Below are 72,089 nucleotides of genomic sequence, written 5' to 3' on the forward strand. Positions count from 1 at the left end.
ACAAGTTGGCAAGTTTTCACAATTTCTTTTGCATCTGCATGAGATAATTTAAAGTGTGATGCTAAGGTTCTGGAATTAACATGAAACCGTTTATGGAACTCTCTCACCATTTCAAGAGCAGCACCCATCACAAAACCTTCTAACGCCTTGGAAGCTTTATCTACAATATCATTGACCTCCACCAAGGGACCTAGCAACCCTGTATGGGCTTGAATATGCTGCACAAAAAAAGGGAGAGGTGCAGTTCCATATCAATTTTTGTAATTCCACTAATAACAATCCAATGGTAGATTTAAGCTTTATTTTTCCTACAACTTCCAGGCATTTAAAAATATTCACCACATATTGACTATCTGACAAAAAATTAAAGGATCCATCAAATTGTTCAAAAACTTTAATTACAATTTTAAGTTCTATAACTTGTGGAGAAGTGGGGGGGGGGAGGGATTTAATCAATACAGGACTAGATTCATACACCAAATATGCTTCACACCCTGATTTAGGACCATCAGTAAAAATAAGGGGACAATTATCCAATGGATGCTGTCTGGTTATTTTAAGAAAAATCACAGGATACACAATAACCAATTATAAAATAGGATCCTTACTTAGGTAAGTGATTATTAATAATACCACTAAAAAGGCATCTTAAAATGGCCCAATCATCTATGGTGGCTGTTAATACTTCAAATTGTTCTGCTGTATAGGGTATTATTATTTTCTCTGGTTGACATCCAAAATACTGAATACTTTGTTGAAGTCCTTGCAGGGCAAGTTGAGCTACCACCATGGGATAATAAGAAAGTGTCTTAGCAGGAGAAATTTCAGGATGTATCCATAATAAGGGAGCTCCCTGCCAAAGCACCCTGTTGGTTGTTCCTCAGTAGGTAATATGCATAGCGACACCCCTTGTGTTTCATCTTTGCACCCCAAAGCTGCCTTTTGAATACCTTCCTCTACTAGCATCAAAGCTTTTCTAGCTTCATCTGTCAATTGTCAGGAGGAATTCAAATCAGGATCTCCAGGAAGAATATCATACAATGATTGTAACTGTTTATTAAATAAATGTAAGTAAGGCCTCAACCATTGAATGTCTCCTAATAATTTTTGAAAATCATTCAAGGTGCGTAGGGTATCTGTATGAATTTGTACCTTCTGAGGAGTAACACTTTTGGGAAATATTTTAGTCCCCAAGTAATTAACAACTTCATCCTTTTGCACCTTTTCGGGGCAATTATCAAATGTTTTTCTCTAAGGGCAACTACAATGGCATGATAGGCATCCTCCAATAATTGATGGGTTGGGGCAGCCATATAGTGATAAATTCTCACTCTTAAAAATGTCTTTCTTTTAGAGCTGCATCAACATACAGCTGACACATAGTGGGGCTATTTGCCATGCCCTGAGGCAAAACAATCCACTCATACCACTGATCTGGCTCAGCATGATTCAAGGAAGGAACAGTAAAGACAAATCTCACAGTATCCTTTTCACGTAGAGGAATAGAGAAAAAGCAATCTTTGATATCCAATACAATTACAGGCCAGTTCCTAGGTAAAGCAGAAGGTAACGGAAGGCCTCTCTGTACTGGACCCATGATTTTCATTTGTTTATTAATCTCTCTTAGATCATGAAGCAATCTCCATTTTTCTGATTTTTTTCTTAATAACAAAAATTGGAGTATTCCAGGGGGATGTAGATGGTTGTAAATGTCCCAATTCTAATTGCTCCTGGACTAAAGAATGCACTGCTTGCAATTTTTCTGAGGGAAGAGGCCACTGGGGAACCCACACAGGCTCCTCAGACTTCCATGATATGGGAACTGCTTCCACAGCGGCCCCTATGAAAAATCCACTCCCGTTTTATCATTCTTTGGAACAGCGAACACAGGTAGAATTCTGCCCTGCAGTTTTTTCCCAAGTCCTTTCCCAGGGATATACCCCATATCGGACATCATCTTATATGTTTGAGGACTGTAATCTTTTTCATTTGTGAGGACATAGCCCATTTCCTTCATAAGGTCTCTGCCCCAAAGGGAGATAGGAACCTCCAGAACATAAGGCTGAAAGGTCTCTTCATGACTTTCACTATCCCTCCACTTTAGAAGATGAGAGCTCATTTCTGGTGCCTGGGCATATCCTAAGCCCCTAAATAATTGCACTGACTTTTGTCTGGGCCATCCTTTTCACCAATCTTTCATGCTGATAATGCTGTGATTGGCACCTGTATCTAAAAGCCCAGAAATATTTTTTCCTTCTACTGCTAAAGACAATAATGGTCTAGTATCAAGGTCCAAGGAGCAGAATACAGCTGAGGTCCCTGTGGCCCCAAAACCCTTATCTCCTCACTGAGCATCTTTTGCAGGAAACTGACCATGACAACTGGGAAGGCACAAAAGCTGAGCTAAACAATCTCCTGGGGAAACTGCAGAAATACCTCAGGGAGAGGACACCATAATTTTAACTATTCCAGTATAATCAGGGTCAATGACCCCAGGATGAACAATAAGTCCTTGCATAGTAACTGAACTTTTTCCTAACACCAGCCCCACTGTATCAACAGGTAAAGGTCCTTTAAAATCAGTCTCTATTAGCTGTGGACCCATTTGGGGTATCAATATGAGTCTGGTGGTGGAACAGAGGTCGAGTCCTGCACTCCCTCTTGTGGCCCTCTGTGGTGGTCCCACTGCATTGGCGGTCTCAGACTGGGCCACTCTATTACTGCCCCATATGTTTGAGGGCCCTGAGGTTGGGGGCCCCCCCGCATCCCTTTTTTGGATGCACTCCTCCTTGTCCATTTATGTCCCTCACTGAACTGCACTCATTAGCCCAATGATTTCCCTTTTTGCACTTCGGGCATAAACCCGGGGCTCGGCTTCTTTGACCCTGATTACCCTGCAGCTGCAGGCATTGATGCTTCAGGTGTTCTGGTTGTCCACACTTAAAGCACTTAAGTTATTATTGTTTGCTGCACCAGTACCACAAGTCATTTGCATCACCGCAGCGGCTAGCCCTGCATTAGACAGAGGTCCTCCTATTTCCCTACAAATTTTCATCCACACTTCAAGGCCTTTGCTCTTATATGGATTTATGGCCTGCTGACATTCTTTGGTACACTGCTCAAAAATCAATTGCTTTATAAGCAACAAAGTGGTATCAGGGTCCCCAAAATTTTTTCCTCCCACTTCCACCATCCTAGCCACAAAGTCTGCAAAAGGCTCTGCTGGCCCCTGAGTGATCTTGGTGAGATTGCCTGAAACCTCTCCCCTATTTGGGAGTGACTCCCATGCCCTTGTCCCCATTTGATTAATTTGTTCATAGACTTGTAAAGGATACATGGTTTGACGGTTGGCCCATCTACCTTGTCCTAAAAGCATGTCCTGGTCCCATTGTTGCTGTCCGGCTGCCAAGTTCTGAGCCACATATTCAGCTGAATATTCTACGAAATATGCTTTCCAATCCAAATATTGGCCAGGTGTCAGGCAGGCTCAAGCAAGATTCTGCCAATCACTGGGGGGTCATGGCATATCTATGCAGAGATTCCAGCTGAGCTACCACATAGGCTGCACTGGTTCCGTATGCCTGCACCCCTTCAGCCATCCTTTGAATAATCTTCCATTCTAGGGGCTCATGATAACGGTTTTTCTGGGCATCTTGAAACACTGGAAAGCAGCATACTCCTGAATCACTTTGGGCCCCTAACTCTCTCCATGCCTCCAGATTGAAACTCCATCCCCATGACAACGGGGCATATGGAGGCGGCCAAGGCGGTCCTGGAGCACTAGGCTGAACTTTTAGTTTCATTTTACTCAAGCTCTCGGCCAGGCTTTCTAACTCATCCTCCGAAACTTCCTCACTCTCCGAATTGTACTCTGCCTCTGATTTTTGGGATCTCTCTTCTCTCAGCTGCTCTAAAGCCTCACTACCCTTCTCTAGTTCCGCAGAACACTTCTCTTCCTTATCCTCTATGCAAGATCGTACCAACTTCCAAACTGGAAGCATGCCCAATAGGCAGCACTTCCTGTTCCTCGGCAAACCTTAAGTCTTCTCCTAGTTTTTCCCTACTTGGCATTGTGAAATGCCCTGACACAGAAAACCAAGGTGCAACTTCATCCACTGCCTGCAAAAACTTCTCTACAGTTGCTTTCTTCAATCCTACTCCTTTCACTTTCAACCAGCCCCCGGAGTGCCTGACTGAGTGAAATTGAAGAGGTGGAATTCCCCATGGTGCTTTGTGCAACTTCTCCTGATCCTCAGGAACTTTATAGTCTCTTCCGAGAACCTTTCCCTTGTCCCACTTACCTGGGAACTTTATAGTCTCTGAACCAAGAACTTGTCCTTGTCCCACTTACCTGGGAACTTACCAGCTAGCTTCTCTGACCGTGATGAGTTCTGAAGTTCCCCATACGGGCCACCACTTGTCGCCTCCTGAACCGACCAGCAGATGGAAGACAACAGACATGGGATCTTCTTCCCAACACGGTTTATTCAGGAACCTTGAAGTATCGCAAAAAGCCCCTGAGCTCTAGCTTCCAGCCCTTAAATCTCTGTGTCCTCTCCAATCAGAACCTGCCACACGATCATTCTTGATTGGTGCTGAGCACATATGTCACATGGCCTGATCTTATGTGACGATGAACAAGCAAAATGCATGTGCAGTAAAGCCTAGCCTATGTGCCACCCAGGCTTCCTGAAATGGTGAGCCAACACTGCAGGGGTGTCTGGCACCCAGACATGCACTATCTTGAGTTCTGCTCTCCACAAATAAGTCCTTTATATTTGTGCTGCTATAGGGGTTTTCCACAGATGGAGGTTTACTAACAGGGCATTCCCAGTCCTTCCTTCTGAAGTTCAGTCAGTATTCTGAGCCCCATGTGATCCTTTTCTCTTCCTCCTGCTCTTCCAGCTTTTGCCTGCTTCTATGCTTCATTATGTTTGCAATCATTCACATCTGTCTCACATCTGCTTCCCGAGCTGCCTGCCTCTCATGACTGCCAGTCCAAGTCTTCTCAGAACTCATCAAACCTCAGCACATGGGGATTCATTAGGCTATGTCCTGGGTAAGGTTCTTCAGAGGCATTTTGAGCTGCCTGGGGGCATCACCAAAGGCCTGTTGTTTGCTAATTTGGCCTTGAAAAGGAGGAGCACACGTGTGATGCAGCCATCACAGCACTATTGCCGGCATGCATGGAGAACACAGAATAGAGAGAGACATAGCCATCTGTGAGAGGGGAGTCATCGCTTATTTGTATGACTGGCGGTAAACAGGAAATGCTTGTCACCTCTAACCTTTGGGGCTCTTGGAAGTTGACACTTGCCAATTCTTTCTCTTCTCTTCCTTGGTTCCCTTCATTATTTCCCCTGGAATGTCACACCTCTCCCTCCAGGAGAATTGTTGAACTGCTCACACCCATGATGTTAGCCAGCTGTGGCTAACTTTTCCATGGCTGTGCTGTCAGCCTAAGCATGGTGGACCAGTCAACACCTCTTTCTCCTTCTTCCCAGCCAGAGAGTTGCCCATTCTGGCACTGGCCCACAGGACACCACAGTATCCATCTGCCAATGGAGACATTCACCTGGGAAACCTGGGAAGGATGCATGCCTCGACCCTGTCACCAGATACTATGCATGTCCTGAGAATGGCCTTCCACGATAGGCATGTTGGTGAAGGTATCAATGAATGTTAGAATGAGATGGGCCAGCTTTAATTTTTGTAATCATTTTCTTATTACAATAAAAGGAGGTCAAACAATAGATCATTTTCTCTCTTTCTCTTTGTTGTTTGTGGTGCTTTTCTTTTTTAAAATATATAAGGAGAATACATAAAATGTATGGCTATGTTTGTTTTGCTTCATTTCACTTTTTCTTTTGATTTTGTTTTTTTAAAGATAAGGAGGCCAGTCAGTCACTCTGGGCTTCCTTGTTTTTGAGGTTCAATTATGTGGCCCTCATTAGCCTGTTTTTAATCTCTCCCTTTCCTCCTTCCTTTATTTTTTTTTCTGCTTTTCTTCTTGTCTGTCTTTGTTTTGGTATGTTTATTATGAAACCCTGGAAGTCTTGTTTGTTCTTATTGGATTATCTGGTAATAGTTGTGCTGTGGATCACACACAAATACACACAATTTTTACTTTTGATTATTATAATAGAAGGAGGTACAACCATAGATGTTTCTTATCTTTTCTGGTTTTGGTGGTGGTGGTGGTGGTGGTGGTGGTGGTGGTGGTGGTGGTGGTGGTAGTGGTGGTGGTGGAGGCAGCAGCAGTGTTTTATTCTTTTTTCTCTATAAAACAAACAAATAAAATATTTGGATAGGTCAACAGATCCCTTTGGCTTTCCTGTCTTGTTTTTATTTAATCCTCCTATGATGGTTGTGCTATGTGTCTCTCTCTCTCTCTCTCTCTCTCTCTCTCTCTCTCTCTCTCACACACACACACACACACACACACATGCACCTTACCCTGGGATGGGAGAGTATCATGGAGGAGAAGGTAGGCATTGGGAAACATTGGCTGAAAGATGGAAGGAAGGTGCTAATAAGTCAGAGCATTTGAATATCGAGCCATATGTCTCTTAAAACTTATAATTGTTCTAACAAAGAAATATTAAATTTATTTTTTTCTACATCTTTTTACTCCATAGATAACAAAGACCTTAAAGCTGAATGATGGAACTAGAGGCTTGAGCCACCATAACCGGCCCTATAATCTAGAGCAAAGGCCCTGTAATCTAGAGTGATGTGAACATTGGTGGCTAAGTGTGTGTAGACTCTGAGATGACTCTGTGTGTGTGTGTGTGTGTGTGTGTGTGTGTGTTTGTGTATGTGTACTACAGTCTTCTAGCCAGAGATGAGTCTCAAACTATCAGACTTTGTGGAATGTGAGGCCCAACTTAATGGACAGTTATTAGTTTTGTTTTTTCCTGCTGCTCACTTGCTTGACATTTCTATCCATGCATGGTTCCTAGGCTGCCATGGGAAATCAGAATGGAAGCCAGAATCAAAGTCTTTTTGGTAAAGCACCAGAACTACATACCAGCCCATCTAAAATGACTGCCCTTCTTCCAATGCAAGGATCACCCCAGCAGAGAAAGGCACCCATCTTGACCTACATGTTGTACCCTAAGTACTGACCAGTACACTAGCACTGTACACTCTAACACTGTATACTCAATAAAATAAAAGAATGAATGTAGCTTCCAGTTATTTATTTTTTCAAGCTAGCTAAATTTTCCCTCAAGAGTTCCACCCTCTTCTTCATCCTCAACACTGAGAAGAATTGGGTCTGAATGTTTGTGTCTGTCTGTGAATTATCTGAGTATGCTAAGTGCCCACAGAGGCCATGAGAAAAATGATAGTTGTCCTGGGACTGGAAGAGAAACGAGTGCTCGTAATTGCTAAGCCAGGTCTCTCCAGTTACAAGTTTTCTGTGTGAAATTAGTCATGATTTTAGTTTGAATGTCTTGCAACCCTTTGAGATCTGTGTATTGTGACACAGACACACTCCACATTGCTTCAACTTGGGATGTTCCTGTCTGGAGTCCTCCAACTAAACAAAACACTACACTCATACCTAGGCCTTAGGAACTTTTAATGAGATTGATAACACACCCTAACAGAAAAAGGACTCTGACTCAGCCTCCTGCCAGCTCAGCAGTTTCAAGGCTGAATCTGGACAATATTTACATGAATTTGTATTTTTAATTAATGCTGAATGTTTAGGTAAATAAAGCTTGCACAGAAGTCAAGCATCTTAAAATTCTTGGTATGTCTGTATCCTCATCTTAATTTTTTTTTTACAACTATAGCTTTGGTTTTAATAAAGCACACACACCCTACAGGAACAATAAATTTGTAAGACTTACCTTCCAAGTTTACCTGAAGCATAAAGGAACAGCCAAAGAGCACCTACATGTATTGGAAAGTATAACAAGTATTGATGATGGCTTCCCGTAATCATGTAGGTGGCTCCCCCTTTTCTTATCTTTGATAGTCAAACTGAAATAGAATTTCATATTACCTAGAAGTTTAGGAGTGATATGATATACAAAAAGTGTATATACTCTTTTTGATATGATATGATATACAAAAAGTGTAAGGAACACTTACAGTTAGTAATGTTTTGCTCTTTTTGTTTTGTTTTTAGGGGGAAGGGTTTTTAAAAATAATAGGAACTGTATTTTCTACACTATATTCTGATCATAGTTTCATATCTCAAAGCCCCTCCTAGATCCTCCCCTCCCATGGAAATCAACTCCAGGCCTGCCATTAATAGTTTATTTACCCAGTTGAGACTCCATTGGAGAAAAACAATGTTCCCTTCACTTGTGGTTGTCATTTGGAACTGACTTCTGTGCTAGGAATGTCAGAATTGCCTCAATTTCCCCCTTTTGGAGCTGTGCTTATACCTGTTGCACATCTGTGTAATGAAAAAATAAATAAATAAAGCAGGCAAAAAAATTGCCTGCACACAAAGAGGTTGTTGACTACTCTTTGAGGTTAGTACGCTGTAAAATTTCCGTAATAAATCAAATTTAAATTCAAGTACACAATGGGGACATTATATCAAATTAGGATTGCTTGTGAGTATAGAACATATATTTTTTTTCTTGAGAAATTCAGCTGGTTGTGGGGGTGCACAACTTTAATCCCTGCATTACTCATTTAATAAATTTTTTCCTTCTCATTTACAGAACAGCTCTAATTGAAAAATGATATTACAACTAAGAATTAGATTTTCCCTCTCTCTCTCTCTCTCTCTCTCTCTCTCTCTCTCTCTCTCTCTCTCTCTCTCTTTCTTTCTTTCTTTTCCTTCTTTCTTTCTCCCTTTCCTTTTTTCTGAGATCCACCTAAAATATGAACTGTTTTGTGAGGGAAGCTTAAGGAACCTCTTGGCCATGTTAGAGCAAATTAGAAAGGACACCCCACCCGAAGCAAACAGTAGCTTAAACAATGAAAATGGGCATCAGTTGCTCTGCCTTAGGATCTCTTTGTTCTCATGTTCATTCTTCTCTCTGTAAACATACATGTACACACATATACATATTTTCCATATATTATACTTGAAAACAAGTTATTGTTTCAATTCTCATTTTATTTTAAGTATACTCTTTAGATCAGAAGAGCCTCCTTACCGTTCTCCACAGGTAAATTGGATTTACATAACTGTCCTCTAGAAGAGAAGACATAGAGAAAAACAACAAGAACAAAGACAAGGCAAAGAACTGCATTGATCAGTTTGTGTCATTTTTTTTCTTGTAGGCCCATGACTCAGAATTCAAACTAAAGGGAATATTAAGAAAAAAAAAATAGAGCAAGTGAACTGCCTTGGAGGCTTGATGTTGTTCCCAGTCTAATTTTTAAAAGACAGAAATGAGATGATAATCAAAGACCTCAATCTTAAGTAAGCAGGTTTTAAATAGTTACTGTAATTATGCTTTATCTTGTGGGGCTGTAGGCTGTGAGAGGCAACTGGGCACCTGGTCAAGCACAGGCCTCTTCTGTAGCAAGAGCTGTAACACTTGGGAAGAGATCTGCTCTCCAGAAGTGCCTTCAGGACCCGCCGCTCCTTGATAGCTAGCTGGCTTCTCACCAGTCCAACCTGGACCGGCTCAGTGCAGAGAGACAGGTGCAGCACCTGGGAGCAACTGAGCCGCAACAGCAAAGAGACGAAGAGACAGCAGAGGCAGCAGTAGAGGCAGTGGAGGTTGATTCCCCCTGCTTGCGCTCTGTCCCCTTGGGCTGGACCCCCCACACGCCCCACCTCACCCCACCCCACCCCACCCCTCACCCGGCTGGGCCAAAGATCTTTGTGGGAAGCCCTATGGAACAGGGACCCACATTATCTTCCACAAAGTTACACATGGTATGGTTGCCAAGATGGTGGCCAACCACACAATTACTGAAGAAATTAAAGTGTAACCTACAAAATTCTCCCCCCTCCCTTTCTCTCTTTCTTTGTCTCTCAGACATGAATACATTTTGAAATTAAACTACATACACAATGAACAGAAGCCAGGTGTGGCGCTGCACATCTTTAATCCCATCACTCAAGAGGCAGAGACAGATAGTACTCTGTGAGCTTGAAGCAGGCCTGATCTAGGCAATGATCTCCAGGACTATGTGCATTGAAATACTTAGATTCAACTAGAGAAATGATGTGAAAAAGAAAAGTATATTAACCTGGTATAAAGCAAACAAATTAAGAAACAAAGGAAGGCAGTACTTGAGTGGCCTGGCTTACAGGGCATAGGCAAACACTGGCCTGACATTTCCTCCTTAGCTGAACAGAAGAAGAAGAAGAAGAAGAAGAAGAAGAAGAAGAAGAAGAAGAAGGAGGAGGAGGAGGAGGAGGAGGAGGAGGAGGAGGAGGAGGAGGAGGAGGAGGAGGAGGAGGAGGAGGAGGAGGAAGAAGAAGAAGAAGAAGAAGAAGAAGAAGAAGAAGAAGAAGAAGAAGAAGAAGAAGGAAGAGAGACAGAGACAGAGAGAGACAGTGACAGAGACAGAGACAGAGAGAGGATGCTGATAATAAACAGAGGGCTCTGTGGGACTGACTTTACCTGCTCTGCCTTCACAGGCTAATATTGCAGACAGCTTTCCTCCTTTGTTCTTTCTAAGGGACAGCCATCTTTCACATGCAGTGAGCTAGAATAGTGGGAAGCTAATAGAGATTCTCAACTGAGGCTTTGTCTGTTAGGGAAAAGCAAACATGTGGAGGGTCTAATGGTGGAAAAGGAGGATCTGGGATGTCCCTAGTGGCCAGAATACATACCTTCAGCCTACCCTTGTGGCTTGGAGATTTTATTAAAGAAGTTTTCTGTATATCATCTTTGATTGCTTTTCTTTCTTAAGGTAGGTAATTAGAGGTATAAATTTCAGCAGGACACATACATGAGGGCACTGCCCTAGTGCACAGAATAAAACAGTTTTTGGTGTCTGTTGGGGGTTGGATTAGAAGAGAAGAAGCATTGTCAGCTCAGTTGGTAGAGCATGAGACTTTTAATCTCAGGGTCATGGGTTCATGCCCCCACTTTGGTGCCAATTTGTTGCAGTAAATCTCCAACTCCCAAAAGCCCATGCAAGGAAAACACAACTCAACTAATATGAATAGAAGCTGCATACCTAGATTGGGCAGATACAGCACTACACCACTACATTCCCATCTATGAAATTCCTTGCCACTTATGGTTACTTCAGGCCAAGTGCTTCTGCTCCATCTTTCCTCCACCTCTTCTTCTGTCCTCCTCATCTCTCCTATCCTCTCTAAACCTTCCAGGTTCATCTTTTCCTTCCACTGCTCAATCTCAAGGTTTAGCCTTTATTTTTACCAGTGAAAAATGGGGAGAACGTTCACATGAAGTCACCTGAGTATGTAATTCACTCCTTGTCCTAGGCAGGCGCACTGGGGGAAGCAGAATTAGCATCAAAATACAAGCAGTATCATGGCAATACACAACACAGAATTATGTCTGAGGAGCCTTCTGGTGACGTGAAACTAAAACATATATATTTTTGCTAGTTTTCCCATTTTACATTAAAAATACTTGATTATCTTCAAGGTATACAGATCAAACATATTTCATTGAAATACTTAGACATAAATAAGGAACTGCTACCACCACAACCAACAAAATACTGTGAGGAACAACAACAAAAAAGCATATTAGGATTGCAAAGTCCTTGTACTCTTGATCCATGGGCACTTTCATTATTTTTATTATTCAAGGTTATGTTAAAGATTCCTAACATCTGTATCTATATCTTCAGTAAAATAGCTCCTGGTGTAGTAATTCATTCTGGTCTCTGATTCACAAAACTTTTCTAGTTTTCACTGCTACATCTTTCCTCAATTTCTCATCCAGAGTCAGATGAAGGAGACATGCATAGAATGCTGTTGAAATTGTTTAATATCCCCTCTATAACATATGTGTCCTATTGCCTACTCAATGCCCACCACAGATATGTCTTTTAGAGAACTTTACTTATTTTGTGTGTGTGTGTGTGTGTGTGTGTGTGTGTTGAGGCTTCAATAGCCACTAGGCCACACTTCCTGAGAAGGAAGAGGAGGAGGAGAAGGAGGAGAAGGAGGAAGGGGAGGAGGAGGAGGAAGAGAAGGAGAAGGAGAAGAAGGAGAAGAGGAAGAAGAGGAGGAGGAGGAGGAGGAGGAGGAGGAGGAGGAAGAAGAAGAAGAAGAAGAAGAAGAAGAAGAAGAAGAAGAAGAAGAAGAAGAAGAAGAAGAAGAAGAAGAAGAAGAAGAAGAAGAAGAAGAAGAAAACAACCAACCAAGGAAACAAACAAGTGCAATAGGACCACTAGATTCAATACAGTAGAGGACATATCCAGTGTGTGTGGGAGCGTAATCACTGAGTTCAAAAATCTGACCTACAGAAGGAGTTCCAGAATAATTAATTATTTTTATGTTTTTAAAACTATTTCATCTCTCTTTTATTGTCTGTCAGTCATTTTTGTTGTCTCTTTGTCAAGGTTTCACAGAGAAATGTGAAATGGCAATATAAATGCCATTTGTCTCCATTTAAGGACCCCATTTGTCTCCATTAAGGATTAGACCTGATTTCAAAAGAGGTCATAAGGTGCCAGCTCTAAGAACAGACCACAATCCAGAACAGATTATAAAACCCCCTCCCAAAGAACACCCTATAGGAATAATTTAAAGATGGTGAAACATTTTATCTCAGAATGGACCATCTGCACTGGGTAGCCCTATTTCATCACATGGTTGAACATTCATAACATAGGAGTGCAGATCACCAACCACTGTGAACCCATAGCACCCATGAAAGAAATTTTAGCTTGCTTAATCCTTCTAGAGTTCACCTGATTCTGTTTTTCCCTTGATTTGTACTGACAGGGATCCCAAAAACTATATGGGTTAGGGGAGGTTAAAAGTATGTTACCAGATTCTTATGAGATGTCTCCAGGATGCCTCTAGAAGGCCCCAAAATTTGTCTAAGATAGGACATGGTTAGGAGGAGTGTTCAGGATCATTTCTCGAGTGGTTGCTACAAGCCTATGATATCTATATACCTCTGGACCCAGAGGTGAGGCAAAATCATTCTGCTGTGAACCTGGCATTCCTCAACCAGGCAGCAACAAACATCATCTGAAAACTCCAAAGGCTGAAAGGCCTATCTACGAAATTGGAAGCCATCAGACAAGGATGTCCAGTTTGCTTAGGTATTGTGGCAGCCACTGCTTTGCTGGTATAGGAGGCAGATAAGATCACCATGGGATAAGAACTCATTATAACCATTCTTCATGCCATTGACAGAATATTCAACCTGCTCCTAGACTGGTGGATATCTAATGCCTAGCTGGTGTATTATCAGTCTTTGTTCCTTAATACACCATGCATTAAATACCACCTCACTTCTGTCTCAAACCCAACTACTCTGCTCCCAAACCCAGAAATGGGCATTGTGATGACTGCCCAATAATGCTGAGCTACATCCAGAACCTGAGGCCAGATCTGACAGGCATCCTCTGGCTGGATGCAGAAATGGTTGACTTCACAGATGGTAGTAGTTTCATACAAGGTGGAACCAGGTATGTAGGTGTGGAGGTGATGTCTGCTGACTAAAGTGTAGGCTTCAGCCCTACCTCCTGGGACTTTGTCTCAAAAATCTAAATTAGTTGTCTTGACTCAGGTCTTAAAACTGGCAAAGGGAAAAATTGCTAACATCTGGACAGACAGCTGATATGCCTTTGCTCATGTTCTTGGACTCATATATAAAGAAAGGGCTCTACTCACAGTGTAGAAAGTAAAAAATAGGTACAGATTTTGTCCCTAATAGAGACACTACAGCTGTTCCTCAATGTAGCTATTTTTCACTGTCCAGGGCATCTAAAAGGCATGGATGGGAGGGCAAGAGAAAAAAGGCTAGGTGATAAGGCTACAAAAAAGACTGCCTTAGATTTCACAGCCAAAGCCATGATAGCTTTAGTCCTATAAGAGCCATCCCCAACCACAGCAAACTAGAGACCACCACCATGGAGGCCAGGAAGCTGCTCAAGGAAGCTGCTCGAGGACATCGTCTCCAGGTATAGACTGCCCACACTGCTGGGATCTGACAATGGACTGGCCTTCATCTCTCAGGTAACACAGTCACTTGTTAAGATACTGGGGACAGATTGAAAACTACATTGCTATTGTCCCCAGAGTTCAGGGCAAGTAGAAAGGATAAAAGGGACCCTAAAGGGGACTTTAACCATATTAACTCTAGAAACTGCTGACAACTGGGTAACCCTTCCCTCCTATGCCTTATATCAGGCTAGAAACACTTCTTATATTTCAGGTTTGACCCCTTTTGAGATTCTCTATGGGACACTTTCTCCACTCCTTTCTAACCTTCATTCTGAAAATTTTCCAGAACATGACTTCCAGGAGGGGGTTCCAGGAGGAGGTGCAGGCTTTTCACAGAATGCAAAATCAAATATGTCCAAACATCTGCCAAATCTGAGTCTGCCTCCCCTCCTAATCCCCTTACTTTGAACCAGGTGATGTGGTTTGGATTAAGAGACATAACCACCAGAACTTTGAGCCTCATTGGAAAGGCCCATATGCAGTGATCCTGACAATGTGCATGGCCAATTCTAGCTTTCTGATTCTGAGAGGATGCTCTGGTGCCAGCTTCCAAACCCAGTCTCTGCAGACCTTCAGAGCCATTTTTTTCCATGCAAGAGTCCCTTGGTCACCAGAGCCAGGTCTCTGGATTTTGGGGGGTGGAGAGGAACCTGTGGCCAGGCATTCTAGCATGGCACTCTTTATCTATGTCTACTTACAGTTATAAGGTAGACCAATTGTTCCTTTGAGGTCTGGTTCTTTTGTTCATGGGAAAATTTTGGGGATACCTGAACCAGGTATGAGTTTCAGGTGTTCTATGTAGCCTATGAATTTCCTCTCTGTATCTGTTATTGTTTTGATCTTTGTAATCTGCCCATATTGTACCTGGATATATAAAGTGACATGCTGTCCCAAAGGCTGCACCCAAGATAAAGATCAATCCCATGAAATACAGATCCTCCTGGCCCCAAGGTAAGAAGAACAACTGCTTTCAACCAGCCATGGAAATGCTGCCAAGAAAGGGAGTGAGGCAATATCAACAGTCTGAGTATGCAACACCACCACACACATCATATCTGCATTACAGGAATGGCCAAAATAGGAATTCCAGTAGGAGGGATGCATGCGGTAGAAGGCACTGGAGATGGGTGGGACTAGGAGCCTACCTCTTGCCCTTCCACTACCAGTTCCACAATGATACTCAGCATGGGAAGTACCTCGAGCATGGGAGTATGAATCACTATTCCTCACCATCACAAGGACCCACACCTTTGCACACCTGCAGTAGAACAGGTCTACCCTGAGTGATCCCTCCTCAAACTCAGTTGGGAGGCATGGGTTGCGTTAGACAAAAGAGCAGCTGCTGGCACCACCAAAGACAGGAGTGGAGTTGGGATGCACTCGGCCAAAGCTATGTGCAGAGGGCATTTGGAACAGGCTTTCCAGGTACCATCCACGAAAATACCCTTGACACCATAGCACATCCATTCCTCAGATACGTAGAGAAGGCTACTTTTTCTCACTGAGGGTGAGATGGACCCAAGGAGTCCTGGGCCACAGCAACCAAAAACTAGCTCCATGAATGATATGTGGGGAGCAAGAAGACCTGTGTGTGGTAAGGCTTCTCCTTCCAAGGTATTCTAAGCATCCTCGGACAAAGGGGGACAGAGACATGTCTCCACCCACAAGAGTCAAGCCTCTCGTAGTCCTGCCAGGTGGCAGAACAAGGAGCATTTTAGTAAAAGGTCACTTAAGGCCCTTTAAGTGAAAGGTGAGCCACAACCACTCAGCACCACCCTACATGCAGCCTTAAAGAGAAATTCAGCAGCAAGGGGTGTGCACTGCACAAGGGTCTCTCCTTTCAGACAATGGGCAATGCCAGAGCCTCTTTTACAGCACTTTCTATTGATCCTCTCAGGCTTATCACACAAAACCAATGAAATGATACTGTAACAAAATACACATAGCAATATAGAGCACAGGTGGCATGCCAGGGAACATTGATCCACTGTTCTCGCAGGCTGAGATGTGGGATAGGCAGAGCTGGTTCGAGGGTTCCTGGACCTGTGACAAAGCTGGGGCCTTGGGGTCCTCAGATCCTTGGACACCCAGGTGCTGCTGTGAGCCACAAAAGAGCAGAGAATGGAATGGGAGCCCTGGTTCTGGGTCGAGCCCGGAGCCAGTGGGTAAAGGGGAGCTCTGGCTGGTTCCATTGAGAGAGTCCTTGGCTTGATAGCAGTCATGGCTGGGAATGCAGTGAGGCCCTCTATGGGAGATTAGACAGTGACAGCAGCTCTATAGGGGGCTGGTACTGGTGTCAACACTGGAGGTGATCTGGACCCTTCCAGTGGCAGGCATCGCAGCCACACTTAAGAAGCCTGGTGGACATGGAAATAGCTTCTGTCCCACAACACCCCAAATCTATTACCAAATTACATGCCTATTACCTGTTCCTGAATGATGGGATTCACAGGTTTATGCAGTACAAGAGTATGAATCCCAGAACTTGGGATACTCTAGCCCAGTGATCTCCTCTCACCCACAACTCAGGTACCAAGCATTGACTTGCCTTGTTTGTTTATTAGTTTTATCCCAGGTTAATAATTTTATTTATTTATTTATTTATTTATTTATATTCACTTATTTAGTTGGACAGGAGTCTTTCTACCTATCCCTAGAAATCACAATCTAGATCAGAGTTGACTCCAAGTCAAAGCATTTCATCTGCCTCTGTCTACTTTCTGAGTGATGGGATTTAATGCATGTATGGCCATACCTGGTACCCTTATTTCTTTAACCCCTGGAAAGGTTTGCTTTTTCTTGTCTATTTTTAATTTCTTTTTATGTTAGTTTATTGTATGTTTAGTTCAAATAGTGTGTGTGTGTGTGTGTGTGTGTGTGTGTGTGTGTGTGTGTGTACATGAGGCACTTGTTCTCTTTCCATGGAAGGCTTTCTGTTTGTAATTTTGTTTCTAATTATTTGTTCTGTCTCTTGATTGCAGTTCAACCTTACCAAGAAGGAAGCTAATACATGGAAAACATATTACACAACTCCTGTCACACTGTAAAGTTAATTTTATGAAGAAATCTGTAGCTCCAATTGCCTACCTTAAGAAAGAAACAAAGAAAGAAAGAAAGAAAGAAAGAGAGGAAAGGAGGAAGGAAGGAAGAAAAAAAGAAAGAAGGAAGAAAAAAGGAAGAAAACAAAGAAAAAAGAACACAAAATATTGTTTTTAGTACACAGGTTTGGAATTAGAAAAAATTTAAACAAATCAAAGACAAACTCACAAGATGACAAGTAACAGCAATCGCAGCTGAAATACAAAACACAAAAAAATTCTGTAATTAAATCCAATATGCCTTCATCATCAAATTTCAACAGACAGTACGACTAGAGGACTCATGCTAAGTTGTTATGTGATGAGATACATTTGACATGAGATGAGTGGAGGAGAATGTTAATGTTTGAATTGGGTGAGAATTTTAAAAAACAAAGGGTATTTAAAGGACAGGTAATACAATCTTTTCAAAAAACATGAAAAAAAATACAAATATTACTAATGAAAATTTAAAAAATCATAGAAGGAAAAAAACCCTGAGTTACAGTTACATGTGATATATAGCTCATTCTTAATAAAAGGGTTGCACAAAGCTAACTACAAAGGGTTAAGCAAAAGAAGCTGTTAAGAACTTGAATTTGTAAAATATTAATATTTGTCTAAGCTTGGGAATAAAAAATAAGTAGTATCTCAAGCAGTTTTATGACTTAAATACTCATGTTATATTCTCTGAAAGAATAGCTGTTCTGCAGAAAGCACTTCCTAAAGCCCCATGTTTAGCACCTCAGCTGTCTGGCTATTTGTCTCTCTCATTTATGGCTCCTCTGATCCAGACAGTATGACACCCTGACTTGCCTTTCCCTCACATACTGTGACTAGACCACTTCCTTCCATTTCTAAAGTTTTCACTCATTAAATTGATTTTCCTCACCTCTAGAAACATTCTAGACATCTTTTATTCTAGACATCTTTTTTTTTTTTTGCCAAGACTTTTAGCGTTGTCATTTAGCCAGTGTTGATAAGTTAATGGGTCTTTCTGCTTTTGTCTCTCTTTATACTTTGATATTTTCAGTTAGAAACAAATCTGTTAGTATAACTATAACTATAATAATATAGAGTTTTTATTAAACATTATCAAATGATACAAAGTATCTTTACAGACTAATTTCCCTTGTGGGCATTCATGCAAAAATTCTCAATAAAGTACTTTCAAACTGAATTTAAGAATATATCTAAAACTATAATGGATATAAATATATCCATGGCAGTTTCTCAGAAATTTAGGACTAGATCTACCTCAAGACCTAGGAATACCACTCCTTGGCATATACTTAAGAGAAACTCAATCCTACCACAAAGATATTTGCTCAATTATGTTCATAGGAGTTTTATTCATAATTGTTAGGAACATAATAGAGGCACTTGATCTTTAGTGAGATTCATGCTTGTCCTGAAGAAATGTAAATATGTATACAAAGTGTGGGGTGCCACCTTGTGGAAATAAGTATTTAGTGCACCTGAGCTGTCTTCTCCCATACTTTGTTGTCTAGGCTGGCTCCAAGTTCAAAAATTGGAAGAAACGAGTCACCCACACCACAAGCACCTATCCTTTCTCAAAAAGAAACCTAACTTGAGTTTGAAAGGAAAGGGACACTTGATCTTTAGTGAGATTCATGCTTATCCTTCAACTTGCCAAACTCCAAAGGACTTTCAAGGACATGGAAATGTTAGGGAATGCAGGGCACTAAATGCCATTGGAAAACTCAGGCTAGGGTTTTCTGTCAAGTTCAGTGGAATCCTGTTTCTATACACTGAGCTACAAGTTCTTAATCTATAAGCCAAGTCAGATGTCTTGAATTATCTAAGCTAATGCCATATGTACTATTAAAAACTTAATTGTTTGTGGTTGTAGGACACCAAGAAGAAATTGCCTGTCATAGTGGTGGCCCACTATTAGTTCAAGAACTCAAGCAGGAGGGCAGAAGCAGGTATACATCAGGAAGCAGAACATTCTACTCTATATAAATAAAACCTTCTGTTCCAAACTCTGATTTTCAATAATTGGTACCTAATATGAACATGTTGTTGTAGATATGTGTCCATTCTCAGTTCAGATTGTAAGATCAACTTTATTATGCCAAGAGAATATTCATGAAAAAATAAACTACAGCAACCAGGCAGATAAGAACAGAAGTAATGGGATTAGAGAGATGGCTCAGTGGTTAAGAGCACTGGTTACTCTTCCCCAGGCCTTGACTTCAATTCCAAGAAGCCAAAAGGTAGCTTACAACCATTTATAATGAATTTAATGCCCTCTTCTGTTATGCAGGTGTACATGCAGATAGATCATTCATATACATGAAATAAAAAAGAAAACTCTTCAATAGAAGGAAAAGAAAAAAGTAATTAAAACAATAATATTAAAGTGTAAGACTAATTTTTACAGACAATATTTTAAAAGTCAAAGTAGCTGACTTTATGCTACTTAAAAAAATCTGGTAAGATGGCTCAGAGGATAAAGTTATTTGCTGACAAACCTGCATACCTGAGTTCAGTTCCTGGGCTCCACATATTGGAAGAAAAGAATCAGCTCCTGCATATTATTGTCTTATGTCAAGGCATATGCATTTCTACCCATATCTAATTAGTAAACAAACAAAAATATTTGAGAAAAGAGGTGGGACTAAGCAGTCACAGAGTGCTGCTTTGCTTTTTAGGTCAATGTTATCAACAGTTGCTATCAAAGGATGTCAAGAAACAGTCATTTGGAGAAGGTGTTCAGTGGCATCTGGTTCCTCTGGACCTCCAAGGTTAGCTCAAAGCTCATGGAAGGACTAAGCAGGGCTCTCAATGAGTATACAGAGGCCATGAAATACTTTCACCATCGATATCTTCCAGGATAATCTAGAATGTAAGGCACAAGTATATTTTTTGAGTGCTTTTCTGACTTGAACTCTGCACATGCCTGGTACATTCAGAAGCTAGACAATGAAGGCATATCTAGAGAAATTAGAATGGTGAATGGTGTTCATCTCCTTGTTGTACTAAAACTCAGAGATTAAATGCCTTCTGACTCCCATGTTATGAAATTTTGTTTTGTTTTTGGTGTGGATTCTAGTTATTTTCATTAAAATAAATTGTTTTGGTTTGTATTAGACTTCTGAATTTCTTGTGCTTTTGATCCATGACCACTGCCATTACATTTAGCAGGCAAGAATGAAGTCAGACTCCTTAATATTTGTATCTATAGCTTCAGTGATATAGTTACTAGTCTAGAAAATCATTCTGATCCCTTATGCTCAACTCTTCTGTAGTATTCACTGCTGTAACTTTTCTCAATCTATCCTCCATAGTCAGACTACAGAACATGCATGAAAGGTTATTGAAAAAATTTCTAACTTCTATGTGTCCTCTGAGGGCATTCTAGTGTTTCAAAAATAATTAACAATTTAATCCTTAGATGATGCTTGGAGAACAGGAAGAGTTCAGTGGACTGAAGTCCTCATGTCAAGTTTTTCTCAATTTAGTATGATGCTGTCTATAAGATGCTACTTCTTGATCCCCTTGCCTCTCTTTGTCCTCCTTATTCTGATACTCCCTCTGTAGGCCAGACTGGACTGACACTTAAAGATTCAGATGTCTCTGCTTCCCAGCTGCTCAAATTTTGATTTGTTTTGACAGAGGTAGTTGAAGAGATAGGCTGCTCTCTGTAAATTTGAGGCTAGCCTAGTCTACAGAGTAAGTACCATCTTGAGCCAAAACAAAACAAAACAAAAAATATTTTGGCTTTTATTTTATAGAAACATGTTCCCTCTAGGCCTATTGTCTGTAGAACTTTAATCATGAAGGCATGTTGGATTTTATTAAAGAAGTTTTTGAGACACCCAGCGGGTCTGCACCCTTGTGGAAACTGTATCCTGAAACATCTCAGAGGGGCCAGTGTCCTCAGGGAGGCAGGAAAGGTCACTCATGCACCAACCTATGCACCAGAGCCACAGCTGGGAGTAGGAAGCTCGCAGGAACCCCCCCACCCTGAGTTTTTTAATCAAAAACTCAGGTGATAGTAGATGCTGGCAAGGATGTGGAGAAAGAGGAACACTCCTCCATGGTTGGTAAGGTTGCAAGCTGGTACAACCACTCTGGAAATCAGTCTGGCAGTTCTTCAGAAAATTGGACATAGAACTACCTGAGGACCCAGCTATACCACTCCTGGGCATATACCCAGAAAATGCTGCAGCATATAACAAGGACATATGCTCCACTATGTTCATAGCAGCCTTATTTATAATAGCCAGAAGCTGGAAAGAACCCAGATGTCCTTCAACAAAGGAATGGATACAAAAAATGTCATACATTTACACAATGAAATATTACTCAGCTATTAAAAATAATGAATTTGAGAAAATTTTAGGTAAATGGATGGAAGTAGACAATATCATCCTGAGTGAGGTAACCCAATCACAAAAGAACACACATAGTATTTACTCACTGATAAGTGGATATTAGCCTAAAAGTTTGAAACAACAAAGATTCAAATAACAGACCACATGAAGCTCATGAAGAAGGAAGAACAAGTGTTGATGTCTAGGTCTTACTAAGAAGGAGTAACAAAATATCCAAAAGAGCAAATATGGACACAAAGTGTGGGACAGAAACTGAAGGAGTGGTTGTATGGTATTCATCCCATGCACAGTCACCAAAAATAGATGCTGATATGGATGACAGGAAGTGCATGCTGACAGCAGCCTGATATGGCTGTCTCCTTAGAGGTGCCACAGAGTCTGATATACCCAGAGGCAGATACTCACAGCTAACCATTAATCTGATCAAGGGTTCTTAATGGGGAAGTTAGAGAGAAGACTGATGGAGCTGAAAGGGTTGGTGGCCCCATGAGGAGAGCAACAATACCAACCAACCAGAGCTCCCCAAGGTCTAAACCACCAGCCTAGGAGCACATAGGGAGGGACCCATGACTCCAGCTGTATATGTAGGGGAGGATGACCTAGTTGGGCATAGGTGGGAGAGGAGATCTTTGGTCCCATGAAGGCCGAACACTGAGTGGGGGCTGGGGAATCTGAGGGTGGGGAGTGGGGGGTAGGTAGAGGGACACCCTCATAGAAGCAGGAGGAGAGTAGAATGGGATAAGGAGTTCCTGGGTGGTGTGGGGAATGGAGTAAGGGGATAAAATACGAAATGTAAATGTTATATCCAATAAAAAAAAGGGGGGGGGAAGTTGTTAGAACCAACATCTTTAATAAAATGTCAGCCCTCTTAAAAAATTATCTTGATACTAAAATTTGTTTTGAGGATTGTATATTGCAGAATACACAGCCTCGTTGTATCTACTCATCAAGCAAGCTGAGCAGACCTGCTCAAACCTCTGAAGTCCTGGAATTCCATCTGGATGCAGTGAAGACACAGTGTCAGAGGCTTATCAATTTACTCTTCCCTCTCCCCACCCCTCTTCTAATATCTCAACACCCATAATCAGCTTGAAGAAGTTAATGCAGAGTCAGTGCCCCTATTCCCTGGGCTTGGGGACTAAGGTAGCTAATATTGGGCTGTCTTTCTAAGGAAAAGTAGTGGTTTTGTTGGAACAGGGAGGATTAGCTAGGATTTATTTCATAGTCATAACCTATTGGTAGAAATATGTATAATTATTATCAAGATGAAGTTATAATTTCTTAAATGGTACAAAATTTACTTTGATTTCAAATTTAAGGTTTTCATTGGTACAAGCTTCTTATTGATATAAAAGTGAGATGAATATTGTTACTCTCATAGGCATTGTGCCTATATAACACATTTAGGAATACAAGGCTTAGACCCAGTCCTTCTTTAACTTTTTAAACTGATTTGAGATGGTTAGCCTGTGAGTTAAGGGACTATAGCAAATTTGTGGCTCTGAGTTTATTGTTAGGGTGTTTTCTAGGGTGATAGGTAGAAGGAGCTAAACTGTGAGGAGTTCTGAGAGGGAGAGAAGGAGTAAGGAGAGGAGGAGAAGAAGGAGAGGAGAAGCTAGGTGATGAGACAGAGAAAGAGATAGAAAGGGGTGGGGGGACATGGAGGCAGATGTTCACGTGTCTTCACCAGTCAAAGATAGTTGGTATATCTAGGTTGGGTATTGGGTTACACTTCTGATTGTGCATTACTAAACTTATAAAGCATTTGATTAACACTTTAAAAAAATCTTATAAAAGCAAAAAAGAAAAGGGTGCATGGGATAGGGATTTTCTAGGGAGGGGAAATGGGGATAGGGGATGGCATTTGAAATGTAAATAAAATATCCAATAAAAAAATATTGAGAATAAATTAAAACACTACAAAAAAGGAGTTTTTTATGTTTTGTACTTCATGTTTTTTGTATATTACTTTTCTTTCTTAAGTTAGACAGCTACAGCTATAAATTTCAGCAGGGTACATACATCAGGATACTGATGAGAGACAACCAATTCTGTCTTGGGTTCAGGCTCCATCTTAGAAAACATGAACTAGGTTGAGCTTGAGTTAACCAACAAGTCTACCCCTAGCACTAGTTTCTAGGTTACTCCCTAACAGCCACCAATCAAAAGGAAATCAGAAGTTAAGTTTATGAACTGGCTTCCAGCACTAGCTATTATTTTAAAGGACAACAAATTTCACAATAGCTCCCCAGTCAGATTTATGCCAGGCTGGAAATCACCTTGCTTGTTTGCTTGCCCCTATAAATACTTATTTAAAACTGGGCTCAGGACTTCAACACCATCTTGCTCTGTCAGGGTTGGTGGTGAGCTTAAGCTTGAGCTTGAATTAAAAAAAAAAAAGACTCTAGTGCAATTGCATTGGAATTAGCTCCTTAGTGGTCTTTTGGGGTTTGAGATCACAAATGGGCACAATGCTACCATATTGCAATGCAAAAAACAAAGCAAGTTTTGGTGGATGTTGGGGGGGGGCAGGTAGGAAGTGAAGAAGCCTAGGTGCTAATTTCAAAATCTTTCTTCTCTCTCTCTCTCTCTCTCTCTCTCTCTCTCTCTCTCTCTCTCTCTCTCTCTCTGTCTCTCTCTCCCCCGGCCTCCTTCTATCCTCCTCCTCCTCCTCCTCCTCCTCCTCCTCCTCCTCCTCCTCCTCCTCCTCCTCCTCTTCCTCCTCCTCCTCCTCCTCCTCTTCTTCTTCTTCTTCTTCTTCTTCTTCCTCTTCTTCTTCACATTGTTATTGAAAACTTTTAAACTGTGTCCTAGAAAGTGTCTGGATCATAGCTTCACAGTCAGTACATCCCCTACACCACACACACACACACACACACACACACACACACACACACACCTCCTACTACAGAGAGAAAGATTTTGGAATCAAACTAAATATAAAATAAAATAACAAAAGAAAAATAAAAAGCAAAAAGCCTCATTAGAGTTTTAAAAAGTAAAGAAAGCTAAGCTGGATGTGGTGGTACACTCCCTTAATTTCAACAGAATAGAGACAGGCAGGCAGATCTCTGAATTCAAAGTCAGCTTGGCAGATGCAAGCCTTTGCAGAGAATCGTTCTTTCCAATAAATAAAGACTAAGTGAGTTATTAAGTAACTAACTACATACAAATATACATGCATACATTAAACAAATAATGATAACTGAATGGCATGAAGCTGCATTTATTGCACCTGCCCCTGCCCCTGCCCCTCAGTTTGGAACCCACCTACCCACTCCACCTCCATTACAGGTCTGCACTATCATACATGCATGCATATATGTGTCTGCTTTCACACCAATGCACACAGATAGGCAACCATATACACACAAACACACTCACCAATATATTTTGAAATTAAATTAAATAGACAGTAAAATAATAAGAAATAAAAACAAACAAATAAACAAATAAATTTCTTGGAATTAACATTTTGCTGCCATTCTGGTTTAAGTTACATAGTCAGTTTCATCAATTGAGATGATGATGAAGTCACTTGGTGGTTTCCATCTTGGTAAAGTCAATGTACAATAAAATTGCAGAACAAGAAATTGAAAACAACGAAATACAAAACCTTCCTGGGATAAAAGAAAAAAGAAAGAAGGGAAGGAAGGGAAGAAGGAAGGAAGGAAGGAAGGAAGGAAGGAAGGAAGGAAGTGTTATGCCCATAACATAAGGTCTCCAAAAACCACCCAAAACCACCAGAAATCCAACTCATGCAAAAGCAAAGAATCTTTATTTAAGCTTGAGCTTGGACTCTCCAACCTCTCTAGCACAGTGGATAGTATGGAAGGTCCAGAGCTAGTAACAGTCTTTTATTATAGTAGCAGGGTGAGGGACTTCTTAACATGGCAGATACATGATTGGTTGACATTTTTCTGGTGTATGTTTATTGGCTAGTAATAATTTCAGCTTGGTATGAATAATGGCTGCTAACTTAATCGATCTACTTTAGACATTAGGTGCTCTCCCCTTAAGAACTAATTGGTTGTTGCTAGAAGTGGAGTGGCTAGGGGAATTGTGATTGTTACTAGGGTGGCACAGCTCCTGAAACAAGTTGGAGATTTTCCAGTGGCTGAGTTCATTCAGAAGGCAAATTAACCAGAAAATAGAGTCTGAAAGCAAAATGAGTTTGTAATGTTAAACTGGGCCATTCATTCCCCCCATTCCAAGTTCCTAAGTGGGCCCAATCATGGGACCTCAATATCTATGCTCTTAAGGTTTTTGTTTTCAGCTAACCTTTTTGTAACAAATGGTACATATTTGTAACCAGGCCCAATAACTAATAAGCTAACAACCTATAACTGAGACATGTAGAAATTAGCAAAAATACCTTTAAGACTGTCAGAAATGAACATATAGTGTCCACATACATTTATACATGTAAACAGACTGACAAAACTTTCTAATTTCAAGGATAGAGTACCTTCCTACCTGTTGAATCCAACTCTAACAGGCAAAAAAGTTCTATAGCAGGATTAGCCATCACCTTTCTTACCAGAGAAACTGAGAAGGTGTTCATGTCCCTTTTAGAGCAGCTTGCACTTGATCAAACAGCCTCCTGGTCTGGTGTCACCTCCGTTTATTACCAGAGTTGTGCTTGAGTTGAGCAACACCAGTTTAGAAATCTTTGTGATGGATTAAGACTGAGTTAAAGGTGAACAGCAAGTAGATTAGTTTGGCTCATCTTTTGAATTATAAAACAGAGGAACTATCAGACCAAACTAAGGCTGACATGACTGGGGAGTCTGAAGAAGAAATCTCAGACTTCACCCCTCGCCCAGATCCTGGTGACTGGAGTAGATGCCCCGCTGATCTGCTCCCCTGTGGAATCTGTATCCAGAGGCATCATAGAAAGGCCATGGCCCGCAGAGCTGCAGGTAGGAGCACCTGCACACTTCCCTAAACCCAAGAAGCACAACTGACAGTAGGGAGCCCCCAGAGTGCACCTGGCATCCAGATCCCGCCCCTGTGGAATACCACTCCACTTCCGCCCCTCGCCTGGATCCTGGTGACTGGAGCACATGCCCCACTGATCTGCTCCCCTGTGGAAGCTGCATCCAGAGGCATCATAAAGAGGCCATGGCTCACAGAGCTGCAGTGACTGGAGCAGACACCCAGCTGATCTGCTCCCCTGTGGAAATCACGTCCGGAGACATCCCAGAATGGCCACTGCCCTCAGAGCTGCAGACATCCTTGAGAGGCCACTGCCCTCAGAGCAGGGGACACCATATCCTGAGGCATCCAAGAAGAATGACTGCACTCAGAGCAGCAAACACCTAACTGTTCTAGGTGTGAAGACACCGTATCCTCTGATATCCTAGAGGACCCACTGTACACAGAACAGCTGGAGCTCAGGACCACATCCAGATCCCTAGGAGTTCTGGCACAACCAAGATAACTGGAAAGGCAGGCTCCAGTCAGAACCAGTGAGTGCAGTTAGCACCAGAGCTAACCAAATGGCAAAAGGCAAGCATAAGAATGTAAACAACAGAAACCAAAGTTACTTGGCATCACCAAAACCCAGTTTTCCCACCATAGCAAGGCCTGAATGCCATATCACATCAGAAAAGCAGGATTCAGAATTAAAATCACTTCTCATGGTGATGATAGAGGACTTTAAAAAGGACATAAACAACACTCTCAAAGAATTTGAGGAGAACACAGGTAAGCAGGTAGAAACCCTTAAAGAAATGCAAGAAAACACAACCAAACAGGTGAAGGATCTAAAAATGGAAGTAGAAACAATAAAGAAATCTCAAAGGGAGACTACCCTGTAGGTAGAAAAGCTAGGAAAAAGACCAGGAGTCATAGACTCAAGCATCACCAACAGAATACAAGAGATAGAAGAGAGAATCTCATGTGCAGAAGATACCATGGAAAACACAGACACAACAGTCAAAGAAAATGTGAAATGCAAAAAGCTTCTAACCCAAAACATCCAGGAAATTCAGGACACAATGAGAAGACCAAACCTAAGGATACTATGTATAGATGAGAGTGAAGATTCCCAACTTAAAGGGCCAGTAAATATCTTCAACAAAATCATAGAGGAAAACTTCCCTAACCTAAAGAAAGAGATGTCCTGAAATATACAAGAAGCCTACAGAACCCCAAATAGACTAGACCAAAAAAGAAATACTTCCCATCACATAATAATCAAAATATCAAATATACAAAACAAAGAGAAGATATTAAAAGCAGTAAGGGGAAAAGGTAAAGTAACATATAAAGGGAGACCCATAAAAATTACACCAGACTTCTCACTAGAGACTATAAAAGCCAGAAGATCCTGGACTGATATTATACAGACCTTAAGAGATCACAAATGCCAGCCCAGACTACTATACCCAGCAAAACTCTTAATCACTATTGATGGAGAAATCAAGATATTCCATGACAAAACCAAATTTACACAATATCTTACCACAAATCCAGCCCTTCAAAGGATAATGGATGAAAAACTCCAACACAAGGAGGGAAACTACAACCAAGAAAAAGCAAGAAAGTAGTCTTCTAACAACCCCAAAAGAAGATATTTACACAAACATAATTCTACCTCCAATGACAAAAGTAACAAGAAGCAAATATCATTTTTCCTTAATATTCTTAATATCAATGGACTCAATTCTCCAATAAAAAGACTATCAGATTGGATACATAAACACGACACAGGATTTTGCTGCATACAGGAAACATACCTCTGTGACAAAGACAGATACTACCTCAGAGTAAAGGGATGGAAAACAATCTTCCAAGCAAATGGTCTCAAGAAACAAGGTGGAGTAACAATTCTAATATCAAATAAAATCATTTTTCAACCAGAAGTAATCAAAAAAGATAAGGAAGGACACTGCATACTCATCAAAGAAAAAATGTACCAAGAAGAACTCTCAATTCTGAACATCTATGCCCCAAATGCAAGGGCACCCACATACATAAAAGAAACTTTACTAAAGCTCAAAGTATACATTACATCTAACACAATAATAGTGGAGGATTTCAACACCCCACTCTCAGCAATGGACAGATCATGGAAATGAAAACTAAACAGAGACACAATGAAACTAACAGAAGTTATGAACCAAATGGATTTAACTGCTATCTATAGAACATTTCATCCTAAAACAAAAGGATATACCTTTTTCTCAGCACCTCATGGTACCTTCTCCAAAATAGACCATATAATTGGTCACAAAACAGGCCTCAACTGATACAAAAAAGACTGAAATAATCCCGTGTACCCTATCAGAACACCATGGAATAAGGCTGGTCTTTAATAACAACTAAAACAAGGAAAGCCCACATACACATGGAAACTGAACAATGCTCTACTCTATGATGACTTGGTCAAGGAAGAAGTAAAGAAAGAAATTAAAGACTTTTTACAATTTAATAAAAAGGAGGACACATCACACCAAAACTTGTGGGACTCCATGAAAGCAGTACTAAGAGGAAAACTCATAGCTCTAAGTGCTTATAAAAAAACTGGAAAAAGCATACACTAACAACTTGACAGCACACCTGAAAGCTTTAGAACAAAAAGAAGCTAATATTCCCAAGAGCAGTAGACTGCAGGAAATAATCAAACTCAGAGCTGAAATCAACCAAGTAGAAACAAAAAGAACTATACAAAATATCAACAAAACCAAGAGCTGGTTCTTTGAGAAAATCAACAAGATAGATAAACCCTTAGCCAGACTAATCAAAGGGCACAGAGACAGTATCCAAATTAATAAAATCAGAACTGAAAAGGGAGACATAACAACAGAAACTGAGGAAATTACAAAAATCATCAGATCCTACTACAAAGGCCTATACTCAACAAAATTGGAAAATCTGGATGAAATGGACAATTTTCTAGACAGATACCAGGTACCAAAGTTAAATGAGGAGCAGATAAACCATCTAAACATCCCCATAACCCCTAAAAAAAATAGAAGCAGTCATTAAAAGCCTCCCCACCAAAAAAAGTCCAGGACTGGACAGTTTTAGTGCAGAATTCTATCAGACCTTCAAGGAAGACCTAATAACAATTCTCTTCAAACTATTCCACAGAATAGAAACAAAACGAACACTACCCAATTCATTCTATGAAGCAACAATTATGCTTATATCTAAACCTGACAAAGACCCAACAAAGATAGAGAACTACAGACCAATCTTACTTATGAATATTGATGCAAAAATACTCAATAAAATTCTCGCAAACCGAATCCAAGAACACATCAAAATAATCATCCATCATAATCAAGTAGGCTTTATTCTAGGAATGCAGGGATGGTTCAATATTTGGAAATCCACCAATGTAATCCACTACATAAATAAACTCAAAGAAAAAAAACCCACATGATCATCTCACTAGATGCTGAGAAAGCATTTGACGAAATTGAACATCTCTTCATGATAAAAGTCTTGGAAAGATTAGGAATTCAAAGGACATACCTAAACATAGTAAAAGCAATATACAGCAAGCCAGTAGCCAACATCAAAGTAAATGGAGAGAACCTTGAAGCAATCCCACTAAAATCAGGGACTAGACAAGGCTGCCCACTCTCACCCTATCTATTCAATACAGTACTGGAAGTCTTAGCTAGAGCAATTATACAACAAAAGGAAGTCAAAGGGATACAAATAGGAAAGGAAGAAGTCAAAATTTCACTATTTGCAGATGATATGATAGTATACTTAAGTGACCCTAAAACTTCCACCAGAGAACTCCTAAACCTGATAAACAACTTTAGCAAAGTGGCTGGATATAAAATCAACTCAAACAAATCAGTAGCCTTCCTCTACTCAAAGGATTAACAGGCTGAAAATGAAATTAGGGAAATGACACCCTTCACAATAGTCACAAATAATATAAAATATCTTGGAATGAATCTAACCAAGCAAATGAAAGATCTGTATGACAAGAACTTCAAGTCTCTGAAGAAAGAAATAGAAGATGATCTCAGAAGATGAAAAGATCTCCCATGATCCTGGATTGGCAGGATTAACTTAGGAAAAATGGCCATCTTGTCAAAAGCAATCTACAGGTTCAATGCAATCCCCATCAAAATTCCAAATCAATTCTTCATAGAGATAGAAAGAGCAATTTGCAAATTCATTTGGAATAACAAAAAACCCAGGATAGCTAGAACCATTCTCAACAACAAAAGAACTTCTGAGTGAATCACCATCCCTGACCTCAAACTGTACTACAGAGCAGTAGTGATAAAAACTGCATAGTATTGGTACAGAGACAGGTAGGAAGATCAATGGAATAGAATTGAAGATCCAGAAATGAACTCACACACCTATGGTCATTTGATCTTTGACAAAGGAGCTAAAACCTTCTAGTGGAAAAAAAGACAGCATTTTCACCAAATGGTGCTGGCTCAACTTGAGGTCAGCATGTAGAAGAATGCAAATCAATCTATTCTTATCCCCTTGTACAAAGCTCAAGTCCAAGTGAATAAAGGACCTTCACATAAAACCAGATACACTGAAACTAATAGAAGAGAAGGTGGGGAAGACCCTCGAATACTTAGGCACAGGGGAAAAGTTCCTGAACAGAACACTAATGGCTTATGCTCTAAGATCAAGAATTGACAAATGGGACCTCATAAAATTGCAAAGCTTCTGTAAGGCAAAGGACACTGTCAATAAGACGAAACAGCAACCAACAGATTGTGAAAAGATTATTACCAATCCTAGATCCTATAGAGGGCTAATATCCAATATATACAAAAAACTCAAGAAATTATACTCCAGACAACCAAATAACCCTATTAAAAATGGGGTACAAAGCTAAACAAAGAATTCTCAACTGAGGAAATTCGAATGGCCAAGAAGCACCTTAAGAAATGCTCATCAAGGAAATGCAAATCAAAACAAACCTGAGATTCCACCTCACACCAGTCAGAATGGCTAAAATAAAAAATTCAAGTGATGGTAGATGCTGGCAAGGATGTGGAGAAAGAGGAACACTCCTTTATTGTTGGTGGGGTTGCAAGCTGGTACAACCACTCTGAAAATCAGTCTGGTGGTTCCTCTGAAAATTGGACATAGCACTACCTGAGGATCCAGCTATACCACTCCTGGGCATATACCCAGAAGATGCTCCAACATATAACAAGGAAATATGCTCTACTATGTTCATAGCAGCCTTATTTATAATAGCCAGAAGCTGGAAAGAACCCAGATGTCCTTCAACAGAAGAATGGATACAAAAAATGTGGTGCATTTACACAATGGAGTACTACTCAGCTATTAAAAATAATGAATTCGAGAAATTCTTAGGTAAATGGATGGAAGTAGACAATATCTTGAGTGAGGTAACCCAATCACAAAAGAACACACATGGTATTTATTCACTGATAAGCTGATGTTAGCCTAAAAGCTTGAAATAGCCAAGATTCAACTAACAGACCACATGAAGCTCATGAAGAAGGAAGACCAAGTGTGCATGCCTTGGTCCTTCTTGGAAGGAGTGACAGAATGCTCAAGAGAGCAAATATGGTGACAAAGTGTGGGACAGAAAGTCAAAGAGGGGCCATCGGGAGACCACTCTACCTTGATATCTGTCCCATGTGCAGTCACCAAAGATAGACGCTGATAGGGATGTCAGGAAGTTCATGCTGACAGAAGCCTGAATCAGCTGTCTCCTCAAAGGTCTGCAGGAGTCTGACATATCCAGAGGCAGATGCTCGCAGCAACTCATTGATCTGATCAAGGGTTCCCAATAAAGAAGTTAGAGGACTGAAGGAGCTGAAAGGGTTGGTGGCCCCAAGAGGAGAGCAACAGTGCCAGCCAGAGCTCCCCAGGGTTTAAATCACCAGCCTGGGAGCACAAAGAAAGGCACCCATGACTTCAGCTGTATACTTAGGGGATGATGGCCTTGTCAGGCATGGGTGGGAGAGAAGATCCTTGGTCCCATGAAGGCTGAACACGGAGTGGGGAGGAATTTGAGGGTGGGGAGGGGGAGTGGGGGTAGGTGGGGGCACACCCTTGTGGAGGCAGGAGGGGGGATGGAACAGGGGATTCCTGGGTGGTGGGGAGAATGGGGTAAGGGGATAAAATCTGAAATGTAAACATAACATCCAATAAAAAATATGGAAAAAAAAGAAATCTCAGACTTTGAATAAATCAGACAAGTGTAGCAGCATATTTTCCCAGAAAGTTGGGAGAAGCTAAGGTGGGAGGAGAAAAGAGAGGAGGAAGGGGAGTAAGGAGAGGAAGAGGAAAGAAGGAAGAAGGGAGAGGAAGACAGACCAGAGAGAGGGGAACATGGAAGTGGATGTGCAGGTGTCTCTAGCAGTCAAAGGTAGTTGATATATCTAGGTCGTGTATTGAATTACACCTCTGATTGTGTGGGCATCTTGTTATTGAGCATTACCAAACATATAAAGCATCTGGAAAATCTAAGCATTAGAGTCTCATTTATACTGGGCCCATGTGGATGGTGGGATGGTCTGGGCTTAGCCCAGCCTTGTGGAGACAACATGGAGATTGGCAGAGCCATCTCCCATGCTGATATCTTGTGGGTGGCAGGGCCTGGGCAGGTCTCTGGCCACCTGAGCCAGCAGTCTGAGCCTGCGGCCTGAGCTGAGCAGTAGCTGATAATTTGCCGCCTCCACTTGTGGCCTCAGGCCTAACCTAGTTTGGAACATGGTGGCTCAGTAACACAAGACAGATCAGGTGCCACCGGATTAAATAATTATATCAACAGACAAGTTAAATAAGCCCTAAGATAGCCAGTTTGGAAATCTGGCCATTTAAGTTGGCAGAACAATGATGGTGAAAAGATTGGAGTATATGGTGCTTTCACAGGGCTAAGACAGGTAAAGGCTATAGCCATGGCCAGAGGCTAGGTGTGCTGCAGAGACATGCAGAGAAAACATTTTTTTTTTCTTTTTGGTGAATTCAGGCAGTGGAGGAAAGCTCCATTTTTGCCCTCTGAGTAAAAAACACAGAATATCAATCAAGCAATGAAATTAAATTACAGACATAAATGAACAACATAAATAGACTATTGTCAAGCAACCAATAGAGTTGAAGGTCAGGGAAGAGTGAAGAGAACCAGATGTCCCACCAAAAAGACCTAGGCATCCTGACAAAGGGAGTCAGATGTTCTATGGTGCAGAAGTTAAAGATAGCCTCCAAAAGATGGTTAACTTTTCAAACTATATAGGTAAACCTAGATTCTCCACCAGGCATCTGAAGGCCTTGAAATGTAACTAGACTAAGTGCAGCAGAGTGAAGCTGGCTTTCTGCCCCATCCTTAGGAATCAGACAATGAATTATACATGAGGACAAAATATGAACAAAATACACACAGACTTAAATGGCCAGATTTCCAAACTGGCTATCTTAGGGCTTATTTAACTTGTCTGTTGATATAATTATTTAATCCGGTGGCACCTGATCTGTCTTGTGTTACTGAGCCACCATGTTCCAAACTACGTTAGGCCTGAGGCCACAAGTGGAGGCGGCAAATTATCAGCCACTGCTCAGCTCAGGCCGCAGGCTCAGAAAGAGTGATGTTCCCAGAAAAAAACAAAGCAAAACAAAAAGGCTGCTTTAGATGGTCTTCCCTCTGTGTACCAAAGAAAAGGAGACTGAATGCCATTTAAACAAAAACAAACAAACCAAAAAGCAGTTTTGGGTGGTCTTCCTTTCTGTGAATGGAAGACCCACAGAACCATAGCAGTTTTGGAAATCAAATGAGAACCAGTAAGTTTCCCCAGATGGGTTTTCAGGAGCATACTCCTTAAACCCAGGCTGGGTGACAGAGTACATGTCTGCTTTGTCCCATTATTTTTAATTCAAAAATAAGAATAAAGTACAATAAAACAGACAAAAACCTCAGAAACAAACAATCAAAACCCACAGACAAATAATGCCGGTCAGTGTACAATATAAAAAGCAAAATTGAGGTGATGGATACTTGCCATGTGGCGAGTGAGACCTGCTGCATTTCTTTCAAAACACAAGGATTCCGTCTCCTATTAATGGCTCAATGATAAGGAATCCTGGTAGGAGGTTTCCTTATCAAGGAAACCTCAATGGGGCCTCAAGAAGTTATGTCCAGATCACAAGGTCCCTACAGACCACCAAAATCTACAAGGATTCCAACTTGTATGCAAAGAATCTATTTAATCTTGAGCTCGGACCTTGCCCATCACAGCCAATTTTGTTAAAGGTCCTCTGCTGATAACAGCCTTGCCTTTTATTATGGTAGCAGGGTGAGAGACTTTTCAACTTGGCAGTTACATGGTTAGTTAACATTTGCTTTATGTACTTCAATTGGAAAGTAATGATCTTCGCTTTGTATAAAAATTGACTGTTAGCTAAATCAATGTATTTTAGACATTAGGTACTTTTCCCTTAAGAACTAACTGGTTGTTGCTAGAAGTGGAGTGGCTATTTGACCAGGGAAATTGTGATTCTTATCCCCTGGAACAAGTTGGAGTTTTTCCTGTAGCTGAGTTCATTCAGGGAGCAAGTTGATCACAAAAAAAGGAGTCTGAAAGCAAAATGAAGTTTGTAATGTTAAACTGGGCCCTTCAAAAGTTGGCATAGTGATGTATGTCTTTAATCTCAGCACTGGGGAGGCAGAAGCAGAGGAAAGAGTGGCCAACATTATCTGCCTAGTATGTTTTGCCACCATGTAGAGACTTTGCCTCTAATAAATAAATGAATACAGAAATTACAAGTTGCTTTTAAAACCTGCTCCTAGGGTGGACCCCAACATAAGAGACTCACTAGAACCAATACAAGAAACTATTTGGAATAAGATTTTCATTTTGAGTAGGGGTTGAGTAATGTTTAAATTCCCAAGACCTCCCTGGATACTGGCATCCTACTTGACAAAAAGAGACATGTACCTGGGTAATTGACATTCCGGTTTGTAAGTTAAGACATGAATTTTAGATGAGGCAAGCTCCCTGCCACAGTTGAATACGCAAGGCAATGGGAATAGGAGAAGTGTACACCAAAGACATGTTTCTAAGGAAATCCCCGACCTCTAGATCTAAATTGGTGGAATAACCTGGCACAGATGTTTGTGAAGTTAAGGCACAAAAACCCTGTAGGATCTTAACACAATGTCACAGTTCACCTCTACAACCTGAATTGTGACCCTAATCATTCATTTCTGTGGTATATACTGCAATCCTGGAGTCCAACACTGGCCAACCTGCCTGACGACCTGACTTTATTATTTATTTTATGTGGAGAGGAAGGGGGTTGCCTGCCCACCTGCCTGCCTGCCTGTCTTTTTGTTTGTGTACTCTGTGCATTTCTGATGTATTCAGAACACAGATGAATGGAGCAGATCTGTTAAAATTAAAGTTGTGGATGGTTGTCAACAGCTTGTTGCTTGCCCTGTATGTGGTGAGACACAAACCCATGAAAGACAGAGACATGACAGGGAAGAGCAGAAACAGGCTATTAATTAAGCTTCTGTCATCCATTTTAGTGTTACAGAATTATAGCTGAGGAGCCTCCTAGGTACATGAAACAAAGCCAATAATAGGGAAAAATCATACATATGTGTGCTAGTTTTCCCATCTTTACTTAAAAATTCTAGATCATTTCTCAGGTACACATATCAATGAATGCATACTTCTTGGAAATACATGGAAATAAACAAACAACTACCAGTGACATTAAAAACAGAAAACAGTAAGGAACAACAGTAAAACATATCGGAATTGTAAATATCTTGTGTCCCTGATCTATGGCCACAGCCATTTAGCATTACTTTTAGCAGGCTAGGATGGGGCTAGAATCCGTAGCATCTGTATCTACATCTTCAGTGAAATAGCTATTGGTGTAGTAAGTCATTCTGGTCCCTGAACTTCCATGTTTCTGCAGTATCCAGCTTTCCTCAATCTCTCCTGAATAGTCAGAGTAAGGAGACATGCATGGAAGTTGAAAGTGTTTCATTCACCCGTCCATCTCTCTGTCTCTATTTTCTCTCTCTCTCTCTCTCTCTCTCTCTCTCTCTCTCTCTCTCTCTCTCTCTCTCTCTCTCTCTCTCTGTGTGTGTGTGCATGCATGCACATGCACACTTGTATATCCATGGCCTACCTAGTACCCACACAGTGTTTGTCTTTCAGAGATTTTTACTTATGTATTTCTTGTGGTTGGACTTGTGTGGGCTTTAGGCCATACTTTGTAAAATAAACCAATGTAACAAACAAACAAGTGTGTGTTTATGTGCAAGGGAATGGAACATTAGAAGTACTCTTTTTGCCCAGGTAGGTTCCTATTTGCTATGTTGCTGGAGATGTTCTGATTCTCCTCTTTGTACATCCTGAGTGCCAGGATTACAGGCCTGGACCAGCACACTCATTTTATATAGTACTTTAAGCTGCCTAGGCTAGGGCTCCCACCTTTCCTCATTGGTATGATACCCAGCAGTGCTGTTCCTTGTTTGTTTGTTTTATTCCATGATAATTATATTTGTAGTTATGTTAGTTTATTTATTTATTTATTTATTTATTCATTTATTTATTTATTTATACTTTTATTATTTATCTATAATGACTGCCTACTCCTTGTTTCTTTGTTTCTTGTTTCTTTCTCCTTTATATAGTTAGTGAAAACTTTTGAACTGTGACCTAGAAAGTATCACAGTCAACACTTCCTCTACATGCACACACACAGTCCCAGACAGACATACACACCCATACATAGATCCCTCTCCCTCTCCCCCCTCTGTCTCTCACAAACACAGAGAAAGAGAGAGACAAAGAAAGAGAGAGACAGAGAAAGAGAGAAACAGAGACAGAGAACTAAATTTACAATAAGATAACAGGAAAACAAATGAAACACACACACACCTTCCTGGAATTAAGAAATAAAGCGAAACAAAGCTGAGTGTGGTGGTGCATACCTTTATTCCCATTATTGTGGAAGCAGAGACATGTAGATCTCTGAGTTCAAAGTCTTCTTGATAGATTGAATCCTTTCCTGAGAAACCTCGTGTCACATAAATAAAACCTAAGTAAGTGGAAAGTAAGTGTTGGGATTTAGGGATTGCCACATGAACCATACAAACACCCATCCCAGTTAAGCAAGATTAACTTATTAAATGCACACCTTAATACTGGTCAGACCAGGGACCCACCCTACCTCCATCACATACACACACAGAGAGAGAGAGAGAGAGAGAGAGAGAGAGAGAGAGAGAGAGAGAGAGAGAGAGAGAGAATATTAAAGAATCAAACAAATCAAAAGATAGTGACCCCTGTTATTTGTACATATAGATGGACACTCTGCTACAGTTTTTAGGGGCCCTTCATTAGCTATCATGCTGCTGGACAAAAGGGCATGAAAAGTCACAACCCATGGGGTTAGGGGGTAGGAGTGTGACTTCTCTTCATTTTTCAAGATCCTGAGTGGGGGAATTATAGTTGGCAGGGCCAACACCCACAGTTTATGATGCAGTACTGAGAAGATGGAACTCAGGGCTTCAGGCAGCCAGGGCGTTTCCTTTTCTTTCTATTTTTTATTTATTTTTCATTGGATATTTTATTTACATTTCAGATGCCATACCCTTTCCCCATTCCCCCTCCCTAGAAAACCCCTATCCCATACCCCTTTCTCCCTTTTGCTTTTATACAATTTTTTTAATGTTAATCAAAGACTTTATAAGTTTGGTAATGCTCAATAACAAGATTCCCATACAATCAGAAGTGTAACCCAATATCCAACCTAGATATATCAACTATCTTTGACTGGTGGAGACACATGAACATCTACCTCCATGTCTCTCTCTCTCTCTCTCTCTCTCTCCTCTCCTCTCCTCTCCTCTCCTCTCCTCTCCTCTCCTCTCCTCTCCTCTCCTCTCCTCTCCTCTCTTCTCCTCACCTAGCTCCTCACCTCCTTCTCCTCCTCCTCTCCTTACTCCTCCTCTTCTCTCCTTACTCTTCCCACCTTAGCTCCTCCTACATATCACCCTTCTTGTTAAAACAAAACTTTTCTCTTACAATACAATTAGAGCATAACTATACCAATTTGTGTCAGTAAGGTACAAGATAGATCTAATACCCAGTCCATCATTTTGTTGAATAACCAGAACCTCTGTCATCTCTCCTAACTAAAAGACTTAGTTCTGAACCTGGCTTTTTTTCTTGGCTTTATAATGAATGTCAGCTGAAAACCATCCCCTCAAATGTTTTCTCTCAAAGTAAATAGCCAGGATTGGCTATGAGACTACAAGTCTTCAACCCTATCAGAAATCCAGAATGACTGAGTTAACTGAAATTATGGGAAGCACAAAGCATAGTTTCTAAAACTTAGCCAATTTATAGAGACTGCAGAACACCTGGACAGTCCCTATACTACAAAACATTGGAGCATCCTATCTTCAGCCTTCTGGCCCAGGATCATCTGGCAGACCAAGTGATGCAGACTTATTAAGAGCTGATTATTCTGTCTTGGCAGATATAATCAGTCAACTATTCTGCAAGTGTGTCCTTCTCTGGACAGAGGCAATTCTTGCCTAGTGGCTGTCTTACCACAAATGGAGTAACTCCAAAGATGCTCAATTTCTTCTTAGAATCCAAGACAGGAAGCTGTCAGGAGCCGACAGGTCTCTAATCAAAGTGCACATTAATACAGAAATGTTTGTAACGTCAATTCTGTGGACTTCTGACGTTTTGAAAACCAACTATCCATGTAAGGCAATCTGGACTGTTGTCTGTTAACTCCTCTTAGCTATTTCTAAATAAAATATAGAAAACACCCTAACAAGAAACTCAGAGCCATGAATTTGCTATAGGCCCTTAACTCACAGGCTAACCATCTCAAATCAGTTAGAAAACTTAAAGAAGGGACTGGGTGTAAGCCTTGTATTTCTAAATGTGTTATATAGGCACAATGTCTATGAGAGTAACAATATTCATCTCACTTTTCTATATAAGAAGCTCATATCAATGAAAACCTTACATTTGAAATCAAAGTAAATTTTGTACCATATAAGAAATCATAACTTCATCTTAATAACAATTATACATATTTCTACCAATAGGTTATGGCTATGCAATAAATCATAGCTAATCCTCCCTGTTCCAAAAAAACCACTACTTTTCCCTAGATAGACAGCCCAATATTAACCACCTTAGTCCCCAAAGCCCAGGGAATAAGGACACTGACTCTTCATTAACTTCTTCAAGCTGATTACAGGCGTTGAGATATTAGAAGAGGGGTGGGGGGAAGAGTAAATTGATAAGCCTCTGTGTAGAGAGCTGCGGTGAGCAGTGACAACGTTCACCATTACAAGATGGCGCTGGCATCCGGTGCTCCCTCAAGTTATAAGTGGACTTGCGTATGTGCAAGTGGTGAAAGCGCGCCAAGTCACTGCCCTACCCGGGGTGTAATATGAGGTAATGAGCAAGCAGCCAATTAGAAGTGAACACGCTGCTGTAGGGTGTATATAGGCAGCGCCTTTTCAGGGCTCGGGGTCTTCCTCTTTCCATCGCAATAAACGCTTGCTGCAGAAGGATCCTAGTGCCCGAGTGTGGAGTGTGTTCTTGCTGGCGAGACGATTGTGCAGGTCACAGCTGGTGCTGAAACCTGGGATGCCCACCATCGCTGGCGCTGAGGAGACCCCCCATCCACGGGGGGTATTCAGAACTGCAGGACAAAGGTAAGCTCTGAGAGGCATGTTTGGTCTTGATTTGTCTCATCTCTCTCCCCAGTTGGCAGGAGCTCTTGAAGCTTTCGCTATTGTGCTAGCAGCGCTCGTTCTCTCCCTTTTGGTTTCATTTTGCTTCCACAAATATTCTTGTTAAAAGGCTTGCCGCTGTTGGGCACGGTTAGGCAGATGTAGATAAGCCACGGTGCCCCTCTCTGTGTGTCAGCTTCTCTCGTAGATAAGAGAGCAGCATGGGAGCTTCACATTCGGTGGTCGCTCTTGCGACAGCATGAATTAAAAGTTTCTACAAAAACGTTGGAGGGGTTTGTGAAGGAGGTCGATCGTGTGGCACCCTGGTATATATGCTCAGGGTCGCTAACTCTCGCCTTCTGGGACAAATTGGAGGGTGACTTGATTAGAGAACAGCAGAATGGGAAATTAAAGCCTGGAACTAGACCGCTGTGGAAGCTAGTGAGATCGTGTTTACAGGACGAGAAATGCCGCTGGACTGTAGCGGCAGGCCAGGGAGTGTTAGAGGAGTTGCAAGACAGCATGTCAGAAACAGAGAGGGATAAAAGGTTGGGAGCTCACAAAGAAAAAAGAAAAGGCATGCCTAATAAAAAAGACCCTTCCAAAGACGCCCAGTCCACGGAAGCGAAAGATAAGGGACAGGACGCCCTGGGAGAGAAGCGTAAGGAGGGAGAAAAAGCCCCAGAAAAGAAACCTCTTTATCCAGTAAAAGAACTGGAGGTCTTAGGGCTTGATAGCTCTGAGGAACTAAGCCCCCCTGAGGAGGAAGACTTAGATGAAGAGGCAGCCCACTATGAGGAGGAAAGGTACCATCCAGATGAGCGGCCGCCACTGCAAAATCGAAAACAAAAGAAAACAGGAGATAGGAACCGCATGGCCTCTCAGCCTGTTGCACCCTCCTGACCTATTGTCCCCAGCGCCCCTCCGCCTTATGCGGACAAGTGCTGCTCAGACTCCTTCCTTTCAAAGGGAGATAAAAGAAAGTTATTACAAGCCTTCCCGGTGTTTGAGGCTGCAGAGGGAGGTCACGTCCACGCACCAGTAGAATATACCCCTATTAAGGAACTTGCTGAATCAGTTAACAGATATGGAGTTGATGCTAATTTCACAGTCATGCATCTTGAGAGACCTGCCACTATGGCGATGACTCCGAATGATTGGCAAAATACAGTAAAAGCTGCTCTCCCTAATATGGGACAGTACATGGAATGGAAAGCCTTATGGCATGATGCTTCTCAAGTACAGGCAAGGGCCAACACCAATGCGGAAGGCAATCAAAGACAGTGGACATTTGAATTGTTAACAGGGCAAGGACAGTTTGTTAATAATCAGACAAACTACGATTGGGGAGCATACGGCCAGATCTCTGCTGCCGCTATTAAAGCATGGAAAGCCCTCTCAAAGAAAGGTGAGGCCAGGGGACACCTAACGAAAATATTACAAGGCCCCCAAGAGCCATTCTCAGACTTTGTGTCTAGGATGACAGAAGCAGCAGGCAGGATTTTTGGAGGCCCGGAGCGAGTTAAACCACTGATAGAACAACTGGTGTATGAAAATGCCTCCCCAGAGTGCAAGGCAGTCATTACCCCTAGAAGAAGCAAAGGGTTGACAGACTGGGTAAAGGTTTGCCGAGGACTTGGAGGCCCGCTTACTAATGCCGGCCTTGCAGCAGCTATCTTACAAAGCCAAAACCGCCCAAGTCCTGGCGGCCATAAAGTCTGCTACAACTGTGGCAAACCGGGTCATTTGAAATGAGAATGTCCTGCTTCCATGCAAAAAAGAACTCCAGGGCTTTGTACCAAATGCAGAAAAGGTTATCATTGGGCTAATGAGTGTCGCTCAGTTAGAGATATTCAAGGAAAGCTTATTCAACATGATTCCCCACAGTGGAAAGAGATGAAGGTATTCCAAAAAACGGGTTTCCGGGCCCCAGATCCCAGGGCCCCCAAAAATATGGGACACAAGTCAGCAACCGGAGGATACCTCTAGCCACAGAGCTACAAGAGGCTCTGCAGGATTGGACCTCTGTTCCACCTCCCAATTCTTACTAATGCCACATGTGGGCGTGCAGCCTGTCCTGGTTGATTTTAAAGGTCCCCTGCCTGAGGGAAGTGTCAGCCTTATTCTAGGTCACTCCTTTCTTACCTTGAAGGGGCTTGTGGTTCATCCTGGTGTGATAGACCAAGACTATACCGGGGAACTTCAAGTTCTCTGCTCTTGTCCACAAGGCATATTTTCTATCTCTCCTGGGGATAGGATTGCTCAATTGGTTGTCCTTCCAAGTTTGCATAATTGTTTCCCATCCACCGGGGTGCCTAGAGGTGCCAATGGGCTTGGTTCTTCAGGAACTGACTTTGCTCACTTGGTAGTTGACCTTAAAACTAGACCCACCTTGCAATTAATGATAGAGGGGAAGAACTTTATCAGAATTTTGGACACAGGAGCTGATAAAAGTATTATTTCCTCCAACTGGTGGCCTAAGGCATGGCCTGTTACACAATTGTCCCACTCCTGACAAGGGTTGGGATATGAAGCCAGTCCCGCAGTCAGTTCACGCTCATTGACTTGGCAGGCACCAGAAGGCCAAACAGGAAGCTTTATACTTTATGTGCTTCCTCTCCCTGTTAATCTCTGGGGAAGAGACATCTTATAAGACTTAGGATTAACATTAACTAGTGAGTACTCTCAACAAGCTATTGATATTATGAAAAGGATGGGATATAAGGAAGGAAAAGGCCTTGGCAGAAAAGAACAAGGAAGATTAAGCCCAATCTCACAAGAGAGTAATACAGGAAGACAAGGTTTGGGTTTTCCCTAGTTGCCATTGAGGGTTCTATGCCCATACCTTGGCTTACAGAGGAGGCCATGTGGGTTCCTCAATGGCCCCCATCCTCTGAGAAATTGGAAGCTGCTACAAGGCTGATTAAAGAACAAATACAGCTTGGTCATTTAGAGCCTTCCACCTCTCCTTGGAATATACCTATTTTTGTCATAAAAAAAGATGTCAGGAAAATGGAGACTTCTCCATGATCTGAGGGCCATTAATGTGCAGATGCGGCTATTTGGCTCCATGCAACGAGGCCTACCTCTGCTCTCTGCTTTACCTAAGCAATGGAGGATTATAATTATAGACATTAAAGACTGTTTTTTCTCCATTCCTTTATACCTGCAAGACAGGCAAAGATTTGCATTTACCTTACCTGCTGTTAATCACCTTGAACGAGACAAAAGATATCAGTGGAAAGTTTTGCCTCAAGGCATGGCCAATAGCCCCACCATGTGTCAGCTGTATGTACAAATGGCCCTTGAGCCAGTTAGGAAACAATTTCCCTCCTTGTTGCTGATCCATTATATGGATGACATTCTTATGTGCCGTAAGGAATTAGTTATTTTGCAGACCTCATGCCCTTTATTACTAAAAACCCTGGGACAGTGGGGCCTGCATATTGCTACTGAGAAAGTTCAAATTTCAGAAATAGGCTCCTTTCTAGGAACAATTATTTACCCAGAAAAAATAGTTCCTCAGAAATTAGAGATTCACAGAGACCATTTGCACACTTTAAATGATTTTCAAAAATTATTGGGTGATATAAATTGGCTGAGACCATTCCTGAAAATTCCCTCTGCTGAATTAAAACCTTTGTTTGATATTCTAGAAGGGGATGCTCATATTTCCTCGCCAAGAGCCTTAACACCGGCTGCAAGCCGTGCCCTACAAGTGGTAGAAAATGCCTTACAAGATGCCCAACTAAAACGCATAGATGAAACCAAAGCCTTTGACTTATGTGTTTTTAAAACTAGACACTTACCAACTGCTGTGTTGTGGCAGGATGGGCCCTTGTTATGGATTCATCCCAATGCTTCTTCCGCAAAGATTATTGAATGTATCCAGATGCAGTTGCTCAGATTGCCCTTTGTGGGCTAAAAGCAGCCATTACCCATTTTGGAAGGGAACCTAAGGTTTTAATAGTGCCATATACTGCCCATCAAGTCCAAATATTAACTGCTACCTCTGATGTTTGGGCGGTGTTGGTCACTTCCTTTAATGGTCAGATAGATAATCACTATCCCAAACATCCCATTTTACAATTTGCCTTAACTCAAGTTATTGTATTTCCACGCATTGTATCTGAGGAACCACTCCTAGATGGAGTGGTAGTTTATACAGACGGGTCAAAAACAGGAGTGGGTGCCTATGTGGTTAATAACAAAGTCATATCCAAGCAATACCATGAAACCTCACCTCAAATTGTGGAATGTTTAGTGGTGTTAGCGGTTCTGGAAATTTTTCCAGGTCCCTTAAATATTGTTTCAGATTCCTTTTATGTAGTAAACACAGTCAAAGTTTTAGAAGTGGCTAGACCAATTAGGACATCCAGTAGACTTGTAGAAGTTTTTCAAAAGATTCAGTTTACCTTGGTTAATAGAAGATTCCCTGTTTTTATTACACATATTAGGGCTCACTCAGGTCTACCGGGACCCATGTCCTGCGGAAATGACCTGGCAGATCGAGCCACAAAGTTGATTACGATAGCCCTCTTGCCAAAATTGGACTTGGCTAAAGACTTTCATAAAAGATTTCATGTGACAGCTGAGACGTTAAGTCGTTGATTTGACATAACTAGAAAAGAGGCTAGAGATATAGTGACTCAATGTCAAAATTGCTGTCAATTCTTACCTGTGCCTCATGTTGGAATTAATCCGGCCACTACAGATTTGGCAAATGGATGTTACTCACATCCCATTCTTTGGCAAATTGCAATATTTACATGTTTCCACTGATACTTGTTCTGGAATTATATTTGCTTCCCCATTAGCCGGAGAAAAAGCGGCCCATGTTATTCAGCATTGTCTCAAGGCATGGAGTGCCTGGGGAAAGCCTAAAATCCTTAAAACTGACAATGGACCAGCTTACACTTCTCAAAAGTTTGGACAATTCTGTCGCCAAATGGGGGTGACCCATCTGACGGGTCTCCCTTATAACCCTCAAGGACAAGGCATTATAGAACGGGCTCATCGCACTCTCAAGTCTTATTTAATAAAACAAAAAGGGGGAGTCGAGGAGGCTCTACCCTCAGTGCCACGAGTAACCATCTCTATAGTACTCTTTACTCTTAATTTTTAATGGTCAGGACCATACGGCGGCTGACCGTCATTGTTTGGAGCCTGACAGGCCAAAGGAGATGGTCAAATGGAAAGATGTCTTGACTGGTCAATGGAAAGGCCCGGATCCCATTTTAATAAGATCCAGGGGAGCTGTTTGTGTTTTTCTGCAGGAAGAAGACAACCCATTTTGGCTACCAGAGTGACTGACAATACGACTTGTGGCACCTGAAGATGACCCCCCCCCCGAAGGATTCATCTGCAGACATTTTCAGTCCTTATTTGGATCCTTCAAATTTGGATCCCTAGTATATGGGGGGAACAACGATGGGCTATATTATCTGCCTATCCAAAGTCTATGCCAATCAGACATAATTCAGTTGTTTTCCCTAAGTTTTTTATAACTAACAAAACTGTGGAATTGCCATATCTCCCATATGACCCTGTGTGGGCACCTTTAGGAGAGAATTGTTCCCTGATAGAGAAAGGCTCTCTCTGCTTCCAATTTGAGAAAGATGGAGGCTGTATCAAGTTAGTAAGCCAGGCCTTGGGAATGTTTGATGACCAACAAGGAGGCTGGTTGCACACTACCCAGAATACCAGTAACTCTGATATAACCATTACAAGCAAAACCTTTTGGCAAGAGGCAATGTGGATCAATGGTACCTTTATATCGCCTGGAGCCACTTATAAGGAACGTCTTCCTCAACCTAGGATAGCTCCCCATTGTAGTCTAAATAATGAGGAAAACATTTCTGCTTGGTCTGATTGTCAGTCCTCTCTTACTAGCTGGGCAAACCAGGATAAGACCTTTTCCTTCTCCCCTAATATGAGGTCCGACCCAGGGGGAGAATGGGATATGAAACAGGGGATGTTCATACAAGATTTCAGGACACATCCTTTCCATAAATGGTTATTGTGTGGAATTAATGGTAGTTGTACAGATCTCAGTCCATTGGTTTTTATTCAAGGTGGAACCACAGGAAAGGCCTTCTTTAATGGCATTTCCAAATTTTATCAGTATCATAAGATACCAACTCAGGGACCTGATGGAACCTCAGGTGTACACGTTAATTCTACTACAGAAATTACTGGGGTTAATAAAACTCAAAAGCAAATTGACTTCTCACCTACCCCGGTATGTGTCTATCCCCCCTTCCTGTTTATTCTTTCAAATTCCTCATTTGAAAATTGCACTAATGATTCTTGCATAATGTCTCAGTGTTGGGCTGCTGAACAAGCAAGGTGTGCCATGATTGCTAGAGTGCCACGATGGATCCCTGTTCCTGTGGAAACCCCATCTACTTTGTCATTATTCAGACAAAAAATAGATTTTGGGATAACTGCAGCTATTATAATGGCGATCTCCATTAGTGCGGTTGCAGCTACAGCCGCCGGAATCGCTATGTCAACCACAGTCCAAACAGGTGCAGTTTTAAATCAACTATCCGCAACAGTGGCAGACGCAGTTGACCTTCATACTTCTACTAGTGCCCAGTTAAAAGGTGGGTTGATGGTGGTCAATCAGCGCATTGATTTAGTAGAAGAAAGATTGGATATTCTCTTCTTATTAGCCCAATTGGGGTGCGAAAGAAGGTTAGGCGCCCTGTGTATTACCAGTGTACAATATGATAATTACACATGAGCAGCTAACTTGTCTAGAAAATTATCTTTATACCTTGCAGGAAAGTGGTCGGAAGGATTTGATGAGACTCTTGAATCATTGCGAGCGGCAGTGATAGCCATCAACTCGACACGAGTGGATCTGTCATTGACTGAAGGACTCCTGGATTTCTTCAGCCTTTTCTTTCTTTAAAGAGTGGGTGGGGGTAGGTCTGTTTGGTGCAGCCCTATGTTTCGGATTAGTGCTTATACTATGGTTGGTCTGCAAACTCAGAGCCCAACAAAAACATGACAAGGTCGTTATTACCCAAGCACTCTTAGCCTTGGAACAAGGATCATCTTCTGAAATTTGGCTATCTATGCTAAGAAAGTAACTGATGACTGAGACCCTCAGTCGATGCACCTCAAGGGTTCAGCCCATTGCACTGGGTCGATGAGAGGTCTAAGTCTAGCCAGCCCTTGCCTGAATAGCTGTGGTACCTGAATAGTAGGTTGACAGCCCTTGCACTCTTGGGAACTATACTCCATTGCACAGGGACGGGTATCAATTCCTCTTTACATCCCCTTAGCCCTTGCACCCAGAGGACTTGTTTCCATTGCACCTGGTAGGGTAAGGGAGAATCTTCGGGCTGTAAGCTCTTGATCGCTTATTCCCCCAAGATGGAGTTTGCTTGATCGGGCTTGAGTTCGAATCTTGATTGGTGCTGCGCTAGATAGGCCAAAGGCAGTTCCATCTTTATAAAACAAAAAGGGGGAGATGTAGAGAGCCGCGGTGATCGGTGACAACATTGGCCATTACAAGATGGCGCTGGCATCCGGTGCTCCCGCAAGTTATAAGTGGACTGCGCATGTGCAAGTGGTGAAAGCGCGCCAAGTCACTGCCCAACCCGGGGCGTAATACGAGGTTATGAGCAAGCAGCCACCTAGAAGGGAACACACCGCTCTAGGGTGTATATAGGAAGCGCCTTTTCAGGGCTCGGGGTCTTCCTCTTTCCATCGCAATAAATGCTTGCTGCAGAAGGATCCTAGTGCCCGCGTGCGTTCTTGCTGGCGAGATGATTGCGTGGGTCACACCTCTGATGCTGTGTCTTCACTGCATCCAGCTGGAATTCTAGGACATCAGAGGTTTGAGCAGGTCTGCTCAGCTTGCTTGATGAGTAGATACACCAAAGCTGTGTATTCTGCAATATACAATTCTCAAAACAAATTTAATTATTAAGATAATTTTTTGTTTAAATTCTGGAATCTAGTCTTCTGGCAGCCTGCCTCTTTCATATCTAATCCATATAATTCTGGGAGTTTCTATGAGGGTGTGATCCTACCATCCTTCCATTCCCACCTCCCTGCTCTCAAAATTCCCCAACACTAGAGAATCCAAACTTTGAAGCACCAAGTCCAGCCACTTCCACTGATGCCTGGCAAGGCCACCCTCAACTACCTATACAGGTGGAGCCATGAGTCTCCCCCTTTGTGTTCTCAGGCTGGAGATTTTAGAATGGCTACTCCAGCGTGTTTCTTAGGACCATTTGCTTGAAAAAAATTGTTTTCTAGCCTTTCACTCTAAGGTAGAGTCTGTCTTTGTCACTGAGGTGGGTTTCCTGTATGCAGCAAAATGCCGGGTACTGTTTACATATCCAGTCCATTAGCCTATATCTTTTAATTGGGGAATTGAGTCCATTGATGTTAAGAGATATTGGGGAACAGTGATTGTTGCTTTCTTTTATTTTTGTTATTAGAGGTGGAATTATCTTTGTGTGGCTATATTCTTTTAGATTTGTTGGAAGAGGATTATTTTCTTGCTCTTTCTAGGGTATAATTTTCCTCCTTGTATTGGAACTTTCCCACTATTATCCTTTGTAATGCTGGGTTTGTGGAAAGATATTGTGTAAATTTGGTTTTGTCATGGAATATCTTGGTTTCTCTATCTATGGTAATTGAGTGTTTTGCTAACTATAGTAGCCTGGGCTGGCATTTGTGTTCTCTTAGGGTCTGTATGACATTTGTCCAGCATCTTCTAGCTTTTATAGTATGTGGTGAGAAATCTGGTGTAATTCTGATAGGTCTGCCTTTACATGTTATTTGGCCCTTTTCCCTTACTGCATTTAATATTCTTTCTTTGTTTTGTGTACTTTGTGTTTTGATTATTATGTGACAGGAGGTATTTCTTTTCTGGTCTAGTCTATTTAGAGTTCTATAGGCTTCCTTATGTTTATGGGCATCTCTTTCTTTAGACTACGGAACTTTTCTTCTATAATTTTGTTGAAGATATTTATTGACCCTTTAAGTTGGGAATCTTCACTCTCATCCATACCTATTATCCTTAGGTTTGGTCTTCTCATTGTGTCCTGGATTTCCTGGATGTTTTGTGTTAAGAACTTTTTGCATTTTGCATTCTTTGACAGTTCTGTCAATTCGTTCTATGGTATCTTCTGCACCTGAGATTCTTTCTTCTATCTCTTGTATTCCATTGGTGATGCTTGTGTCTATGACTCCTGATTTCTTTCCTAAGTTTCCTATTTCCAGGGTAGTCTCCCTTTGTTATTTCTTGATTGTTTCTACTTTTATTTTTATGTCCTGGATGGTTTGTTCAATTCCTTTACCTGTTTGGTTGTGTTCTCTTGTAATTCTTTAAGGGATTTTTGTGTTTCTTCTTTAAGGGCTTCTGCCTGTTTACCTGTGTTCTCCTCAAATTCTTTGAGAATGTTATTTATGTCCTTCTTAAAGTCCTCTATTATCATCATTAGAAGTGATTTTAAATCTGAATCTTACTTTCCTAGTGATATGGGGAATTCAGGACTTTCTTGTGTGTATTGGTTCTAATGATGCCAAGTACCCTGGGTTGCTGATGCTTGTGTTTTTGCACTTGCCTTTCAGTAACTGAATCTCCTTGGTGCTACCTGCCCTGTCTCTGACTGTCTATTATCTTGGTTGTATCAGAACTGTGTGTGGGGGGGTGTTACTACTGGGGTTAGAGCTGGGGCCCAAGATCTGCTCAGTGCTTAGGCACAGACAGGAAGGAACCAGTGCTCCAGGCCAGGAGTGACTTTCTGGGTCCTAGTGGGTCTCAGTTGCTCTGTGTTTGGGGCAGGTGTTCTTGTCTCTTTACCTATGATACTGCCCGGGTTAGAGCTCCTGGGAGGCCTGCCTGCTTCCTCTCGGTTCTGTGAGATTTGGAGCAGAGATGCCTTTCCTTCCTTTCTAATTCACATCCCCAGCACTTCTATCCCCTGTTACTCCAAGTTATCTATCTATCTATCTATCTATCTATCTATCTATCTATCTATCCATCTATCTGGCCTGCCTACTCTAGGAAAGCCAATGCCTCTGGCCTCTCTGGACACCTGCACTTGAGTGAGAGTGAGCATACTCACACACATACATGTACACAATAAAAATAGTAAGAATTAAAATTAAAATGATCCATTTGCCTGAGATTATCAAGCAAATGATAATAAAAGCAAAGGAAAAAATGAATGGGAATTTTATGAGGCTTCCAGTGATATTTAGTCAGAAAGCTGAGCTGAGCTTTAGGGTTATATCCTCCACAGTGCATAAAACTGGGATGTTGCCACAGTATACAGAACAAGCATTAGTTCAGGTGGTTTGGGGGTGAGGTTAGAATGAGAAGAAGCTTGAGTGCTGATTGCAAAGTAATTCTCTGTCTTTCTTCGCTTTGCCCATTTTTTTCTTTAAGGATTTTGTTGTTATTGCTTATTTGTTTATTTTTTGTACATAAGACCCAAATCAAATAGTATAAATAATATGCACAGGAATTGGTCCCTTGTCCCACTGATTGCTTAGTCACATACTTTCACATTCCGTTGAGCCTCATTCTTAGAGAGTGATTGCACCTGTTTTCACACCTTACTTCTGTTTTGCAGTCCTGAGGGGGTGAAGCCCCAGTCCAGCCATGTCCACTATGTTCGGCCACTGTTTGGGCCACTCGGGAAAGGTGGTGGGTACCCTGCTCCATTGTGTGTGCATGTCTCTCTGAGCTAGGGAGGACCACACAGATGGAATGAGTACCTGAGGTGCATCTGTGCTGTTTCTTTAATGATCGAGATGGTTGTCGGGCGACACCTAGTGGTGATAATTTTCTGCACTGCTTCTGTTATCCAGGATGATAAGGACAGGGAAGCATGATCAAGCAGGTGTGTGCCAGAGATGGTGTCCTGTTTGGAAATGGTTTCTATCTGGGAGGTTATACCTGGAGATCTATGTGGGTAGTGGTAGTTGCTATGCGCCCTATTGGGAAAAAATAAGGGGTTGGTGCTCCTTGACCAGGTCCATCAGAAAGCTTAAGTCCTGCCCTGGAATTTGTGTGTGTGCTTTTATTTTTTTTCACCCCTGCTTTTTCACTAAGAGCCCTCTGTCGCAGGATCAAGGCTCTGAATCCTGAGCTCAGGAGGACGCTATGGCTCCGGATTCCTTGCCAAAGGCTGGACTCAGTGGAGCCTCAGGAGGTTTTCTCTAGGATCATCTCTGTTCGCCATTTGCGAGCCTCTAGTTACTAAGTCAGCAAGGAGTGGAGTGTGGAGTTGGCAACTGGAGTCAGTGTTGGTAGCAGCCGATCCCTCCTTTCCAAATGCTGACAGCAGCAGGTGATGTACATACAGGGTCAGCCCTGATAGTGCTGACGGGAGCAAAAGTTAATTATGTGGAACTAGTACTCTCTGTGATGAACAAAAAAGATTATGAACTCTTTTAACATTTTTTGTCTTTGTTTTATTTGTTATTTTGTTTCTTTGTCTTATTGGATCTCATTAATTAATTAGTTAATTAATTCACTTTACATCTCAATCACGGTCCGCCCACCTGATCCCCCCTCACAGTCCCTGTCTCTCCTTAGGAGCATCGAGGTCCCCCCCCCCCCGCATCTCCCCACGCTGGCACATCAAGTCTCTGTAGGGTTAGGCATTATCCTCTCCCACTGAGGCCAGACATAGGCAGCCCAGTTAGGGGCAAGGATTCCACAGGCAGGCAACAACTTTAGGTATACTCCCTACTCCAGTTGTTGGAGAACACATATGAAGACTGAGCTGCATCCACATACATGCCAAATGCCTCATTCCAGCCTATGTATGCTCTTTGGTTGTTGGTTCAGCCTTGGAGAGTCACCAGAGGTCTGAGTTAGTTGATTCTGTTGGTGTTTCTGGGTAGTTCCTATCTCCTTCGGGACCCTTGATCCTGCTTAACTCTTCCAAAAGGGTCCTTAAGCTCCATCCACTGTTTGGCTGTACATGCCTCTATCAGTCTGAGTCAGGGGCTGAGTGGAACCTCTCAGGAGACAATTGTGCTAGGCTCCTTTCTGTAAGCATAATAGCACCATCAATAGGGTCAGTAACTGTGCTTGCACATGGGACAAGTCTCAAGTTGGGACGGTTATTAATTGTCCATTCTCTCGCTCTCTGCTCCATCTTTGTCCCTGCATTTCATGTAGACAGGACAAACTTTGGTTGGAAAGGTTTGTGGATGGATTGATGTCCATATCCCTCCAGTGGTGGTCCTTCCTGAAAACAGGAGGTGGCTTCTTCAGGTTCCATATCCTCATTGCTATGAGTCTTAGCTATGGCCACCCATATAGATGCCTGTGAGCCTCCCCCATCCTAGATCTTGGTACATCTTAGAGATGCCCCTCAACCTGACCACCAAGCCCAGATTTCCATTCATATTCCCAGCCCACTAGCCTTCTCGTCTGTCTCTCCTCACAAGCAATCCTACACACTCCCATTCCCCTCTACATCCTGGCTCCCACTCATCTCTTTCCCTCCATCTGTCTCCTATTATTTTATTGCCCCCATCTAAGTGAGAGTCAAAATTCATGTTGCCTTTGTTTTTTTAATAGCTGAATAGTATCCCATTGTGTAAATGCAACACATTTTCTGCATCCATTCTTAACTTGAGGGAAACCTGGGTTCTTTCCAGTTTCTGGCTTTTATGAATCAACTTGCTATGAACATAGTGAGCACATGTCCTCATAGTATGGTGGAGCACTTTTGGGTATATGCCCAGGAGCAATATAGCTGTGTTTTCAGGTAGAAATATTTTCAAGCTTTTGAGAAACTGCTATGCTAATTTCCAGAGTGTTTGTACAAGTTTGCAATACCACCAGCAATGGAGGGGAGTTCACTTTGCTTCACATCTTTGCCAGCATGTGCTGTCCCTTGAGGTTTTGATCTTAGCCTTAACGATAGGTGTGAGGTGGAATCTCAGGGTCATTTTGATTTGCATTTCCCTGATGGTTAAGGTAAATATTTCTTTAGTTGCTTCTCAGCCATTCAAGATTTCTCTGTTGATAATTCTGTTGAGCTCTGTACCGCAGTTTTAATTGGGTTATTTGGTTTGTTGTTGTCTAACTTCTTTAGTCGTTTATGTGTTTTGGATATGAGCTCTCTGTCAGATGTAGGGTTAGTAAACATCTTTTCCCAATCTGTAGGTTGGCATTTTGTCCTAATGATGCTTTTTAGTTTGAGGTCTCATTCAATTGTTCATCTTAGAGGCTGAACCATTTCGTTTTGTATTCAGAAAATTGTCTCCTGCACCAATGCATTCAAGGCAATTTTCCACTTTTTCTTCTATTATATTTAATGTATCCAGGTTTATTTTGAATTCTTTGCTCCAGTTGGATTTGAGGTTTGTGCAAGATGATTAATATGGTTCTATTTGTATTCTTCTACATGTAGATATCTAGTTAGACAAGCTCTGTTTGTTGAAGATGCTTTTTTTTTTCATCGTATGCTTTTGGCTTCTTTGTTAAAAATCAAGTGTCCCTTTGTGTGTAGGTTTATTTCTAGGTCCTTGATGCAATTCCATTCATCAACTTGTCTGTTTCTACACCAATACCATGAAGTTTTTATTATTATTGCTCTGTAGTACAGCTTGACATCAGGGAAGGTTCCTTCAGAAGTTCCTTTATTGTACGGGAGTCTTTAAACTATCCTGGATTTTCTGGTTTTATTTCCATATGAAGTTGAGAATTGCTCTTTCAAGGCCTATATAAATTGTATTGGGATTTTGATGGGAATCACATTGAATCTGTAGATTGCTTTTGATATGATGGCCATTTTTACTATGCTAATCCTACTGATTCTTGAGGATGGGCAATCAGTCCCTCTTCTGACGTCTCAGTTTCTGTTTTTCAGAGTCATAAAGTTCTTGTCATACAGGTCTTTCACTTGCTTCGTTAGAGTTACACCAAAGTATTTTGTAGTATTTGTGGCTATTGTTGAGTGCCGTTTCACTAATTTCTTTCTCAGCTCAGTTATACCTTTGTATAAAGGAAGGATCCTAATTTCTTTGAGTTAAGTTTGTATCCAGCCACATTGCTGAAGGTGTAGGAGTAATCTGGTAGAATTTGGGGGGTCATTTATGTATACTATCATATCATCTAAAATAGTGACACTTTGACTTCTTTGTTTCCAAATTATATCTTCTCGATCTCCTTTAGCGGTCCCATTGCTCTAGCTAGAACACCAAGTACTATGCTGAATAGAGATTGAGCAGCATCATGCTGTTCATTGTTTTATCGGAATTGTGTTAATTTCCACTCCATTTAATTTGATGTTGGTTACTGCCTTTCTGTATATTGCTTTTATTATATTTAGGTATGTGCCATGTGTCTCTCTTCTCCCCAGGATATTTAACATGAACGGGTGCTGAATTTTTTTCAATGTCTCTTTCAAGCATGTAATAAGATGATCATGTGATTTTTGTGTTTATGTTTGTTTATGTGGTAAATTAGGTTCATGGATTTTTGTATATTGAACCATCTCAGCATCAGCATCTCTGGTATGAAGCTTACTTGATCATGGTGGATGTTTTCTGATGTTGTCTTGGGTTCGGTTTGCATGTATTTTATTGAGTATTTTTGCATCAATGTTCATAAGGGAGATTGGTTTGAAATTATTTCTTGATTGACTATTTATGTGGTTTAGGTATCAGTGTGACTGTGGCCTCATAGAATGAGTTTGTCAGTGTGTCTTCTGTTTCTATTTCATGGAATAGTTTGGAGAGTATTGGTATTCGTTCTTCTTAAAAGTCTACTACAATTCTGGACTAAAACCATCAGACCCTGGGTTTTCTTTTGGTTGGGAGACTTTTAATGAGTGCTTCTATTTTCTTAGGGGGTTTTACAACTGTTTAGATAGTTTACCTGATCTTGATTTAACTTTGGTAAGTAGTATCTGTCTGAAAAATTATCCATTTTGTTTAGATTTCCAAATTTTGTGGAGTGTAAGCTTTAAAAGTAGGACATAATGAGTTTTCTGTTGTTATGTCTTTTTTTTTCATTCCTGATTTTGTTAATTTGGATACTGTTTTTCAGTTAGTTTGGTTAAGGGTTTCTCTGTCTTGTTGATTCTTTCAAAGAACAAGCTCTTATTTTTATTGATTCTTTGTATTGTTCTCTTTGTTTCTAGTTGATTGAGTTCATTCTTAAATTTGATTATTTCTGGACATCTACTCCTTAAGTGTGTTTGCTTCTTTTTGATCTAATGCTTTCAGGTGTACTATTAATTCGTTAGAATGGGTTCTCTCCAATTTTTTATGAAGGCATTTAATGTTCTGAACTTTCCCTTCAGAGCTGCTTCCATTGTGTCTCATAAGTTTGAGTATTTTGTGCTTTCTGCTTTCATTGTATCTCATAAGTTTGTGTATTTTGTGCCTCTATTTTCATTGAATTTTAGAGTCTTTGACTTCTTTCTTTCTTTCTTTCTTTCTTTCTTTCTTTCTTTCTTTCTTTCTTTCTTTCTTTCTTTCTTTCTTCTTTGACCCCATGATCATTGATAGAGTTGTTCAGTTTTCTTGAGATTGTAGGCTTTCTGCTATTTCTGTTGTTGTTAAAGTCCAGCTTTCCTGTCAGGGTCTAGCCTCAACACAGGATTGAAGTTCTCAACTGGAAGCAAGGATATCTGGAAGGCACATAATAAATATACACAGACTACTTTTTGGGTACAAGCTGACAGGCAATTTTTCAAGGCTTCTCTCTCACTCTGCTTTATTTCTCATTCATTCACTCACAGCTTGAGGATGCACACACTCTGCATGCTCCTGTGCACTCTGCTTTTCTCCTGTGTGTTTTTTTTGAACTCCCATACTTCTACATACCTCTGTGCATTCCCCTCTCACTCTCACACACACTATTTACACACATCTCACATATACCTCACACACATCACATGCACTCTCCTTTCACTCACACATACTCTCCATACACACCTCACATTCTCTCTTCACTCACTCTTCACATTCTCTCTTCACTGACTCTTCACATGCTCTTCTCATGCTCTCTCACTTACTCTCCATGCTCTTTTATTTGCCCTCTCATTCAGTCTCTCTCTCTCTCTCTCTCTCTCTCTCTCTCTCTCTCTCTCTCTCTCTCTCTCTCTCTCTCCACATTCGCCTCACATACTTCTCTGCCTTTCTCTTGCCCCAGTTTTTTATTGATACTCCAAAAGCAGGTAGAAAAAACCCATTGTATAATCATTGCCAAATCAAATTCAAAAGCATAACCACATCCCACAAAGAATTAAGCATGACAATTGTTTCCCAAAGTTTCAAACTTCCCTATTCCCAGGCCTGTAGCCAAAATAATAATGATTGCAAACTCATCATTATTTAAACTTTAACTTTTAACTTACTATACTTCAGAGCTCAGAGCTCCGAGGTCAGCTATATGCATTTTCCTGAGAAGCTCTAATGATAAATGACATGGGCAAAGCTGCCAGGCAGTGGCCAGAAAAAAATCAAATTAACATTTAACTCAATAGTTCCCCTAGCTCTCTACTTCTATGCATTGCACACAATGACTCTCCTAAGAGTCCCAGTGTTTTGACTTAGTTTTACTAGTATAAGATTTTATGTATTCTATACTTCCTTATCTAGGAACTACTCTTTAATGTTATGCAAAACTTACTTCATAACTTCAATAGATTTTTTTCCTTTCTTGGAGTCCCAGTGTTGGCTCTATTTTATTTTCTAATAATCTCTTCAAACTTTCTTTGCAAGTCAAGCATTAATTTGGAACCACCATTGTGCAGTTATTACATTGTTCCCAAGATGAGAACACACAGCATGCACCTGGCCTTTAGGACTGTGCTGTGTTATGCCCTATGCCTCAATTTTTAATTGTTTAAGGATCATTACATCAACAAACATCTAGTTTCACAGAATTCACCAGGCAGAAGGAGAAAAAAGTAAAGAAGTCAGATATAATAGAATAATTATGCACACCAAGGCCAACTGAAAAACAATCACACACAAATGAAATCTATTCAGCTGTTGTCCAGGACTAAGGTTAGGAGAAATGGGAACAACTGTTTTTTTACAACGAGATTCCATGGGCTGCTGAGATGTCCCCATCCTGGCCTACTGCTGGTAGTCCCTTATTTCAGATGGTGGGTCCCCTGGAGAGATATGTCGCCTGCTTCTCAGGGTCCCAGACACCATCCTCTTTACAAGAAGCTCCTGTGGGCTTCTGAGATGTCTTCACTCCAGCCGACTGCAGGCAATTCTTGTCATTGTAGGCTGTCCCCATCACTTTCATCAATGGTGATATGATAAAGTGCAAGGGATGTTGCACTGATATCTTATTGCTACTCAAATCACCATGCCAGCAGATGTAGTTCGAATTCCTCCTCACCTACCAAAATGCACTAGATTCTCAAATGAAACACTCACACAACACACACATACACACACACACACACACACAGAGAGAGAGAGAGAGAGAGAGAGAGAGAGAGAGAGAGAGAATTTGATTTTAATATGCTTTAAACAGTGCAATGGTTGGGCCACTCTTAAACTTCCACATTGCTAACACCTCCCTCCCTATTATTCCTGCATTATTACTTACTAAAATCTAAATTCTATCTTTGTTACCCTAGACCCAAATGTGGGGCAGGGGAGCATCCTTCCCTGCCTTTTATATGGTTGCATACTCTTGATTCTCCACCTCTCAAGCTTGATCTTCCTGCTTCCCCATCATGGCAATTTTCAATCCTTCTATCTGTGGTTCCCTTGCCCAGAAAATCAGAAGTCCTGCCTGACTCTCTGCCCAACTATTGGCCACAGGCATCTTTATGTACCAATCCGAACCAGCTAGGGGCAGGGACTCTCATTGTATCACATACAGATATGTTAATTCCCATGAAATTTGGGGGCCTAATTAACATAATAAAAGCAGTAAACCAAATTCATAACAAAGGAGTTATTTCAATCTTGTTTATGTTATCTTGTTTATTGTTTTATCTGTTGAGTCTTGCTTTGTGACTGAGTATGTGGACAATTTTGGAGAAACTGCCTTGAGGCATTGTGAAGAAGGTACAATCTTTTGTGTTTGGGTGAAACATTCTGTAGATATGTTAGGTCAATTTGGTTCATAACATCTGTTAATTTTATTATTTCTCTGTTTAGTTTCTACCTGAATGACCTGTTCATTGGTGAGAGTGGGTTGTTACAGTCTGCACTCTTAATGTATGAGTTTTAATGTGTGATTTAAGCTTAACTTTGTTGCTGAGTTGTATTTCTTGTATATAGTAGAATGACCCATCCTGTTTATGCATTCACTCTGTTAGCCTGTGTCTTCCTATTGGTGAATTGAGTTCATATACGCTCCTCTTTGTATTTTTTCAGGGGCAATTTGTAATTTCCAGCAATGCAAGTGTTTTCTTTCTTTCTCTCCCTCTTTCTTTCTTTCTTTCTTTCTTTCTTTCTTTCTTTCTTTCTTTCTTTTTTAATTCATCAAGCGTTCTTTCCAGGATATTTATATCTGGATCAGCCAATAGGATGTCATCCATATAATGATAAATAATGGATTGGGGAAATTGTTTGTGAATCATCTCCAATGGTTGTTGTACAAAATATTGACACAAGGTAGGGGCTATTTAACATTTCTAGTGGCAGGACTTTCCAATGATATCTTTTTATTGGAGAACTTCTATTAAAGGTAAGTACTGAGAAAGCAAACCTTTCCTTATCATGTTCATGTAAAAAAATTGTGAAAAAGAGCAATCTTTTATATCAATCACTATGATAGGCTGTTGCAGCCCAAGCTGCCCCATATTTGGGGGCCAAAATGTTGAGGACCACTCTATAGGTGTTAGAACCCGCACTGGAAAAAGCCTTGGGGGCTAAATTGTTAGCGGCCACACTCCCCCAAGCTGCTCCAGTCCATGGGTTGGGGTTCAGCAAGAGGACAGATGCGAGGAATGGAGACAAGAAAAAGTGTGATTCAATCTTGTTTATTCTCTCTTCCTAGTCCAAGTCCCAAGTCTTGAGTTCCTAGTCCCTAGTTCTTAGTCCCTAGTGCCTTCAAGTTCCAAGTTTCCAGTTCCAAGTACTAGTCTCGAGTCTCATTCAAGTACTCTTCCAAGTACAAGTGTCTAATCCAAGTTCTCTTTCTAAGTCTTGAGTGTCTAATACCAAGTCTCAGGTCCTAATTCCTACTTCCCCTGTAATAAATCTCAAGTCCTAATCTCTGTTCCAAGTTGCTAGTTTCTTTCCCAGTTCCAAGTTCTTTCTCCAAGTGCTAAGTGCCTAATTCCTAATAATAATTTCTTCTGTCTGCCTCTTGCCTTTTATATTTCTCAATTCTAAGCCATGCCTTTAAGTCATGCCCTTAGGTCTTGTCTCTAAACCTCATCTCTAAGTCACGCCCTTAAGTCACACACCTTTAAGTCTCACACACCCAAGGGAAAATCCTGGGTATCTAAAACAAGATGTTATCAGAGTGTGCTCACCTGTTGTAGGCTATTGTAAATAAGTCTCTTGTCAGGGTATATGGCTCAAGATGGCTGCAAGGGTGATAGCCGCCTTCTGTCAGCTTCCCACAATAGGCCATTTCTTAGGCAGTGGGATTTTGGGCTGCAAGGAACCCATTGGCTGAATAATCTTCTTAATCACTCTGAGATCTGTCAACATCCTCTATTTGCCAGATTTTTAAAAATGATAAATACTGGAGAATTCTAAGGGCTGGTAGACTCCTCTATATGCTGATCCTCCAGCTGCTCCTGAACTAGCTATTATAATGCCTGTAGTTTTTCTTTTGTCATAGACCATTGATCAATTCAAATAGGTTGGTCAATCAATGACCTTAATGATAAGGCTGTTGGTGTCTTATCAGCAGTGGCTCCTTTGGGTAGAGCTGAATTGTAAGCCTTTGCTGTATCTTGTTTATGGACAACTTGGACAGTCGGTAACTGCCTTTGATAACATTCTCTAACTAATTTAAAATTTTTATTAGGAGCCTGGCCAATTTCATGGCCAAACACTGAAACCAAGGGGATATTAATTTGTGTTTTCCCCTGCTGTAATAGATTTCTTCCCTATAAGGTAAATGCTATATCAGCCATGTATAGCCTCAATTTTCCTACCTGACCTTCTGGTCCTGTACATTTAAGCCATCTTGTACTTTGCTTTATTTGGGATAAAGTCCCAACTCCTTGAAATTGGATGTCTACTTCTTGAAGTGGCCTACTTGCAGGCCAAGATTTTGAAGAGATAATAGTGACATCATTTCCAGTGTTGACCATTTCTTTAATCTCAGTATTGTTTACTAGTATTGTTAGTTTGGGCCTTTTATCCTCTATAGAAGTTTGCCAAAATATTTTTATTTGGCTCCCTTTTAGGTTTTTTGAGTTGTCTATAAAACTTGCCTCAGACATGTTATCTGGTCTCACAACATCTGTTTTTGAAGCAATGGTGTTTAATTGGTCAGAGAGAGAGGGAACTTTCCTTGCCTGGCATTGGGGCCTGCAAGAGGACCCCCTGGGAGTTTTTTAGTTAGGTATTTCCCCATTTGTCCATTGTTGCTTTACATTTTCTAATCAAATGTTGGCCTTTGCCACATAGTTGACATATTCGAGAAGGCATAGGCCCTTTTTGGGGATTAATTTGATTTTTCCTGCAGTCATTTCTGAGATGATCCTGTTCACCAAAATTAAAACATTTGAAATTTTTGGTCATCTCTAGGTGTCTAGTGGCAGCTTCTCCTATTACAGTCATATCAGGTGAAAAAGATCCAAAATCAGCTGTATGTCTAGTCTAATCCACTCATCTATTGATGCTGACCTTGTCTTCGGTAGTTTGATCACTTCCTTGCATTCAGCATTTGCATTTTCAAAGGCTAAAGACTCTATTGCCTTTTCTGATGATGAATCTGATACACTCCTTTCCACAGCTGAGGCTAGCCTTTGCAAAAAGTCAGCAAAAGTTTCTTTTGGACATTGCATGACTTGAGTAAATGATTCAAGTCTATTTCCTGATTCTATGACTTTGTCCCAGGCCTTTAATGCTGATAATCAACATAATGCCAGAGTTTCATCATTGTATACAGCCTGCATCTCTACCGCAGCAAAGTAACCTTCACCAAGCAGCTGATCTGGTAAAATCTTTCTACCCCTGGCTCTATTTTGTCCAGCTATCTCCCTCGCCTCATCTCACCACCATGAGAACCATTGTAAATGTGTGGCAGGTTCTAATATTTCTCTTGCCATATTTTTTCTGTCTTGAGGGATTACTCTACTTTTAATAACCCAAGAAGTCAGGATTTGTTTTGTAAATGGCAAATGCATTCCAAAATTAGTGACACTTTCCATAAATTTCCTCTGTTGTAACCCATCCATGGGTTACTATTCAAATCCCTGGTAACCCTGTGAATCATTGTCTGGAGGTCTTTGTTGTGTGTTAACTGGATAGACTAAAGTTTAATTTCTGATAACTTTGGTTGGCTTTTTCTAATTTTCTCTTCTGTCTCTACCTGAGGATTTTCCTTAATTGAAATTTTAAATTCTTGCCTTAAGATCTGTGTCTGTGCTTCAGATCTCTCCTTTTGTCAATCTTCCTGTTCCTTAAGTTCTTGTATTCTCTTTCCAAGGTTCTGCCTCCATATTTTGATCTTTTCTTTATATGGCAATTCTGATAGTCTACTGTCCATTTTATTTTGATTGATTAATCTTAGCAGGGTGGAACCAGGAGGACAAAGTGTAGTCAGGATGTAATATATAAGAGAATAAATAAATAAATTAAAATTTATTTTGTAGTTACTTTATAACTATAATTTTGCTACTCTAAACATAATATAAAAATCTGGATAATTTTTTTTATTTTTTTGAGTTTTTGTCACTTTATTGTTAACCAATGAATATTATCCAAAATTAGAGATGTAATTGTAATTTACTTGTACAACATGAAATTATGCTAATGGGAAATTACCAAATACTCATTAGTGTGTTTTACATTGCTATATGAACATGTGCTCTCAACTGCTAATGATAAATATTATAATTGATGCAATCACTATGAAAACTCATTTTGCAAATGGCTGTTCCTGTTTAGAAAAATTCATACATCTATAAAAGTGGATTAAACCCACTTTAATCCTAATCTACAAATAGACTATTAACAGCAAATATAACTGGTATCCTCTCAACACTGTAACAACTGGTATAGCAATGACAATGTACACAATGCAAATAGAAAAAAAACGTAAAAATCTGAGGGAAGTCAATTCTGTTAGCAATAAGGACTATTGCTCTGATGCTTTGGAAAAGTGAATACTCATACTTTGAAAAGTCTGAGTGGTAAGGCCTCCAGACTCTCCCTCTCTGTCTGAGTGGTAAGGCCTCCAATCTCTCCAAATCTATGATTTTGAAGCATGTGCACAACCACTGTACAACAGTCACTTCAAAGCTAACCAGTTGTCTTTTGTCCTACAGAGTCCAAAAAATATATTAACCTTTTCCTTTTTATAATGTCTGCCCAAATTAATCCTTGTTAAGTCAGCAAAAATCAAAAACAGCACAAAACCAAGTTGAATCTACTGTGCGTGAAAACTGCTTAATAAAATGGCAACTGTCACTGATAAATGTTAAGTTTGAGTGCATGATACCAAATGGAAAGTAGCTGAACCACACAGAGAAAACAAGGCTTTCTGTATCTTCAAATTCAGGTGCTTCATGATCAGAGAATGTAAGAACAGCTTTCTAGCTGGAAAGACTTCCTCAGTAAGACGTCATTGAAATAAAATTTGTTTTTAGAGATTGCAAATAAAATAAGCAGTGATTTAGAAACTAAATATGCTACAACGATGTTACCCATCCCATCAAGAACGAAGAGTGGGATGCTTCATGTGCTGCAAAGGCACCGTCTTTCTCACAAAGGTTCACTCCACTTCCTCAGACACAGAACATCCATCAGGGAACAGCACACCAGTGAGAATATATAATCCAAACACAACTCAGAGCCCCACAGTTCAACAAAAAGGCAGTTAAAACATTAGCACTGGTATCTCAAAAGCATACTCAATGAAGGACATGATTGGGACTGCCCATGGGTAACAGACTGTGTGTGAACGGTCACCATGTGAAGAGTGAGGTAGTGGTATGTTCCTGGAACTGATGTTTCCATATGCTGCCCTTGCAGAAAGGCCATGGTTTGGGGTTTTATTTTCCCCTTCAATTAGAATTAGCTATCATCAAGAGTTACCTTCTACTGAACATCTGTGTTTCTAAATCACCCTAAGAACAAAACTTGCATTTTTTTTTTCAGAGATCACGTACTTACAGGCAGTGCTTCATGAATAATTTTCCTAAGAGCAACTGCCTAATGGGTATATCGCTGAAATGACAGACAAGGAAAGCCACCATGGGACTACAGGACACGAAAAACCATCACTCAAGCTGAGATGACTGTACTTAAGTAAAGCAAACACTCAATAAAGTAATTAGGGGGTTTCTGTAATAATTAACCACTGGCTGCATGCTGTGCTGTCCAACATTCTAATCATTTTGTGATGTAGTCCCATATCTGTCTGTCTACCCCGCTAACTCATTTTAAACACCTCCAGCTCTATCGTGAGAGGGCATGAGGAGGCCACATTGACAAAACACGCGAATGACATGGAGATGTATGGAGCCTACAACATGGGAAGGGCAAAGAAAACTGAGCTCATTAAGTGAACATGCATTGAAATGTCCACCATTATTCTAAGATGTACACGGTGCTCAAAGCACATACACACATTTGTCAGACATGGCCATCAGTATTAATATTCAACTGAAAAAGATGAAACAAACAAAAAGTGAAAAATGTACAAAAAGGTGACAGAATGCCATTATCCATTCCCTGGACAAAAGAAAAATGACCAAATATGACATCACACTGCCTTAATGCTGAAGCACGCCCTTCAGTGTTCTGCTATGAGCACAGTCAAGTGGTATGCGTGCTTTGGCAAGGTGGATGCCTCCATTGCATCTGCCCAGGCCCGCTTTCTCAGGTGGTTCAGCTTATGAAGGACACGGATCACAAGAACAACTCTCACATGGCTTCAAACTCATCAATACGCTGCTTGGTGTTGCCTTGTCGAATCTGTCGGAGAGTCTTGTATTTATCACGGCTTGCCTTGACATTCTCAGCATGAAGAACATCATTCTGTGTCTTCTTGGTTTCATCTCTGGCTTGGGCTAATTCTGAACTTAATGCCTGGAGATGCTTCTTCACACGTTCTTCTGAGTTTCTATTACCCGCTCTTCTTCGCTTCTGTGGTTCATCACCCCCTCGCTGGACAGCTCTGCTCTGGCCTCAGCACTGTTTTCATCTTGCTTGTCATGCTTGTTCTCTGTGGGAGGGATGACTGGGGGTGGGGGCGGGGGAGGAGGTGCAGACATCACAGTTTTTAACTCTTCTTTGGTCTTTTCCAAGTCTTCTTGAGCTGCAAAAGCTTTGTGCTGCCACTCAGTAGCTTCCTCTTCCTTCTTCTTCTTGGCTTCTTGGCAGTGAATTTGGCAAGTTCTGCTGCCAGCTGCTCTTGGTTCTTCATCTGGTCAGCAGCTTGCTTGGCTATTGCGGACTTGGCCTCCGCAGCCCAGCGCTCCCTGTCTAACCGCTCTGCCTCCTCTTTCGCTCGCTGGCGCTCTTGCTCCAGTTCCAGAGCTTTCCACGTCTGCTCCTCTAGCTCTTTCTGGGCTTTCATTGTCTGCTCTAAAATCTGAATAATTTTTAAAGAAAAATATTTGATGTAAAAAACAGATGATCAAAGTTATAAAAGTGATATTTCACAAAATATTAAAAAATTCACATTAGTATTTCAAAGTTTACAGTTAATAAATGAATCAAAACACAAAAATAAATATTTTCATCAATCAGATTTACATCAGGGAAACTTGATGAGCCTTGCATTCTGTAAGGTTTCTACAGGAAATTGTCAGGGGCAGCCTTGCTTGTACACTGAAGGCCTAAAATCAGCCATAGGCCTAAGTCAGCCTGCTAACACAAAGTCTTGGTCTCTGTGGAAAAACACTGAACAGATGGATATAAGATCTTGTAAACAAGTAGCCTTGGTGGAAATTTACCAGCCTGGATAGTCATCGACCTTGTAGATAGGTATCCTTGGTGGATAGTACCAACTTAGATAAGGACAAGTGAATCATAGGCAGAGTCATAGTGACCTGTTCCCTGAACCTTCACACAACTAATACTCTGTTCTGGAAGATATCTGTACTCCCCCTGAACACCAATGCTCCTGCATCATCCCCTTCTCCACATCCTGCCTCTATGTGTTTGTAACCCCTGTGTGAAAAAGTAAAAATCATCAGTTTGATCAGACTATAGCCAAGCTACTGTTCTTTGTTTGTCTGTTTCCCCCATTCTCTCTTTCAGGTGATCTCCCCAGACCCTGTTCAATGTCCTGCTGGATCGGCAGGAAATCAAGTTAATTATGCATTATTTGGTAGAATAGTGATGAAAACCTTCTGTAGGGCAGTTAGATATTTTGTATTAGAATTTAAATAAATATGTACTGCCTGAAAGTTGTTTCAGTGGACATACGTGCTTGCTGTCTAGAATGATAGTCTGGATTCATTCCTCAGGAGCAACAATAGAAAGCTGACTACTAAAAGTTACTACCTTTGTATACATGGGCATACACACCTCCACATAATTAATTAATTAACTAACTAATTAATTAATCAATCTTTGAAATAATTGTTCTTTTTGTCCAAGAAAGTTCATATCTGTTGCAAGTAATATTTTTTAAAAATGGTGCCTGGTCCAGCTTGTTCCCAGACAGTGCCATTTTCCCAAGGCTCCATCCCTGGACCACAATTCCAGCTATCTAGAGACACTGGCCCTGGCACCCACAAGACACCAGCGTGGGAGATGGCTCTGCCAATCCAACATGCTGTCTCCACAAAGCTCCACTGAACCCCAGATGTTACCTGCCATGCCCACAGTACCCAGTAGAGTGAAGACTCTTAAAGCTTAAAGGTTATCCAATATTTATATATTCATAAGTGCTCAATTCACAAGATGCCCACATAATTAGAATTGTAAACCCAATTACCTAACCTTAATATTAATAACTACCTCTGCTAAAGACACTCGGACATTTGCTGGCATCTTCTTTCCTCCTCCTCCTCTCTCTCTTCTCCTTTCAACTCCTCACTCCTACCTCTCATACAGCCCAATCACTGGGCTTTATACAAATGTAGTCGGAATATATCTCGCTACACATATCCAACTGTATGAATCTTCAGATTGTTCATGGAAATTTTATATATAATAGCAAAAGTTAAAAAACATAAATATAACACATAATTGAAATTTATAACCATATACACATATGTACATTCTATATTAATCTATGAAATCACTTAAATTGTTGTTCACTGACAATATTCACAGTGAATTGTGGAGGAAAACTATAAGGCATAAGATGGTCCTCCACAGACAAATATAGCTTTGCAATTTCACATGTGCCCATAGTATCTTGAGATTGTAAGATACGAACATAAAGTAAAAAAATGTTACAAAATGTTGTTTATAACTTCTTTCAGTTTTGCTTATTTGTTGTTTTTTGATCAGACACATATTTATACTGTTTATAATGAGTCAAATTATTTTTATTTAAAGTTAAAATGTAGCTTTGTTGAAGGACTTTTAAAAACTTCATCTGGACTAATTTTTTATTAGTTATTTTATTTGTTTAAATTTTAAATGTTGTCCCCCTTCCCAGTTTCTCCTCTACAAAGCCCCTATCCCATCACCCCTCCCCCTGACTCTATGAGGGTGCTCCCCCACCCACTCACCCACTCCCACCTCACCAGTGGCCCTAGCATCCCCCTATGCTAGGGCATCAAGTCTCAACAGAACCAAGAGCCACCCCTACCACTGATGCTAGGTAAGGCAATCCTCTGTTACATCTGCTGCTGAAGTCATGGGATACTTCCATGTGTAATCTTTGGTTGGTGGTTTAGTCCACGGGAGCTCTGGGGAGTCTGGTTATTTGATGTTGTTGTTCTTCTTATGGGGGTGCAATCCCCTTCAGCTTCTTCAGCCCTCCCTCTAACTCTTCCTTGGGGTCCCCATGCTCAGTCTGATGGTTGGCTGTGAGCATGCACATCTATATTGGTTAGGCTCTGGCAAAGTCTTTCCAGGGATCACTATACCAAGCTCCTCTCAGCAAGTGCTTTTTGGCATCAGCAATTGAGTCTGAGTTTGGTGTCTGCAGATAGGATGGATCCCTACATGGGAGAGTGTCTGAATGGCTTTTCCTTCAGTCTCTGCTCCACTCTTAGTTCCTGTATTTTCTTTAGACAGGAACAATTCTGGGTTAAAATTTTTGAGATGAGTGGGTGATCCTCAACTAGGAGCTATGCCTATTCACTGTGTCTGGTATCTACAGGTTCTATCTTCCTTGTGTAGGGTATTTTGGCTAATGTCACCCAAGTTGGGTCCTGGGAACCTTTTGCTTTCCTGGTGAGACTTTCTAGTGGCTACCTCCATTGCCCATCCTTCATTGCTACATTCAATTTCCTGACTCTCTATACTTCTACCCTCTCTCCTCCCATACCTGATCCTGCCCCCTTTTATTCTCCCCCTCCTCTTACCCTCCTGTATTCTTCCCTCCCTCCCTCCACCTCCCATAATTATTTTGTTCACCTTTCTACATAGGAGTGAAGCATCCACACTTTGGTCTTTCTTCTTGAGCTTCACATGGTCTGTGAGTTGTATCATGGGTATTCTGAGGTTTTGGGTTAATATTCATCTATCCTGTGGATATATAGCATCTGTGTTTTTTGTGTGACTTGGTTACCTCACTCACAATGGTATTTTCTAGTTTCATTAATTTTCCTGCTAATTTCATAAAGTCATTGTTTTCAATAGCTATGCAGTACTCCATTGTGTAAATGTACTACATTTTCTGTATCCATTCCTCTGTTGAGGGACATCTGGGCTATTTCCAGCTTCTGGTTATTATAAATGAGGCTGCTATAAACATAGGGGAGCATGTTTCCTTATTACATGCTGTAGCATCTTTTGGGTATATGCCCATAAGTGGACTAGTTGGGTCCTCAGGTAGAACTATTTCCAATTTTCTGAGGAACTGCCAGACTGATTTCCAGATTAGTTGTGCCAGCTTACAAGCCCACCAGCAATGAAGGAGTGTTCTTCTTTCTCATATCCTCGCCAGCATCTGCTGTCACCAGAGTTTTGATCTTAGCCATTCTGGCTGGTGTGAAGTAGAATCTCAGGGTTGCTTTGATTTGCATTTCCCTAATGACTAAGGGATTAGTTGATGCTGAATATTTCTTTAGGTGCTTCTTGGCCATTTGAGATTTCTCTGTTGAGAATTATTTAGCTCTGCATTCCATTTTTAATAGGGTTATTTGATTCTCTTTCAAATCTTAGACACAATTTAGGAACAAGTAAAAATCTTTATTGGGCCATTAATGCCACTTCCTGGGTTAGTGTACAGTTGGTTCCTATGGCTGTCTAAAATATGACCTGACATAAACGCCAAATGTACAAAGCCAAGACAGAGATTTCAGAATCTGCCATGGATGAGCATCAAAAATAGATTCTGACTGGCCTGTCACTATCATGAAAAGGAAGTTAGAAAGATTAGTTCATGTTTAACTTCAGACATCTGATACCAATAAATCACTATCCATCTCTCAGTTCACTGTGGCTATCCCTTAGCTCGATTTCAAGCTTGATCCCTTAAAAGTTTCTTTTTTAACAGTTTCCAGCATCTGGTCTTTTTTAAATTTTCAAGACATAATCCTTTAGGAAAATGAGATTTAGTCTCCCCTAAAATGAGATTTAGTTCCTTTGCTTTTCCTGAAGGAACAGAGTATTTCTTAACATGTGGGATTTTGTGGTTATCATCTATCACTTTAGGCTTTTTACAACAAATTCGCCTTCTATTTTAGAAATTTTTTAGTCCTTTTTTGATTGTGATGCATTGGAGAATTTTAAAAATAATTTTCTAAATTTGAACAACTTAAAAAGTAATAAATAAACCTCTTGAATTAGAAAAGGTGATCTAACTATTACTTCTAAGGATAAAAATAAATAAATGAATGAATGAATGAATGAATAAATAAATAAATAAATAAATAAATAGTATTTGAGGCAAGCAACATAGCTCTGTGAATAGTAATTAATGCTATAAATAAAGCATTGAATATGGGCTATATGAGAAGTGATTGGTGCTGAGGCTAGGGAAAAGTTATAAGCATACCTAGATTATTTTAAATAGGTATTGCTTCCAGTCTACACCTACATCAGCAGCAGTTGCAGAGCAGTGTACTACACTTCACACCACAGCTCTGCCTGCCTCTCAGGAGACCTGCTCAAACCCTTTTCTATGTTTCCCTCTTTATTCTGCTCCTGTTTCTCTAAAGGCCAGGTCCCACCTGCTGCCCCAACTGATTTCTGGGAAGCCTGCTTTAACTAGGATACCAGAGAAAAAAACAGAGGTAACTAGATGGCTAAAGGCAACCACAAGAACATAACCAACAGAAGCCAATGCAGCATGACACCATCAGAACACAGTTCTTCCACTACTTCAACCCTTGGATATCCTAATACATCTGAAGACCAAGACTATGACCTTAAATCCCACCTGATAAAGATGATAGTAACATTTAAAGAGGACATAAATAATTCCCTTAAAGAAAAACAGAAAAACACAATTAAACAAGTGAAGGAAATGTGTAAGATGGTTCAAGACCATTTACATAGGATTTGCTTCCACTCTACATCCAGAAATAAAAGCAATAAAGAAAACACAAATGGAGGCAACACTGGAGGTGAAAAACCTTAAAAAGAAAAATGAGAACTCTTGCAAGCATCATGGAAGAAAGGCTGTCAGGCGTAGAAGATAGCATAAGTCAAAGAAAATACCAACTCTTAAATATTCCTAACTCAAAACATCCAGGAAATTTGGGATACTATGAAAAGACCAAACCTAAGAATAATAGGAAGAGAATGAAGATTCCCAATTCAAAGAGCCAGAAAACATCTTCAAGAAGATCATAGAAGAAGAGAAACACACACACACACACACACACACACACACACACACACACACGAACACATCCAACATCAAAGTAATAGGAACTAACAACCATTGGTCATTAATAGCTCCCAATATCAATGGGCTCAATTTGCCAATAAAAAGACATATACTAAATAATTGGATAAGTAAACAGTTTTTATCATTCTGCTTCATCAAAAAAACCACACCTCAGAAACAATTATAGACACTACCTCAGAGTAAAGGGCTGGGAAAGATTGTCCAAATGAACAGACCTAAGAAACAAGCTGAAGTAGCCATTCTAATAGGTAATAAAATAGATTTCAACCAAGAGTGATCAAAAGAGATGAGAAAGTAAACCTTATACTCACCAAAAGAAAAATTCAACAGCATAACGTCTCAATACTGAACATCTATGCCCCCAAATAAAAGGGTACCCATATTCATAAAAGAAACTTTAATAAAACTCAAATCACACATTCAACCCCACCAAATAATTGTGGGGAACTTTGACATCCCTCACTGACCAATGGATAAGTCATCAAAACAGAAAATAAACACAGAAAATTCTATTTGAAAATTCTAGCTAGAGCAATAAGACAACAAAAGCAGATCAATGGGATACAAATTGTAAAGAAACAAGTCAAAGTATCACTATTCACAGATGATTTGAAAGTATACATAGAGGACACACAAAATTCGTGGGGGTTTTTTCGTTTTGTTTTTGTTTTTGTTTTGTTTTGTTTTGTTTTGTTTTGTTTTTCGAGACAGGGTTTCTCTGTGTAGCCCTGGCTGTCCTGGAACTCACTGTGTAGACCAGGCTGGCCTCGAACTCAGAAATCCGCCTGCCTCTGCCTCCCAAGTGCTGGGATTAAAGGCGTGCGCCAACACTGCCCGGCACAAAATTCTACCAGAGAACTCCGAAAAAGCTGATAAATACCTTCATAAAAGTGGCTGGGTATAAAATTAACTCAAAGGAATCAGTAGCCCCACCTTTATACAAATGATAAATGGGTTGAGAAAGAAATTAAGAAAACAATACCCTTCACAATAGCCACAAACAGTATAAAATATCTTGGTTGCAACTCTAACCAAGCAAGTATAAAATCTGTCTGACAACAACTTCCAGACCCTAGGAAAGAAATTGAAGAACATAACAGAAGATGGGACAATCCCCCACGTTCATGATCTATAAGATTAACACAGTGAAAATGGCCATCTTACCAATAGCAATCTAAATATTTAATGTAATCCTTATCAAAATTCTAACAATTTTTTTCACAGACCTTGAAAGAGTAATTATTAACTTCACATGGAAAAAGAAAAAAAACCCAGGATAGCCAAAACAATTCTGAAAAATGTAAGAACCTCTGAAAGGCTCACCATCCCTGACCTCAAGCTGTACTATAGAACAACAGTGATAAAACCTGCATGATATTGGTAGAGAAACAAACAAGTTCATCAATGGAATAGAATTAAGGACCCAGAAATACACCCACACAAATTTGAAGACTTAATTTTCAACAAAAAATCCAAAAACCATACAATGGAAAAAAGAAAGCATCTTTAACAAATGGTGCTGGTCTAACTAGATGTCTGCAAGTAGAAGAATGAAAAAAGAACCATATTTATCACTCTGCACAAAACTAATGTTCAAGTGGATCAAAGATCTCAACACAAAACCAAACACACTAAATCTAATAGAAGAGTAAGTGGGGAATACCTTTGAATGCATTACTATAGGAAACAATTTTTTTGAACAGAACACTAATATCTCAGGCTCTAAGATCAGCAATTGATAAAAGGG

At 40.8% G+C, this 72,089-nt stretch overlaps 1 protein-coding gene and 1 pseudogene across 1 annotated transcript; one reads left to right on the top strand and one right to left on the bottom strand.

The window, feature by feature from the left end:
* Window positions 1–26,313: 26,313 nt before the first annotated feature.
* LOC143435309 (igE-binding protein-like) lies at window positions 26,314–45,480 on the top strand. Its single transcript, XM_076917203.1, is given in 6 exon segments — window positions 26,314–26,458; window positions 40,448–41,045; window positions 41,157–41,862; window positions 45,098–45,360; window positions 45,362–45,395; window positions 45,397–45,480. Coding segments are annotated over 6 exon segments (1,830 nt in total).
* Window positions 45,481–63,980: 18,500 nt separating this feature from the next.
* LOC117724710 (radixin pseudogene) lies at window positions 63,981–64,954 on the bottom strand (annotated as a pseudogene).
* Between the last annotated feature and the right edge of the window lie 7,135 nt (window positions 64,955–72,089).

Source organism: Arvicanthis niloticus, chromosome 20, assembly GCF_011762505.2.
Source record: "Arvicanthis niloticus isolate mArvNil1 chromosome 20, mArvNil1.pat.X, whole genome shotgun sequence".
Lineage (NCBI taxonomy): Eukaryota > Metazoa > Chordata > Mammalia > Rodentia > Muridae > Arvicanthis > Arvicanthis niloticus.